This window comes from Neolamprologus multifasciatus, chromosome 7, assembly GCF_963576455.1.
Source record: "Neolamprologus multifasciatus chromosome 7, fNeoMul1.2, whole genome shotgun sequence".
Lineage (NCBI taxonomy): Eukaryota > Metazoa > Chordata > Actinopteri > Cichliformes > Cichlidae > Neolamprologus > Neolamprologus multifasciatus.
Genome location: NC_140445.1, coordinates 62,839,785 through 62,911,873, shown reverse-complemented (window position 1 = coordinate 62,911,873; position 72,089 = coordinate 62,839,785). Strand labels below are relative to the sequence as shown.

Here is a 72,089-nt window from a genome sequence, read left to right as displayed (position 1 = left end):
TTCAACTGTGAGAGACAGAATGTGAAAAAAAAATCCATGAATTCACATGGTAGGATTTGTAAAGAATTTATTCGTAAATCAGGGTGGAAAATAAGTATTTGGTCAATAACAAAAATACAACTCAATACTTTGTAACATAACCTTTGTTGGCAATAACAGAGGTCAAACGTTTACTATAGGTCTTTACCAGGTTTGCACACACAGTAGCTGGTATTTTGGCCCATTCCTCCATGCAGATCTTCTCAAGAGCAGTGATGTTTTGGGGCTGTCGCCGAGCAACACGGACTTTCAACTCCCGCCACAGATTTTCTATGGGGTTGAGGTCTGGAGACTGGCTAGGCCACTCCAGGACTTTCAAATGCTTCTTACGGAGCCACTCCTTTGTTGCCCGGGCGGTGTGTTTTGGATCATTGTCATGTTGGAAGACCCAGCCTCGTTTCATCTTCAAAGTTCTCACTGATGGAAGGAGGTTTTGGCTCAAAATCTCACGATACTTGGCCCCATTCATTCTGTCCTTAACACGGATCAGTCGTCCTGTCCCCTTGGCAGAAAAACAGCCCCATAGCATGATGTTTCCACCCCCATGCTTCACAGTAGGTATGGTGTTCTTGGGATGCAACTCAGTATTCTTCTTCCTCCAAACACGACGAGTTGAGTTTATACCAAAAAGTTCTACTTTGGTTTCATCTGACCACATGACATTCTCCCAATCCTCTGCTGTATCATCCATGTGCTCTCTGGCAAACTTCAGACGGGCCTGGACATGCACTGGCTTCAGCAGCGGAACACGTCTGGCACTGCGGGATTTGATTCCCTGCCGTTGTAGTGTGTTACTGATGGTGACCTTTGTTACTTTGGTCCCAGCTCTCTGCAGGTCATTCACCAGGTCCCCCCGTGTGGTTCTGGGATCTTTGCTCACCGTTCTCATGATCATTTTGACCCCACGGGATGAGATCTTGCGTGGAGCCCCAGATCAAGGGAGATTATCAGTGGTCTTGTATGTCTTCCATTTTCTGATGATTGCTCCCACAGTTGATTTTTTCACACCAAGCTGCTTGCCTATTGTAGATTCACTCTTCCCAGTCTGGTGCAGGTCTACAATTCTTTTCCTGGTGTCCTTCGAAAGCTCTTTGGTCTTGGCCATGGCGGAGTTTGGAGTCTGGCTGGTTGAGGCTGTGGACAGGTGTCTTTTATACAGATGATGAGGTCAAACAGGTGCCATTCATACAGGTAACGAGTGGGGGACAGAAAAGCTTCTTACAGAAGACGTTACAGGTCTGTGAGAGCCAGGGATTTTCCTTGTTTGAGGTGACCAAATACTTATTTTCCACCCTGATTTACGAATAAATTCTTTACAAATCCTACCATGTGAATTCATGGATTTTTTTTTCACAATCTGTCTCTCACAGTTGAAGTGTACCTCTGGTGCAAATTACTGACCTCTGTCATCATTTTAAGTGGGGGAACTTGCACAATCGGTGGCTGACTAAATACTTTTTTGCCCCACTGTATTATATATAATGTTCTTCGTCTCCCCGCCCTCCTTTTTGCACAAGTCATATAACTATGCATGTGACAAATAAAGAACCTCGAACCTAAAGTATATTTATTACATCTATTCTACATTTTTGTAATTGACAGGGTAATCATAATTTGTGTGTGTGATCAAGTGTTAAGTAGCAATTGACAATTTTCTGGTACTTTTATTTTTAAAGAGCTTAGGATCTCTGACTTTAAGTTATTAGAATTTTAGATTTGGTTCCACAGTGAAGAGCAGTGTAATAGAACCAACTGACCCAAAATCCCACCAACCAACCAACAGTTGTACAGGGACCGAATCACGCGTAGCAACAGGCCAGATACCCCAAAACAGTCCCCACAGGGATGGGGTCAAAAGCCTTGGTTAGGCAGACTTCAATGCACGCTCAAATATCTCTGAGGCAAGCTGGACAGTTTTTTTAACGACCAAGTTAAAACCCACAATGTCGCTACTCCAAGGTATAATTAATGGGCAAACTCTCTCAGAATGAATGATGAGTGTGACCCACTGTAATTGGATGGGAGTTATTAGTGCCCAATGATGTGATATCAAAAGAAATAGGGAATCCACCTTTTCATTTATCAGGGATCTGTGCTGGATGGAAAGTAATGATGCTCACAGAGTTATAACCAGACTATTGAGGTAATAACTTCAGTACATAGCAACAGACTTGATATTATATAAACCTATCACTTATAAATGACTTTTCTGGTCATCTGAGCAATCAATACTAGATAAGACAGTGACACGTGCAGAAAAGACTCCATTATTTATTCAGCTAAATGTTCAGGATGGGAGTTTGTGGTCATCATGGAAGAATTACATCTACATATCTTTCAGCTCCTAAGAATCTTATTGCTGTACTAAATCAGCATAAAGAAGAAATATTGTCTTGTATAGCGACCTAAGGTCAAAGTCAACCTGTGAACATAATGCAAATGCTTATAACAGATTGTGTGGCATGCGGGGTATGTGTTTAAGACAATCCCTGAGTCACGGCAAGCTGAGAAGAAAGGCTTCTCCCTGAAATAAAGCAAACATCTTCCTCCGCCAGTCCTCCACAGAATATGGGTTTCCAAAATGTAGCAGAGCAAATGTAGACTTTTGTTACCTTTCTGATATAAGCAATGAATACCGCAGCTTCTTTGCTAAAGTTAGATAGATAAGTAGGCAGTGTTGGGGAGTAACGGAATACATGTACCGCCGTTACGTATTTAAAATACAAAATATGAGTAACTGTATTCCGTTACAGTTACAGTTTAAAAAGGTGGTATTTAGAATACAGTTACTTTGTTGAAATAAATGGATTACACGGCGGTACTTCCCTGTTTCATATTGTGGCGGGTCAGGACTGTTTGGGTTTTGTTTGACAGCTACGTTCTGTTGTTCCAGGCGGCAGCGTTACGGTTGCCATGGTTACAGTGTGACGCTCTCTCTCTCTCTGCGTGTTTCCTGGGTGAGAGAGCGCCTGTTGTTGTTGTGCTAAGCTAATAGGCAGAATGCTACAGGTATAGCTCTAAAGAATGTAGCATCATAGGCAGTGTAGTCCGTGCTGCAGGGAGAATGGACTGCCATACCCGTTATGTGTCTGTGAGCGAGGGAGGGAGAAAAAGGAAAAGTACGAGCTGTCATCGAGCAAAAACGGGAGCTGGAAGCATGTAAATATAATAATAACCACTGCAGCCAAGAAGAGAGCCTGACGAGCCCAGTTGTAAGTAAGCTATTAAGCTATTAAAGGTAGTTTTCGGCTACGACCCCGACACAGAACCCACCGTATTAGCCAGAGGTCCTTTACTACGGTTCGGAGCCGCGGACCTTCAGTAACAGTAATAAATCACAGCAATAGTACATTCATGTAGTTGTAAACAGCATGATAATATATTAAGTAATCCAAAGTATTCAGAATACGTTACTCTCATTGAGTAACGTAACGGAATACATTACTGAATACATTTTGGGGCATGTATTCTCTGTTAATGGAATACATTTTAAAAGTAACCTTCCCAACACTGTAAGTAGGTATGGTGAAATGTTGACACTGTATCCAAAGTCTATTTTTGGGCCCTATATTAAGGACCTCTACTCATGATTCAGTGTAGTACCATCTCATTGTGAAAGTAAAACCATTATTAAAGTGTAAAGTGACTGAGAGGGATTATTTTTCTCCTGTTACTGATTACAGTGTCAACACTCAAATTCCCTAGTCGGTCACATTTCTATCTCACCACTGACACCTACACTTTCGGTTTTCCCATATATGCACGCTGCCAGTAGATGAGTTTCGCTTTAACCTTGAACTACCCGGGAATGTTTCCCACTGCGCTTCCTCTATTTTCTCTCTCAGTACAAACAATCCCTCCCGATGAAGCAGCGCACAGAGTGGTGACCCACAAACGCTCTCCTGGGATGTCAAACATGGTCGCCCGCTGATGATTCAAACTGGTTGACACAGGGAGTATTTAGAGGGATGAGCCTACTGCCTGCATGTGCAACCCATTATTTTTCTCTAAGTGTCATCTACCGGTGCTGCCTCCTCCTGTTTCACATCTTACAACTGTCTTTGAAACACAAGCCTTTCAGGGGAAACAGCCTGTTTTGTTCAGTTTTAGTGTGACATTTTTATGAGTCTGCAATTCTCAGGGGAGAAGCAGCCTCAGCTCAGTGTGTTGTTCCAAAAAGTTTCTAATAGAGGTGGGTTTTCACGTAGCAGAAGAGGACTAAAGACTCACTCTGTCTCTTTCTCTCTATATAACCCATAAACTCTCCATCTTTTCTCTCCATATCACTTTCCTCTATGACCATCTCTGCTGGGTCTAATTTCCTTCTATTTCCCTCCAAACTGTCTCACTGTGGTGTGTGTGTGTGTTACAAATCACACACCACACACTCGCTGCTCCGCTGGGGCTCTGCCTCAATCTGACACTAGTCGCCATCTGTAAATGGTTTCAAGTCCACCCAACGGTTTAAATCAAGAACATGAAAAACTGCAGTTCTCTCAAAGAAATCTTTTAATTGATTTATTTGATGATAATCTACAAAACCTCAGACATGAAAAGCAGCAAATATCTTTGTCAGTACAAGCACAGCTAATTAAACAGATAATGTTTTTCATCAGTAATACTTTCTTCTTCCAGCTGGGCATTTCCATTTTTCCTCTCTCTTTTTTTTAACATAAGCCAGGACCGAATGAGTGTGACTATTGTCACTTTGGAAGCAGCTCAGTTATCAGTTTGCACTTGCGTGATCTATTTTAATGAGATATCGCTGCACATTTATTATAATACTTAATGCTGCAATCTGCTTGTGAGCTAGCCCAGTCTGGCAAATACATATGCAGCTGCACTGTAAACAAACACATATGCCGTCATGCACTGTGTACACAGACTATCGCTCATCACGGGCTGTTTCCATGGTTTCCCTCTTTAAAATAAAAATGAATCCCGTGATCCTGTGTTGACGCCTGAGACAGAGTTTATTTGCTTCTTTCCATGGATGCCCTTATTTTTGTTTAGCAGTTAAAGATACAAAGAGGACATATACAACTGAAATGACTGATCAAACTGAGTGCCACATGTTCCTCACCATAATTGTGAAACATTTAACCGATATTCTCCCAAAACATTCACAGCTGGCAGCTGGCAGTGGCCAGTGAATACGAGGAACCCTGTGGTCGTCAGAAGTGACTTATATTTCATTTTACACTAAATAATTGTTTACAAAATGCACTGAGAGTCCCTATCTACAGAAACCAGAGACTAGGCTATCACTTGTTCTTCTAAGGACGTTACTATTGCAGAGGGCTTTTACCCACACAATATTATTTAATTACTTAGTAGCAAAAGCCAATAATTACCACTGTGTTACTTCTTATCATTAGTTTTCCGTTACACTGAAAACATATTTTAGTCCCCTTCCCGTTGCAAGCAGTCTGTAAATTCAGGCTCCATCTGAAGCATATAGCGTACTCATTTTCCTGTTGCCCCAATCACATCCCATGATAATTAAAAGGAGGAAAATGAATTCGCTACAGCTCATTGTTTTGATTTGTATTAATCAACGAGTAAACTCTCTAAATAAATTATGCTTTATGAGTTTCCTGGCAAGTATTTCCTCTGGCGCCCTGCTGTACACATTTGTCACCTGAGCCAAACATGTTCAGAGACCAAATTCAATTCAATTCAATTCAATTCAATTTTATTTATATAGCGCCAAATCACAACAAATGTCGCCTCAAGGCGCTTCATAGATACAGAGAAAAGCCCAACAATCATATTCAATTCAATTCAATTTTTCAATTTTATTTATATAGCGCCAAATCACAACAAATGTTGCCTCAAGGCGCTTCATAGATACAGAGAAAAGCCCAACAATCATATGACCCCCTATGAGCAAGCACTTTGGCGACAGTGGGAAGGAAAAACTCCCTTTTAACAGGAAGAAACCTCCGGCAGAACCAGGCTCAGGGAGGGGCGGCCATCTGCTGCGACCGGTTGGGGTGAGAGAAGGAAGACAGGATAAAGACATGCTGTGGAAGAGAGACAGAGATTAATAACAGATACGATTCAATACAGAGAGGTCAGTTAATACATTGTGAGTGAGAAGTCACAGACTGAAAAAAAAAGGCCAATGGCAAACGGTCGTACTTAATCAACTGTCCTCCCAGAAAAATTGGCATTATGTCATAATGTTTAGTAGTCATTATGACACAAAATATCCTAAGTGGCATTTATCCAAAGAAGAATTATAAAAGAGACATGATGAAAACAGCTGAACCTCCAGCAGCAAACAAGGTTAATTTTCAGTTGAGTCACTTTAAGTTCAGTATCCCGTTATCTTCAAAACAACATAATGGATTGTTCAGGTTGCCAGACATGTTTGTATGTGTCATCCAGGACACTGACGTCTGGAAATTTAGGGATTTTAGCTACCACTTAACTTTTCCTGCCTTAAGAAGGTTGAAACTGCAAAAATAGCTTCATGACTTTCTTTTCTGAGAATAAATACTGCATATAATCAGGTTTTATTACTGGTAATAGGTAATTTTCTTTTTACTGAATTTCCCGGAGGAACCCACCCGAAGGATTAATAAAGTTTTATCTAATCTAATCTAGGTGAAAATCTGATGCCAGAACTTCACCTGATTTGTTTAGATGAATCTATTAATACAAATACTCTAAAATATATTTTAAAGAGTCCTGCTCTGCATGTCTAAAATACTTTCTATGACCCACAGCTGGATTTATATCGTGTAAAATTACTCACATGGCCAGTCAAATACATTATTTATGGGTTACGTAACTTCCTGTAATGTGTATCTGCATTGGTAGAACTTTAATAGTGATTTATTCAGCACCTGTCCTTCGTTCAGTTCATGACAGCTTTGCTTAAAAAGGTGTCTGCAGGTAAAAGTGACTCATAAGTGAATAAATTTAAATAATTTCAAGACTTTTTTTAATCAATAGTCATCTGGATATAACAGAGCTTTTCTGCTCTGATACATGTCTCAGTCTATAATAAATTTAATTCTCATATGCATCTCAAAATGTGTGGGTTCAGTCTCCAGTTATAAATCTGTTTTTGACACTGGCATAAAACCTTCTTCTTTTTTTCCCCTTTAAATGAAATGGCGCTAAGCTTTGTGTGAAAGTGTGGGCTGTATGTTTGCATGCCTGGGATTCTGCTTCAGGTAACACGACTAAGAATATCCTCTAGTGGTGAAAAGAGGTTGTGTAAGGACGGTGGATGCTCAGAGTCAGTGTGGTGTGCTCAGCATCCACTTGTACATACAGTAAAGTGGCCGCAGGCTCTGAAGGAACATCCCTGAGGTTAGACATCCATTATCATGATGATTATAAAAGAGACACACATCAGGGCTTCTAGTTTTTCAGAAATCTCTCACAAGTCAGAAAGAAACACTTGAGAAGCAACACATATGAATCTGAAATATAGCTGCAGACAGCGATGAATATGCTACTGTATTTAATCATTAGTAGTTATTAAACGCCGGCTCTTTCTCCCATAGTGTGTGTTTTGGTCCTGCCTCTCTCTGCTGCTCTGTTGCCCTCACCCCCAGCCATTCACACGGATGCCTGCCTCTCCCTGAGCCTGGCTCTGCTGACGGTTTCTTCTTGTTAAAAGGATGTTTTTTAGATCTCACTGTCTCCAGCAGCTTGCACACAGGGTGTCCTGTGATTGTTGGGCTTTCTTTCTAACATTGTAGAGTCTTTATCTTATGATACAAAGCACCTTGAGGCTACTGTTATTGCGAACTGGCACGATACAAATAGAATTGAATGAACTGAATCAGGTGGTCGAGCCCTTCAGAAGGGCAACATTAGTTTACCAATTCTTTTTTTAAACTCTCAGCTTCCAATATTGATAGAAAAAGCATGCTTCTTCTTATTGAAACACCCCCCACACCCCCTAGAATGATTGATGCAATTTTGTGCAAACAACCTTAGAAAACAATGATAAATTCTTACACAACGTCTAATGGCAACAAGCAGCTGCTGAGATATGTCTTCATACCTTCAAATTCACTTTGTTGTGTTTGTTTAAATCCTAAGGAATGACAAGAAAGGTGCTATAATGCTTTCTTTCTTATCTTCTTTAACATTGAATGCACTAGACTGCACATTTAGAAAGAAAAGGAGGTGTTCCACAGCATTTCATTTTACATTTGTTGCCAGGAGGGTCTATTCCTTTTTTTTTATTATTGCACTTCCAACCCTGTTAGTGAGGTTTTGTTCTCACTGGATAGTCTACATTTATGCAACCCCTGAAACAACTACAATGCATGGGGCTAAGTGTTATAGAATTAAAGATTTGTTTTTAATAGTCCATGATTGGAATATTTTACTTTCATGAGGGCAGAACATCTGCTGCTGCACAAGAGCCCAGAGGTTATCATTGCTGTTCTAAAATCTTTTATCCTGTGGTTCCACAGATTGACGAGGCAGAAGAGGAAGGAAATAGTACAAGAAAGAGTAAGAAAAGGTGTGCTCATGTGTGCCTGGGCCAATCTGATAATATAACATTACAACAGAGACAATAATTAAAACTCACAACAGTAAACGTTGACTTACAAAAAATCTCAGCAGAAAAAGGTATGAACAGTCTAACAATATAATATCTATTAAATATTAAAATAATATTTTAATATTTCTGAAATAAAGTGGTGTTTTAAGGGCAAGACTGTGTTCTACCACCTCACCGAATCCACGCAGAGATCATCTTCCCCATTTTTTTGAGTAACCAGATTGACCAATAGGGGGAGCAATAACACTTGTTTACTTACAAACTACTTTAGAACTCATATATTTTATTCAATAATAATTTTGTGGTGCTTGGGGCCCCACAGTGGTGTGTTTGTTACCTGAGTCTCCAGATTTTTTGAGCAAACAAACACCAAATTGCCCCAATACTAAACTTATAAACATTCAAAACAGGCCAGTGGATGCAAAAACAGGACTCTGACTCGACTCTATCAGGAGGTGAGAAGAGTTTATTGCAGTTTTGCAGTTCAATGCTAATTAAGCTGATGTTGACCGGAGATTGTGGCTGGCAGTGGCAGGCAGGCTGAAGTTGGCTGAGAGTGGGGCTGATTGAGTGGTGCAGAGTTGGACGGGAGAGTGTAGAAACACGGTCCAGGAACACAACACAAAGGAGAAGCAGATAACAACACAGGTCTACAAAACTCATCAAAGACGAGAGAGGAGTTGGCCATGACACAACAGAGTGATGAGGAGCAGATGAGAAGGCAGGGTGCCTCAGAGCTTGATTGGTGGATGGGCATCAGGTGTGCAGGTTGATTGCACATCAGTAGATGATTAGAGCGCCAATGCCATACACACAAAAACAACAGAGAAAACAGGGACCAGAAAAATACACAGGAAGGGGAAAGACATACCAGAAATAGAGGGGTTAATGGAGAGATAAAGCAGTGACCGTGACATTCTGAGAAGTACAGTTACACTATTTTGCATATTTTATGTTACTTCGGTTCAGGTTCTTTTACAAGGAAAGAGGTTTCAGGCCGTAAAGACACTTTGTACTTTGCAGTCTGCACTCCCGCAAACCCCTGGGAAACGGGACAGGAGGACACAGAGGAAATTTATAGCCAGCACTCAAAGGGTGGAGGTTTCATTGCAATATCACTGATGAAAGGTTTGATGATCCTCTTTGGGAGGTTTTGCTTTTACTGGGGGAGTTCATCATGCCGGAGTGGTACCTTTATTTCCCTTTGGAGTGCCACTTGTGGATTTCTAGAGTTCATCAAAAGGGAGGAGATAATTTACAGGTGTCATTAGTCCGGCTGGGCAGAAGAAAAGTGCATCAAACAGTAAATGAATAGTTTTAAATCTGAAAGGATAAAGAGTAATGTTGCATTTCAGAGTGGAGGAAGAAGTTGGATGGAAAGAATAGAGGCTTGATACTCATATTGAACTGACTCAAGTCTGACTGCGCTGTCAGGATTTAACCTATAAGCCTAAAAACACGTAACTACTGTAACAGTAGTAACTGTTACCTTTATTGGATTATGGTGACCTGCTTTTTATGAATGCACCTGCCCACTACCTAAAGAGGTTGGATACTGTGTACCATTGTGCTTTGCGTTTTATTACTGGCTATGGAAATCGTGTACATCAATGTTCTTTGTATGCTGCTGCTAAATGTCCATCTTTGCATATTCGCAGACTCTCCCATTGGTTGATCTTTATCTATAAATCTCTCCTTGGGCTGGTTCCATCTTATTTATGTGTTTATATGTGTAAAAACCACAACCAATACAACCTTCGTTCGAACAAAATCATACAATTGATTGTCCCAAAAATCAGAACAGAATTGGGGGAAAAGGCTTTTAAATACGCTGCCCCTGCTTCCTGGAATAATCTGCAGAAGGAACTGAAATGATCAGAATTGGTTACCTTGGGAGATTTAAGTCTGTCTTAAAGGAACGAGAGAACAGCTCTTTTACTCAGTGTGATTGTTTTTAATGTACTCTTAATTTGGTCTGTTATTGTATATTTTACACATGTTGGTATGGGATATCGTATTTGTTTTAAATGTTATATACCTATGTGGTATGTGACTTTTGTTGCCATGATGCCAGGTCTCTCTTGGAAATGAGATTTTTAATCTCAATGAGATTTTTTACCTGGATAAATAAAGGATTAATAATAAATAAAAACAGTTTAGAGTTTCTGCTGGGAGAGCTGTAGAAAGCACTTCTCGTACTAACATAACTGTGATTAACTCGGTGAAAAAGAAGCCAAACATCACAAAAATTATAATGGAAACATTTCTAGTAGACTTTATCAACTTGATTCTGTTGTCCGTTCTCATTCTTGTCATTTCTTCTTCATGCTCTGTGTATACATTACTAAAAACAGAAAACCTTTTGCTTTGAATTCTCATTCCCATGTGCCAAAAGTATCTTCCTGTTTCAGTGAACAGAGGCTACGAATTGCTTTTTAAACTGTTAAATTTCAGGTCTGTTGAACAAGCAAATCATACATGATGCTATAAAAAGATGACTGAAGCACAGCCAGTATAATGGAGAACAAAGGTATATGTGATCTTCTCCGTGTGCAGAGTGTGATCAAATTGCTGCGCCATTTCCACACTGACTCATAGACCGGGGCCTCAAGGTTGCAATTCCAATATGAAATCAACTCGCGACACCCGCTAGCTGTGATAGACAGCAGCCATCTGTAAACACAATCCCCGAGCAGATCTGTGGATGCGCCAGTCTAGGCCACAGGGGTCAGCTCTGGGTAAATTCAATGACAAGAAGACGACTATCCATTAGGACTCCTCCACCTTCTCCATCAAAAAGCAATACTTTCTCACAAGATGAGAACATAAGAGGCGCTATAATTGAAGCCTCGGGCTGCAGTCCCCTCTGCCACCAGATAAACTGCACATAATGTATGACTGTGTGTCAGTAAACCACCCGATCATATACGCACTGTTGTTTTTCACTCTATTCATTTGAAGTAAATACTTTAGCGAAGATAACTAGGTAAAGCACTTGCTTTAGTTTGTACTGCAAACATGACCGGGATGCTGGGCAAAATACTTTGTTCTTTTATCATTTTAATTATTGACGTTTTTTATTATTAATTTTAATCTTTTTGTTTCTTTTTATAAAATCCTATTTATATTACTGTACATTTTATCCTCTGTTTTGCAAAAATAGTCTATATTTTCTGAAGCTGTCTTCTAACTGCAAATTAGAGGTGAGACAACATATAAATAGCTTTGATTGTGTGGCTCATTGTCCATCAAGATGGTGAAAAACTTGATTTTGGAAGAAAGAAAGAATTGTAAGATGAAGAGTTTTTAGAACATGAGGCTTTTGCTTTTATTGGTAATAACTGGGCAGGACAATAGGCAAGGCAGGGGAAATGACACAGCAAATAGTCTGAGGCAGCCTCAAACCGAGTATCAAACTGAGACTCAAACCCAGGACATGCAATAGGGACTGTAGCCTTCAGCACATGGGCCACTGCCTCAACCAGGCGAGCTCTGTGACTTGCATGTTTTTATTTCTTATTGTGGTTTAACTTTTTGTGTCTTAAACGTTTTGAATGGCTTTGTTTTTATTTGTTTTGAACGTGTGGGATTAAACAAGTTATTTTACTGCTATTTTATTAGCAGTATTATCATTGCATTAGAACCACGTAACAAGCATTGCATTAAAGCATTTATTGAAGCTGTTAACATTACATTAAAGTCTGTATTGCAGGTGGTATCATAATCATATAATAATCTTTCATTGCAGGAGCAACTGTTATCATTTTATACACATTGCATTTTGGTGCTTATTAAAGAGTTGAAGCTCGGTCAGTTAATTGATGGTCAGAAGATGTTCTTTTCACTGTGTCAAAAGTCGTCACCAGAACATTTGTGGTTTTGAAACTTATGCATGTATTGTATCTGCTTGACGCATGAGGGGGCGTCATAATAATACCCTGATGTTATAAAAACAACTGCTTGTGTATTATTGGGCGGAGATCTACAGCTGATGTTTTACAGTGTACATCTCCCCACACGTGTGTTCATTAAAATCATCGTTTGACTTAACCCTCCTGGACCAGTGTTGTGATTTTGAATCCCTCCTGTATCCCTCCTCAATATTTGAACCCTTAACAAACATCTTATTTTGTTGTGCAAACTCTTAACTGTTTTTTGTTATATGAAAATATTCTGCCAGATTATTTTTCCCTAGCCCAAGACTGGCTAATTGACATAATTGAGTCACCTGACAGAAGGCCACAAGTGCTAAGCCGCAGCTGGAGATAGGTTGCACATCCCTATGACTAATTTGCTGTTTCTCCTTTAGTGTAACATCTAGTGGCAGGTGGCAGGAGACTGGTAGCAGCTGTACATGACCAGGTCCTGCAAAACGTAGCTGCCACTGATTAATCATTACTCATTTTACACACAAATAGTGATCAGTAATGTGCAGGGCATCAAATCTCATTTTCACTTTTTCATCCTAGATGCACCTGCATCCTGATCAGGAAATGTTCCCTGATCTAAAGCTTATTCTAAATCCAGTAGGAACAAAAGTAATAGCTGTGATATGTCTGTCTAAGATGGACAGACAGACATAATATGCATGCATCAGGTGAAAGAAAAACTGCAAAAATAGGCTTTTTACCAGTAGGTAAAATAGGATCAGTGGAGTTGTGTTACATAGACCAACATGAATCTGTTCAATTTCTAATTCAATTAAAAAAAGGAAACATTAATAATGAGCAGAAACTTGTAATTGTTCAAGACAATCACGGTTTTCCCACCCATGTATATGTTCTAATTATGTTTTACTGTTTTTAAATTAATTTGGTCAAGTTGCACTTTTGTACTTTAATATGCTCTGACAGGGGAGGTATGTATTACTTGGAATAGCGTGTTCACAAACCCAATTACACTGACTGAGAGAGAAAAACACTATACATCCCATAAATAGATAATAAATGCACGCCTATCATTAGCTAAAATTACATTAATACTGCATATAAACCACTGGTAGGAATTGTTTTGAGCGGAACCGAGAGTCTGTGTGTTGTTTCCAGACGGTCGAAGGAAGCTTCGTCCGACCTTGTTTTGCATTCGTGTGAGAAGCATCAAGGATCGTGTTATCTGTTTTGTTTTGACCTTGTTAACTTGATTGTTGCACCATTGTGAGGTTTTGAAGAGTCACGCTTTACAAATAACAGGCTACAACTGTTAGCTTCAACGAGAAATAGTAAAAGCCTCTCCAAAAAATGCAGTTATGGGGCTAATGGGACTGAAAGCCCCGCTAACGTTAGTCTAGCTGCTTTTATCTCTGCTTTGTTATAATGTCAGCAGCGCTTTTAATGACCCTGCAATGCAGCCGCCATGGTAAACTTATCTACAAGGTGTTTACGCAGACACAAGGACACAGATACCTCTCAAATGTCTACCCATCTGCTGAGCACATCAGGAAGTTTATTATAGAAAACACGGAGATAACAGGAGAGCAGAGCCTGACTCCTGAGATCAGGCTGAGGTTATTCACCCCCCGATGCAGATTCTGGCGAGAGAGACCGGAGTTATGGCCCTTTGATGACCCCTACTGGGCTATATACTGGCCAGGGGGACAGGCACTGTCGAGGTAAGATGACAACCATGGCTAACCGGTCACTTTATTAGGTACACGTCTTAAACTGCTCGTTAACACAGATATCTAATAATTCATTCACATGGCTGCAACTCAGAGCATGTAAACGTGGTCAAGACAACCTGCTGAAGTTCAAACCAAGCTTCATGGGCCTTCCACATACCTCTACAGTTGTTACCTGACATGTTTTATATCTATATGTTTTCCTCTACGTTGGTGTCAGCTTTAACCCAACACCTTACAGTTTCTGTGCCATCGCCAGCACAGAAACACCATCCTACCATAACCGCCACCCATTCCTAAGGCAGGTTCTCTCTGATTGTGATCTGTGTTAGTGTTAGTGTGTACCACTCTACCTTCAACGCCCAACCCTTCACACCATGGCGTTAAATACTTGCAATTTTCTAATAACGAGTGTACCAACTCTATTATAACCATACATTGAAATTCATGTTAAAAAGAAACTTTATTAAATTATTTATTTCTAACAGAACAGAATAAACTTTCTGGCATATGCAGAAGAGCATTGCTGAACACTCAGCGGCAGAAGACCACACCAGGTGGCACTCCTGTCAGATGAGTATTGTTACTGTCCGTCCTTTATACCCACCGTGTCACAAATCATCTCAAATTGGCTTCTTGAACATTGAGTGCACTCAAATGGCCTGCACAGTCACAATGTTAATCTAGTGGAGTATCTTTGGGATGTGACACGTGTCCCGAATTAATAATAATAATAAATTTTATTTATGAGCGCCTTTCAAGTCACCCAAGGACACTTTACAATAGGATAAAACACTTAGTAAAACAATGGCAGAATAAGAACAATAAAATAAAAGCACAAGATAAAATTAACAAACGGGATTCACAGTGAATATGCAGATTTGAGCAGATGAGTTTTGAGTTGGGATTTAAACTGTGGGAGAGAACCAATGTTTCTTATTTCTGGGGGCAGAGAGTTTCACAGCCTGGGAGCAGAGCAGCTGAAAGCTCTGCTTCCCATGGTGGTGAGGCGAAAGGAAGGTACAGCAAGCTGGATAGAGGAAGAAGAACGAAGTGAACGGGCAGAACAGGTGGTGGTTAACAGGTCAGAAAGGTAAGGAGGAGCGAGGTTATGAATGGCCTTGAAGGTGAGCAGAAGAAGTTTGAAAATTATCCGGAATTTCACAGGAAGCCAGTGAAGTTCCTGAAGAACAGGGGTGATGTGCTGGTAGGAGGGGTTCTGGTGATAATGCGAGCAGCAGAGTTCTGAACCAGTTGAAGCTTATGGAGGGATTTTTGGGGGAGACCATGTAAAAGAGAATTGCAGTAGTCAATACGGGAGGTGACAGGAATGGACGTAGACTGGGTGGAAAGAGAAGGAAGCGATCTGTTAATGTTACGTAGATGGAAGTAGGCAGAATGGGTGAGATTATTGATGTGAGATTTATAGGAAAGTGAACTGTCTAGGATGACACCAAAGCTCTTAACCTGAGGAGAAGGGAAAACTGTGGAGTTATTGATGGTGAGTGAGAAATGGTTCGCCTTCAAAAGGTTGGATTTGGTGCCAATAAGGAGGATCTCAGTTTTATCCTCATTGAGCTTTAGAAAATTAGAGGTAAACCAGGATTTTAACTCGGATAGACATTCTGAATGTCTAGAATTCTAAATATTGAGTATAAGAACAAACCAACACTGGCCCAGAAGAGTGCAATCAAACAATGATTTTATTGAACACACGCGTGGGAAGATGTACACTGCAACACAGCATAGATCTTCACCCAAAAATACACTTCAGAATGCTTTTAAGACATCAGGGTTCCGCCCCTTCATGCATTAACAAGAATATGACATGCATCAGTTACAGTAAATGGTCAATTTAAAAAGCTAAAAACAGACAAAGAAGTTCCTCTTTCTATCACATTCTTCCATACATGGCAATTTGTTTCACCCTCCAGATGGTCCATGAGGGTTTGCAACCTTCTCGACTCTTCTTCTGTCACCTGTTACTAGGCAAACTCAAATGCAGTTAGAAGCAAAATGAATTCCAGGCCTTTGGCCTAGCATTTCTTTAAAATCATTTGTGTTTGTAAGCGTGTATGCTTTTTAACCTTCTGTTGCTCCAAGTCACTTACACCATGGATCGTTGGGACATCGCGCCAAACGAAGCTTAAGACCTTTAAATAGACTGAGCATCAACTCTTTCATGAGCACATCCGGCAATGTGTGTATAAAATGATTATAGCCCAAGGCTCGCAAAATTTCAAAATCTCTGGTAGCCCTTTGGGCAGGCATTCTTCTGTTTTTGGTAGCCCAAAATAAATTCAAGTAGCCCGAATAAAAAAGAAAGCAATTTTTTAATGTTTTGTTTCCATTACAATATTATACATTAAAGTATAATATTGTAACGGAAACAAAAAATAATCAAAAAAAAATGTTAAAATACAAATCACAACAACTGTATAAAAATTACAACCATCAACTCAAATACTTGGTTCTAATTGAACAGAAATTTCTATGAACTTGTAAGAACTGTGTAGAACATGAATCAGTCTGTGTCAGATCCTGATTCTGAAATTTCCACTGAAGTCACAGGTAAGAAGTAAGTGGAACCAAGATCTAGGCCATTTGCTTTTTGAAGTTTGCAAAGACTGCTAAATTCTGCCAATGGTAGTTCACTCTTTGCAACATAGCACGCTGTTCTAAACAGCTTTTTCAGGAGTTCTTGTTGTGCTTGGTTTACTTTTAGTATGTTTTTTGCAATTGCTGTTTGTTCTGGGAAAGATACTGCAGACTGGGCAATAATGCATTTCTTGCATTTCTCATGGGTCCTGATGGGGTCTTTCTTAAAATTACTGGTCCCAGTAACAAAGGCGCTTGTCGACTCAGAAATCAAATGAAACTCACAACACACCTGGCAGAACATCATGTTATTTAGCTCGTCATATTCCAGCCACAGAAATTCTTTTGTCCATGAAACCAAAAAAGCTGCACTTTCTTTTTGCCTCATAGTCTGATTTGTCATAATTTTTCCGTTTTGTGGTAAGCTTTTCTTTGGCTGCCCCTTCTTCACCCTGACCTGTCTAATTTGGCTGAGCAGAACTAAAATACCAGCGTAAATCCTGCTGCTTTTACACACGCACTCACATAATGATCAGCGATTCTTTGCGCACTCAACCTCTCATATGTTTAAGTTTGCTGCGAGAGATTTCACTTGTCGCGTTTGAATAGTAAGCTAATGAGTGATAAGACGATGTCAGAGGAATTGGTGCGCAATTAATCGTCACTCACCAATCAGTGCTGCTGCTCTCTACACACCGTTCGCGCGATCGCAAAATGAAAGTGAAAGCAAAAAGCAAGCGCAAATTCAAACGCGATTTTAATATGTCACATATTGACAGTGACTCATCGATGCCAATGACATAATTACTCAGCTACATTGGCGAAAGAATGCAAAAGCACTGACATATATTTTCCTTCCTATGATAGCCCGACGGGCAGGGCTGAGTTAGATTTTGGTAGCCCGACTGGAAAGATCGCTAGCCCCGGGACGTCGGGCTAGCGATTTTGCGAGCCCTGTAGCCGCACCTTTAATATAAGTTTTAATCTAATGCCAGTAGCTTTTAATGAACATTTTAATGCAATGATAATGATGAAAGCTATGTGTAGCAGTAAAATATTTTCTTTAATCCCACACACGTCATGTGTTTTCAGCTGACAAATCTACAGCGACTTTATGATACTGTCATCACAATATAGACTACAAAGAAGGTGCACCTAATAAAGCGCTAGCTAGTGTAGTTTTTGATGTCCAGCAATTTCTGATAACAAATCGTTTGTTTTTCTTTAATGACTTCCTATTAAAGGTATATCTTAGATAACCCTGAGGTGTGCCGGAATCAGACAGTCCTGGATCTGGGGAGCGGCTGTGGAGCCTCAGCCATTGCTGCAACACTGCGTGGTGCTGCTCACGTAGTAGCTAATGACATTGACACTGGTACGCATTTGTGTGTATTTATTTATGTGTTCACATAATCTGTTATTGTTGCTGAATGTTTCTGAACTGTTAAATAAAAAAGCAGGAATTATGAGAAAGTAGGTTTGTTGTTAAAATGGTTCACATGTGCATTATTTACGCTTTGCAAGGACATACACTTTATCCCTCTAGACATCCACATGTATGACCAATTTCAAAAGTCATTCTGACTCTAGATTATTTTAAATTATGATTTATGTCCAGTTTTGCATTTTTGCTGTATCTTTTTGCATAATCTGAAAGAAATTGATACTTTTTCCTGTGTGGTGTTTAGAATTATTGGTGGTGATACATTTGCACTACTACTGGCATTTAAAGTAAAAAAAAAAAAGGCTACTAGATGATGCCAAAAAGGACAAAATAGTTATTTTTAAATACTATTGAAGCTGTTATAGTATTTTACCATATCTTGCAGTAGAAGCCTTAAATCTACTGGTTTGTGTTACAGTTGCAGCTGTTGCGACCCAAATGAACTGTGAGCTGAACGGGCTGGAGCCACCTGTTTGTCTGACCACAAACATGATTGGTTCAGAACCCGACGCCTTCAGCCTGATCCTCTTAGGTGACATGTTCTACGATGAGGCCCTCGCCACTCACCTTCACAGCTGGTTGGACAGCTGTGTCAGAGTCCATGGCACTAAAGTACTTATCGGAGATCCCGGCAGAGCCCAATTTGAGAGTCACAGCATCCGACAGCTGTTGCATCAGCTAGCCCAGTTTGAGCTGCCCGAGTCTATTAGAGAGGAGAACTATGGTCTAACTTTCAGCACTGTTTGGTGCTACCGTCCTAAACTGTAACAAATAAACCGTAGCATCTGTGATGTATTAATCTCTGCCTAATTATTGTATCAAAAATACTCCCCTGTAGGGCTGGGCTATATCACACCGTTCACGATAATACCGGTGTAATGTTGGGCAATGATAAGAAAATGAAATATCGCGATAGAATATGGGTAAAACGCGCATGCGCAGTGCCTTTGTTTACATACACACATGGCTGCGACGCAGAATGAGAAGAGCGAAAGCGGATCGTTGAATGAAACGGATGAACCAGAATTGGTTTGTAAAAATGCTGCAACTTCAGTGTGGAACTGGTTTAGCTTTCGTCCGTCAGATACACAACAAAGCACTATTTTTGGTAGAGCATGCTAGCGGGCCGTCGTTATTACCATGTTTTTTTGGGAAATACGACACACTTAAAATCAATCCTTTGATTTTTCTGAAAATCGACAGCGCCCCTTATAATCCCGTGTGCCTTATGTATGAATTCTGGTTGTGTTTACTGACCTCGAAACGATTTTATGTACACGGCGCTCGAAAATCTGTCAAATGTTTCAGTACGACTTTGCTAAGCTACGAAGCCGCACCGCTTGATGGATTGTCGGAGCATTACGGCTATCGTAGGCAGGAGCCTGGCGGAGTGATACGTACTGTGCTCCAACATAATATTACCGTATTGTGTGTGTATAACCTCTTTTTAAGTTTTGTGGATATTATACATGGTTATGCTGAGGATATGTCGGCCAGTTTCCACTGGAAATGCCTTTTGGTTAAACTGTTAGCAAGGATTTGCATTTGCACTGTTAATTTTTTATATAACTTTAATGCACTTAAAAAGCTGCTTGTTTAAGTGAAAATACATTGATGTTTTTTTTTTTTTTGCACTAATAAAGTTGAGGAGTTGTAAAGTATTTTGTCTAGTGTCAATTATATCATCAGTTATATTGTTATCGCAAATTTTCAAATGTATATCGTGATAAATATTTTTGGTCATATCGCCCTGCTCTACTCCCCTGAATTGAAATGTGAAGATGTTTTGTGACTTCTACGCCGTTACTGTTTCCTCTGGGTCGTGTATTGTCTATGTATCACTTCTTAACCTACTAAGCTAACCGGACAAGATGATGGTAACAGAAATGCTTAAAATGCTATTTGGTCTTCATGAGCTTCATTGCATGTGTGTTTGTGTTTGTAGGATTAATGCATTTTTCTGTTTGTGTAATTTTTGTGTACCTCTCTTGTTTGCGGTGCTCCAGACACTTTTCAATTCTCCACGCAAGGCAGTCGTTTTTCTTCCCAGTTTCCTAAACCCAAATTTCATTCCCACACTACAACAGCCTTCCTCCATGTTGTCCCCTTCTCCTTTCACTGTGGTCTCATCTCATCTCTGCCCCTTGCAGCAGTCCAGTGAGAGTCAGTTTTCTTTCAGCTTTGTCCTGTGTTTTCCACGGTCTCATTTTGCCATTTTTGCACCGAAAGTGGCAAATGTCCAACTCAGGCAGTCTTTTCAAAGTCCATTCACACACAGTGAAGTTGCAGCTCCTTGGAAATGCACATCCATCCATCCAGTCATGATGATGCCATTTTTCTCCTTGCTGTTGCTGTCTTGCACAGCTGTTGCTGCTGGACCTTTTCTTCACTGCTCAGGATGCTGCTGTGAGCTCTCGAGATCCATCTCGTTGTTCTGAAACTGCATTTCTTGTCTTCAGGGGGAGATTCTTGGAGCTTGTGTTCTCAGGGTGACAAACACGTGGAAGTTAAGCTGTAAAACAATTCAGCCAAAACTTGGCTTGAGTGTTTCTAATGGTGTTAACCTATAATTTTCTTCCGACTGCTGCACGTGGAAAATTGATCCGGGTCTGCTCTTCACCTGCAAGTGACACACTGAGACATTTTGATCATTCTTCTCATTGCTTAAAACAACACATCTCCCCTCTCTGGTTCTGAACTCCCCTTTCTTAAAAACCCAGAGAGATTGTAGTTGTTCTACGCTGAAAAACACCAAACCCTCTTCCTATTTTTGATTATTTTTATCAACAATTCTGCTAAAAAAGAAATTTTCGTGTGTGTCCACCCTAGGGGAGCTGGTGGCCTGCAGTACCACCTTCTCCCTCTAGTTGGAAACAACTGTTACACACATTTCTACACTCCTCTCTCTCTTTTTTTCTTTCTTGTTTTTGTTCCCCATTTTCAACATTTTGTAACCCAATTTTTCACTGTTTTTACACACACATCAACTTTTCCACACAACCAGTCTCTGCAATCTTACACACCACACATTTACTCAGTTCTTACCACAGTCATGTATTGAGTTCTGTCTCTGGCCGCCTGGTGGAACATCTGCCGATCTACTGGATCTAGATCCCATTTTACTACACGAGGCGTCCCCCGCGAGGTCCTTGCCTTCTACGGACCAAGGAACGAACACCGCCACTCCGTGCACTATAGTACACAGAAATGGATTCCGACAGTGTACCCGAACCGCCGTCCCTGTGGCGTACTTGGACCGAACACAGGTCTGGGCCGGCTTCTCCCCAACAGCGCGCTTGAGCCACTGTCCTTGTGATGAGCCGTACCCAACACAAGCCTGGGGCCTCAAACCACCAGGTTTTTCCTCCCGGAGACTCGAACTCCGGGGTCGGCCAGCGTTCCCCCCCTCGGCCAGACAAAAAACTCCCCATGACTGTGTACAAGTTAGCTACAACTCACCCATCTGCAGAGGTCCCCTCAAAATGGTCTCGGTGGTGACTGAAACACACGGCTCCGTGACTCCTCCATTTCCTTTGCTTCAACAGCTGGTAGGACAAAGGTACCTTTTCCCTCAGGGGTGATCAGCCCGTCCACGGTGTGTGGGTCTGTCTAGCACAGGCCCACCGCTGGAACGAGACAATTTAACTACACAGCAAAAGCACTGAACACCAAGTAGGCAAAGTTCTTTATGTTACTCATGCATGAGGGAGAGAACCACGACGAGCGCCGTTCCTTCGCTTGACCCCAGTTGCTCTCGTCCGCTCCCCCGTAACACTGCTCTTTTATTGAGGTTACATGAATATACATAGGTTCATTAACATATGACGTCTACATACACACAAAGAGTACCTTGCCTGTGCGTTGTGTAAGTATGTGTGTGTGTGTGTGGGGTCAGAGTGTGACCCCATGAAGGCTCCCTAAAGCTGGTGCCAGGAGTCTAGCGGTCCATCTAAACAAAAGGCTCTTACTCTCAAACAGATATACGTGTGTTTGCTATACCATATATAAGCATGAGAAGATACGACCTCTCCTAGGAGGTGTGTGATCTATGCCAGAACACTCTGTAGAGGAGTGAACGCACCCCCCTCTTCATGCTACACAGAGTTGTTACAGACCTCCTAGGATGAGACATTCTTTCAATCTACAAATGATTATATACTTCTAAGCATATATGAGTAAATATTTCTAAACATAAATGACAATGAACAATACAAATCTAACAGTTTGAGAGACTAAACCATTACACAAAAAAACTTAGTTTATAGTATTCACATCTGCATTGACAAAATGTTTGAGGAGGGGTGAGGGGAGGAGGTTTGTTTATTTGTTAAACTTTCAAATAATTAAAACAAAAATACACGAGGGCTTTCCCAGACCTTCTTTAAAACACAGATGTGCAACGCATTATTTAATTTGTGTTTATCAACCGCGGTGAGCGTTTTGGTTTTTTCAGTGTGAATTTATACAAACAGGAGTTACTTTTGCAAATGCAGGGTCAAATTTTAAATAGTGCTTTTTACACACTCAAACTGAAACGGTAGATTGTGTGTTTTTAACGACTGCACTTTTTTTTCTCTCTCACCGTTCGGTTCTCCGTTTTGTGTGTGTGTGTGTGTGTGTGTGTGTGTGTGTGTGTGTGCAGTCGGGGGGTCGGAAAAGAAAGTTGGGGTGTCTAATTTCCTTTTTGGGTGCCTTCTTGTGAGGGTTGTCTGTTTTCCACATTCTCCGTCTGTAAAATACGACTTAGAGGAGGCTATTTGTTTTACTTTATGGGCAACAGTTGTCTGCGCTTGTTCTTGCTCGCCTCCTGTGGTAAACTTGACTCTGAGAAAAGAACTCTTTCCCACAGATGGGGGTGCTGTAAAAAACTTATTTGAATATGAGATTTTTTCCCACTAAGGGTTATTTTACGGGAGATGAGGCCTGTATGAAATTATTTGCCGGGTTAAAAGCAATAAGAAAAACCGATATCTGTTGTCTGACTCCTTCTTCATGTGTGCAAAACAAAGCCGCTGCTCTGTCTCTCTATACAGCACTGACTCAACAGAAATCTGCTGCCTCACCCCCATGCCTCACGAACCCCTCCCTCTCTGATCCCCCCAGGAACCATACCCCTCCCCTCATGCTTATGGAACATATTACACACTTCCGGAGTATTTCTGGTAGGGTCAAAAGGTCTAGGCTGAGGCCTTCAATCATAAATATGTCGTATTTGAAGACGTAGCCCCACTTTCCACACCCCTCAAAAGGTAGAGGCCATTCTCCCTCCAGATACCGGCTCGGAACATGAAGACGCTCTTATTTTTCCCTTCTTTCCACGGAGCATCGGTTGCTTCTGATCTGTTACTGTAGACGGTGACGGGGGTGTCACTAAGCACCGATGAGGACCAGTCGCCGCTGCTGCCTCCCATGGGAGAGCAGATCTCTTCCCCGTCCAAGTACAGGGGAACGCAGGGCTGCAGAATGAAAGGCTCCATGTTGTCTGTGCATAGAAAAGTGCTGGCCCTCCCTGTTTTTATTCTCCTCCCTCCACAGACCCCTCTCCCTCTAAGGGAGAAAACAATTTTTTCACACAGGACGTGATGAGTCACACATATGGAATCCAATACACACTTCCAGAGTTAGAAACAATGCAGCAAGGTTGGGTAGTCGCTTAACTAACCGTAGAAAATCTGCTTATAAAAGAAACACACACACACAATTTGCCATTTCAGCTCGATTGTCTGACAACAAAAGTCTTTCTTTAGTGTCAGTGTAAAAAGACAAAGTAATTCCTGTTTGTATGAATTTACCATGAAAAGCCAAAATGCGCACAATGGCTGATGAACCTAATTAAAACGCACCCGCTAGGAGAAGACAGAGCGTGCGCAGTGGGACTGCACGGCCCAGAAGTGCCCCTTTTTGGATGAGCGAGCGCGCGTGCATGAGAGTGCATGAGCGCGTGCTCGTACGTGCAAAAAGTTCCAGTTTTTAAGCTCGGCAATGGGGGTGTGGAAAGAACTTTTCCTGGCAGCTGACTTTCCTGAGGATGCCACTGACGTAAATGCTGACATTGGTGAGCTGTTGTTTCTTTGATTAGCACACAGAACAGTTACCCTTTTTGTCTTTTGGGTCTACTCAAACATTTTGTCAATGCAGATGCATTGAAATGTGTTTTTGTTGATGATGATAATTCAACTTTATTAAAAACAAACAATTTTTTGCAGGCTGGGACAGTGACCTCTCAGCAATTCTATTGCTATTACATCTGATTCCACCATCTGGTCAGGGTCAGAAGAGACCAGGAAAGGTGTCAGCTTCTCAAGCAGAAAGGCGTCTTGTGGTCTTCAAGAAGGTTTGTGTTTCTTTTCTATTTTTATGTTGTGAATTACCAATTTAAGAAACACTTGATTCTTCTTGCCTGTCTGTATTTGTCTTTTCACAAATATTCAAGAGCACCTTGATGCCATCACTACCAGCACTCAACCCTACCTCCTGGCTGTTGGGGTGAAAAAGAATGACATCCACCGGTTCTTCATTATTCTTGACAAGAATGCCATACCATGCAAGTCTACCTCTTCACTTGGTGCTTTTGATGAACTGTTTAAAGCACATTTTGTGTTTGGCACATCTTACAACACTATGCTTCACAACATGTACACGTTCATCCAAACCACAGGTTTTAGAAAACATTTAAATACCAAACACCTTAACTATTTTGACCAACAGGCTGACACTAATGTTAATCTACTGCCTGATGTGGCAGTTAAAGAAGTTAGCACTACAGGGGAGGTGATGTCAACTAATGTAGAAGAAACACCCACGACATCTGAAAAGTTGAAAAGGTCAAATAAGAGCACTTTGGATATGTGTGCCTCTGCTGTTGCACAGCTCAGGGCAGCTGGATTAAGCTAATCTACTGTGAATAGTTTGGTCTCCTCAATGGAGTATGTTTTTTGAGATTCATACTCAGGCTAAAGATGCAGCCTTACAGAGCGTACCTTCACAGTACACCACAAGTAAAAATAAATGTAATAGTAATAAAATAAAGCATTGGGAGTCCTTTAGCCTGGAAACATTAGCTTTAGGACCAGTGACAGAGGATTTCTTTAAATCACCCCGTAGTTCTTCAGCTAAGACACCTGAGTTAGAAAACACAAACACTGCAGTTGTCTTTCACTCGCGAGGGCAGTCATGGACGCACGACCTGCACTTCATCACTGTCTGCGTTCTTTATTTATACTTTTCTGTGTGTCTGTGTGTGTATACAAAAATAACAACGTCACTCAGAGCAACGGGTTCTTCCCTTTTCTACATCTGCATGTTCTCGGAAAGAGCTGAGGTTTCTCTTCTCTACATCTGTGTGTTCTCTAAAAACAGGAAGCGGTTAGTAGCTGAATAAGTTCATCACAAAAGTTATTAAGTGAAAAGTCATGTAGACATTAGGGGTGCAATATCTCATATAACTTACATATTACTTGTACAAGTAACGCGTTACTTGTACAAGTAACGCGTTACTGTAATCTGATTACTTTTTTCAAGTAACGAGTAAAGTAAGGGATTACTGTTGCAAAAACGGTAATTAGATTACCATTACTTTCCCGTAGGAACGCTGCGTTACTAAAACCGTGATTTTTTTTGCGAGAGTGTCTCATGACAGTGACGTAAGCGAGTGCGACATTCGTGAAAACAGCTGTGTGCAGATCAACAATGGATAATATATCGAGTGCGGGAGAGAGTATGAGCGTGCAGCGTTTAAAGCGTGGAAGTACTGACCTTACTTTGAGTTTATTCCATAAAAAGTGACAAAAACATTAGTGTCCGTTGTGCGTGGGAAGAAAACTTCTTTTTACAGCGAAAAAAAACCCTAAACAAGCACCGAGTAGCTACGACGTAATGGGAAATTAACAGAGAAACTCGCGGATTCTTCCACTGACCGCTGCACACCTGCACCAGGGTAAACCTCCGCCTACCCCACTCCTGCTTTACAGGTGAAAATAGAGCAACAGGACCGCTAGTCTTTGACTTTATTTATTTTCTGCTGTGTTTTACTTGCATCTATTTGAAAGACTGAGTGTAAACACAAAAAATATTTTATTTTATGTGCTGGAATGTGCAGAAAATAGGTTTAAATGTTAAACTAATTTCTTCCAGTCAGAGAATGTTGCATATAATTACATTTTTGCTTGATGCATAAAGTTAAAAGATTAAAACTAATAAAACAAGTTTAAAAAAGAGACTTTTCCATTTGATTACATTTTGTATGATGGATTATGTAGAAAAAGTAGAATTGGGCTGAAAGATCTATCACTTTGTTACCTATTCAGGTTGTAAATCATGTTTTTAAAAAGTAACTAAGTAACTAAGCAATTAATTACTTTTGAACATAAGTAATCAGTAAAGTAATGGGATTACCTTTTTGAGGAAGTAATCAGTAATTAGTTACTGATTATGTTTTTCAAGTAACTTGACCAACACTGCTCACGACCACAGTGAGCTGCTCCAAGATGTAATCCAGTCTGCACTCAGAGATCTTATTCTGAGTATTCACAGCAGCCGTCAGCCTCTCCAAGATCTTATCCGTGCTGCACTCAATGAGTCCATTTTGAGAAACTCACGCCTCTTCCCATCATTTCAATGCCAGCGGGCAGCCTTGTGGGGGTTTGAACAGCCGGTTCCGCTTCCTTAATTCTTCGATAAGTCAGGGCCAAGCCAGCTCCGATCAGCAAGAACCCTGTTACCATGGTTCCGAATAGGTAGATATCTTCAGCACTCAGGCTCACCCGAGCCCAAACTTCTCGTTGAGAAAGGGGTGTCAATTGCATTTAGGGACCAGTTGATCAAATCCATAATTCCTCTTTTAGGTTTTAGAGAACAGACTGTGAGAGAGTGTTCCAGGGAAAAGTAAAAAAAAACATGAGACTAGACAAGGACACAAGAGGCTAAGCAGGGAAGCTGAGGGAGAGGAGGAGGAGGAGAAAAGTGTGACTGCCTTCGTCAAGAGCAAGAGCAGAAAAAAAAAGAAGCCACAGCCTGTGGGCATTGTATGCAATGAGTATGTTATGATACCATTGAGATAGCTTTTGTGAGATGTTTGTGTGATGAAGCTTGATGAAGTCCCACATGACCGCGGGACAGACGGTCAGCAGAGTTCTCACTGAGCCTAGCATGGCTCTCAGTTAAATACCTTCTCCAGGAACAAAGGCAGTACACAGCTGTTTCACACCTTAAGGTTCACACTCCCTTGCTACTTCCCAGAGTCCTTGAAGAGACAAAAGACTGGTCCTCTGGAGTTCCTGTTTCCCCCAACATCCTTACTACACCCCCTACCATTTGTCTTAAGTATGAGTTTCAGACATGTTAAAATCCAGTGGCAACGAGGCATTACAATAACGTGATTAATACCTAAGTGAAAGAAATTCCTATACAATCGCATAACCATCAGTGTTGACTGTCTGTGTATTTCTCCCACACCTGGTAATAAAGGTACTGACTACAGTTGACCGTGTCTGCAGACTTTGTTAACAGAATTTCCATAACATCTGTTATTAACATCATCCGCTGGGAGCTTCATGGCATAAGTTTCAATGCCCAAGCAGTTCCTGTATGTGTAGATGGCCCACTACTGTATAGTAGTGAATGAAAACAGAACACTGAAGGATTTATTTTCAGTGTTCAGCAATGAGTAGCGTTGTTTCCTTGTCTGTCTCGAACACCAAGGACATACAGAGAATGAAATTTACATTAGTGCTTGTTTCATGTCGAAGAAGTGCTTTGTTGCTGTCACTTGTTAATCGTAACCCTGGATCCATTCATGTTGAATGAGAGTGTGTTAAGGTTCAATATTGAGGAGGGAGGTAATCTACTTCCATAATAACAACACTGATCCGGCCGGGTGGAGTCAAACGATGATTTTAATGACACGCGTGGGAAGACCGCCACTGTACGCAGACAGCAACTGATCTTCGACTTACAGAGCATAGGCAGGTGTTTTATACCTTTCAGGGCTTAAATTTACTACGCCCTTCAACGTCACTCAGATACAGTTCATACATAGGTTTCAAAACCACAATGACTTAACACAGTTTAAAATAACATTGTCTCCGTCTCCACAGCAGATGCTTCCTGTCAACATTCTGACTTTCACTTCCCGTCTGGATCACCAAACTGTTCCTCTTTTTGCAGAGACAATTTTAGAGTTACAAGCAGCAAGGTGAGTGCTGAGTGTTTGTATATGTGTGCATGAGGGTGAGAATGCATGTCTGTGTCTGTGTGTGCCTGTTTGTCTGTGTCTATATGTCAGGTCGGGTCTTAGACTCCACCTCTCTGGGAACTCCAAGGCCCTCCAAAGTGTGGAGGCCTATCTCCCCTCACCACACTCCCTGCCGGTGACTGATGCCCTCAGGGGTTGGTGCATTGTTGGTTCTTGGTGTCCAGGGCTGGGCGCTCAGGTCATGTGCCAGCTCACTCCCGGTGGCTACTTGGCGGGGCCTGGCGCCTGCTGCTCGGTCAGGCCTCTTCCGGGGCGCGGGGGGCCCTCGGGCCTCCGGCCTCTGTGCCTGCGGCTCGGTTCACTCTGGCACAGCTGGCTGCCGGCGGAGCCGGCGGGCACGCCGGTGCAGCCCCCTCTAGCTTCTGCCCGGTGGCTACTGGGTGACCCCTCATCTGGGGATCCTCAGCCCTTCCCATGAAGGTGGCACGGATGCCCCTCCGGTGGTCCTCCTTGGGCTCTTGCACTCTGGGGCCTCTGGATGTCTGGGGCCTGGATCTCCTCCATGCCTGCTTCATGCCCTGGGGGACGGGGCTATGGCTCTCTACATCCTCTAGCAGACCATTACATGGGGAAACCATTTGAATACAAGCGCGCCGATCCACACAGGTGTGCACACAGGTGTTCACTGTTCGTAGACTTAAATCACACCTTTCTTGGCTGCTACTTCAAAGCACATTGTGCGCTGTCTGTCCTGCGTGCTGCACAACAACATTCAATATTTAGTATTTACTGCTGTTTACACTTAGCTAGATTAATGCGATGGTGTTGTGTATAGTATGTTGCATTGTTTTGTTTTTTTTGCTTGTTTTCTATTCTTTTTCTCTCAACAGGTGATCCCGGAGATATTTTTTCTTCCCCCCTTTCTCACTGTCCCTCTCCCCTTCTGTTTTTCTTTTCCTTCCTCTTTCTTTCTCCCTTTCCTATCCCTCACTCATGTCTGTCCCGTCTGTAACAACTGAAAATAAAATAAATAATAAAAACAAAGGTCGATCAAATGGACCAATACGGCAATGCCATGATGATCCATTTGGCAAAATAAATCCATTGGGTATCCTTGTTGGTCTTCAGACAACAATTCTGACGGCTAAAGAACCAAATGGGACAGGCGGAAAAAAAAAAAAAAAAAAAAAAAAAAAAAAGAGTTACAAGCAAACATGATTAACCTCTCACCTATAAATGAGTCTGTCTAATGTGTGAGTGTGTGTGTGTCAGCATGAACTGCACTCAGCTTCACCTCTTGCCTCACCAGCTGAACCTTATAACCTTTTCCACCAGACAGAAGGCCAGCACGTACACATTTAAGATATAACAGGCATTCAAAAGCATTTAAGATAGATTCAACTCAACAGTTTAGAGTGGTTATAACTGCACCTGTAATAAAGGCTAATTGGGTACCAATATGTTTAAACATCTGAATACAATATCAATACTGCAGATTGTATTATTAATGCAATGGTAATGATGATGATGATTAACAATAGCAGCAAAATATATCTCTAATTCCTCACAAGTGTTAAACAAATATTGATTTTTGTTGCTATGCAACACCATTCTTCACATTCCTCCCCGATAAACAGGCTGCCTGTAATCTATTATGAAAGCTCACACAGGCCGTCGAACGTTAGTAATGTTATGATCTGTCAATGAAACAAAAAACAGAAATCTCAGCTGTTTCAAATTAAATCATCTCAATTCCACTGTGACATTAATATAGTGGCTTTTTCTGGCACAATAACTTTGTGAATTAAGTGTATTGACTTTTTTATGTTGGTGCTGACTGAATATATAAACATCAAAATTTGCAACTAAGAGAAAATCAATAAAAATACATTTGCCAACTGAAAATGGTGTTTAAGAACAAAGAAATGAGAGAAGAATGATCATATGGGTGATTCAGCATATGAGTCCAGCAGCAAGATGGCTCACGGTTCAAAACAGCCTTTCTGAGTTTACATGTTCCCTCTGTGCCTGTGTACATTGTCTAGTTTGGTATTAATTAGCATTGTCTAGTTTGGTATTAGCCCCTGTGTGTGGATGTAACTTTGAATGATTGTCTCCATGTATGAGTGTTGCACTGGACTGGCAAACTGTGAAGGGTGTATGGTGCATAGGTGGGACAGGTGGATCAACTGATAATATATTCAGATATGTTTTTACATAAAGTAATAAACTAACCCTTGTTAAAGATAGGTTTTCAAGCTTAGACAAAATGAATGTTCATGGCTGAAACACACACATAATAAAATTTTATCTCTGGCGAATCAAAGATCTCACCAGGTCACCATATCATATCTAAAAAAATAATAACCACATTTGATTCTGAGCAGTAATTTCAGTATTTTTAAAGTAACCTTATGTCAGTGCGAATGAAACATGACTGATCAGTAAGCAAAAATGCATTTTTTCCCCCCTTTCTCACTGTCCCTCTCCCCTTCTGTTTTTTTTTTCCTTCCTCTTTCTTTCTCCCTTTCCTATCCCTCACTCATGTCTGTCCCGTCTGTAACAACTGAAAATAAAATAAAATAAATAATAAAAACAAAGGTCGATCAAATGGACCAATACGGCAATACCATGACGATCCATTTGGCAAAATAAATCCATTGGGTATCCTTGTTGGTCTTCAGACAACAATTCTGACGGCTAAAGAACCAAATGAGACAGGCAAAAAAAAAAAAAAAAAAAGCAAAAATGCATCAGTTTGACTTTCCTCCGCTTTATAGATATTTTAGAAAACATTTTTTGAAATTACGTTTATATTTGATCAGGTGACTTAAAAAAGTGACATAGCTACATAGAAAGTCCTGCAGGCACGTGTGTGTGCAACGGCTTGTTCCACACATACTGGCTGATCAGCAAGTGAGCTGAATGTAGCTGGTAGTTTGGTGAAGTATAGGGGAATTTACACAGATAAGGAGGGTTAGTTTCTCAAGTAGCAACATGTCAGCAGTATAAGGGCGATTACCTGGTGGTGTTGGAGCGATGCATCTAAAAAGGATATGAATCTCAACATGAAACTTAAGAGTATTGTACAATTGTGTTTTAGTTAAGGGAGCGAGTTCCAACAAGCCCAAATTGGATGTTGTTTGAACAGGGCCACATCTGTTATTAACATCTGACAGATGCCTAGGGTCCCATATGGAAAAGATATATATAAATCTTATAAAGTTTGTATCTGTCTTGTGTGAAACTTGTATGAAAAGCATACAAGAGTGAAAACAGATATAAGATCCCTTGAAAAATTATATAAATTAAACTTTTATGTTTTGGATACTTACTAAAACAATATATGAAAGTAATGAGAAAGTGGCCACTTTCATGAGTAAATCATATAAGTTTTTACTATTTCTTTTCCATATGGGGTAATTTCCAGAAAACTGCAATAAAATAAAATAAAAAACGTGCATAAACATTTTTGATTTGATATCAAACAATACAATAAGATCAACAAAGAGGATCGTAGCAAGGAGCAGAATAAAACCGTCAATGGCCATTTCAACTTCCTGTAATTTGGGTTTGTTTCAGATTATTTCCAGGAACTACGCCATTTCCCTTTAATGCTAAACAACTGTTGCAGCTTATAAATCAATCTACTATAATACCTACTATTAGTTTAGACAAAGACGAAACCACATTTTTTTTTTAAAAAATGGATAATTTAATAGTAGAAACAATTACAAAAATAAAAAAAGGTTAAAATACAAATACTGAAAGTGTAGAAAAACTGCTATAAAATAAATAAATTAAAAAAAACGTGCATAAACATTTTTGATTTGATATCAAACAATACAATAAGATCAACAAAGAGGATCGCTGCAAGGAGCAGAATAAAACCGTTACCGGCCATTTGTTAGGAGGCCTGGGTCGTTGAACCAGGGTTTTTGAGTTTATTATATTATTTATAATTTCTAGTCTTTGGGTTTTCATTAGAGTCATGTCTTACGGTTTGTCTCTGTGTAATCCTTAGTTGCTGTCTCCCCTGTCTGCTATATCCCCGTGTCCAGTCGGTGTCTGTGTCTGTCCTGGTCCCACATTTCTGTTCCCTCTGTTGTAGTGCCTGCATGTGAGTCTGTGTCTTTTGTTCAGTCTGTGTTATGTGTTTCCTGTTTTACTTTGAAGGTCTCTGTCTTATCTCAGTGTGTTCAGTTTACGCTTCCTTGTCTCGTCAGTTCTGATTTGCCCCAGCTGTGTTTCCCTCCTGTTGTCCATTCCCTGATTGCTCCCTCTATGTATTTAAGCCCTGTGTTTCAGTTTGTCATTGTCGCGATCTACCGTTTATATAGCTGTGTGTTTTTTTCAGTCCTCTGGTGTAAGTTTATTTTGATATTTCTAGTTATGTTATATTTGAGTTTAATATTAAAGCAGTTTTGAGTTTAAGTTTTGTCTCCGGAGTCTGCACTTTGGGTCCTTCTTCTGCCTTCACACAGCCATCACATAACACCATTTCAACTTCCTGTAATTTGGGTTTGTTTCAGATTATTTCCAGGAACTATGCTAAGGGTGTAGATTTGGTATGGGAATTGGTGGGGACGGATGATTCAACCACCGAACTCTGCCCTGTTTCTTTTTTTTTTTTCTTTTTTGTTTTTGCTTCTTAATAAAAAGAGGAGAAATATACTTGCCTACATATGCTATTCTACGTGCTTTTAAACCATTTAAAATCACAATTAATAGTTTTATATGTGAATTATATAATCTTAAATTACTATTAAACAAATGACTGACTAAGTATTTTAGACTTTAGTTTACTTCAGTCATATTCCATATAAATCAGGTATCATACAAACATAAAAATAACTTAATATACAGTCATGACAATAAAAGAATATGACTTTAAGGACTTAACATCATTACTTCAGTTATACTACACCAACATCTCTGACACATTAGCACTAAGGGAAAACTGAATAACCTGCTGGTTTTTGTCCATAAAACAACTCATCTAAGATTACCACAAAGTAAAAGATCTCTCATCAAAATTATGCAACAGTTTAGGCACTATTGCCCCGATCAAATCAGTGAGCTGAGATTTTCTATTCTAAACATGAACTACTGTTACAGCAACAGACATGGACTACTGGTGTCCCACACAACAACTCAATGTGAAGGAGCCAAACACATGCCTGCTCCTCTCGTTAACTGAGATCAACTACTGGCATATTTGTTTTACATCTATACTGTGCAGTCTCTCCTGGTGGACATGGCATACAGCAGCATTGTTTAATCTCAATTGAGTCATTGTTGACCGTAGCCTTTTTTTTAGTCTTCTGAGAGCACTGAAGCTTCTTTCAGCCTCAGTACATGCGTTTTATCCTCAGATTACAATTATTATTCTGTGCTTGATGTGCCTCACCTTTGTCTCTTCCCATCTGACTGCACTAGGACATACTGCCACCTGATAAAATAACACATGAGACATGTCAATTCAGATTCTTCAAATACACACTAATGAAACAATTTACATCAGCAGCCTAAAAATTGTCATGATAATAAATACTAGTTAATCTATAGCACCAAAACATCAGTCAGTCACCTGTGACCTCGCCTCTTCACCTCTGTCTGAGCTACAACATGGCAAAGCTGCCTCTGTCACCTGATAAATAACAGTGAGACATTCCACATACATGCAGTCACACATGTGCAGTGTTGGGTAAGTTACTTTAAAATAGTAACTTAGTTACATTACTAGTTACTTCTATCAAAAGTAACTCAGTTACTTCAAGTTACTCGTTACTTCCAAAGTAACTAGTTACTAGGGAAAGTAACTTTGGTTTTACTCAGAATTCTCTTGTTAATGTGTTGCTTCCATAACTTTGCCAGTCTTTTAGCTTGCTTACTTGCCACAAGTGCACTGTGCCACCTACCAATAGAAAGGAAAAGATATTACATATTTCCACGAGAGAAATCCCACGCCTGGACCGTCAATGACTGCTGCCATGACTCTAGCCTACGTCACAGCGTCATGTGCGCCTTTTACATCCAACACAAAAAACTGCAGTCGTGGTGCTTTGATTGTACTCAGAACTCAGAAATTCTGCCTTCTGAATAGGAAGATGTAGGTAACACCAGACTGCAGATGAGCTGCATACAGGGCTGGACGGGGACAAAAAATCGGCCCGGGCATTTTGACTAGAGACCAGCCCGCCATTATAGGAAAAATCATAAAGCCTTTGAATGAAAACAAACGCTGTTGTGACAGTAATGTTCACTGTTTTGATGGTATATATGCATCAATCGTTTGTTGTAAGATTCAGATAATTATTTTTTAAAAGCTAGACATTTTAAATGAGAATAAGAAAGAAAAGTATTTCTTTGTGCCCACCTCTCCCTGTTAATGCCCCACCTGGCACCCCTGGCAAAACTTTGCTAGCTCTGCTCCTGCACAGTTACCAGCTGTCAGCTACCTAAAAAGGATCCTGGGGTTATCTGTCTCTCAGAAACAGTTCATAACTTCCCTTCAACTCATTTATGTCACCTAAAAGGTAAACCTGTATCTCCATCACCTGTTCAGCTTTGATGATTCAGTAAGGACATCTCCTGGTTTCATGTTTCCCTCTCACCAGATAAACAAACCGACATCATGACCAGCAGCTTTTTTGCAGCTGTGGCTCCAGCAAACATCAGCTGATACTAGAAATTAATATTAAATAAATTCTAACAACAGCTGATCAAGCTTAAACGTGCTGCTGTTGTTTAGCGCGACATCGGCTGGTTTCCTCTTTCTGGCGCAAAGTGGGCGATAAACAAACAAGAGAGACGATCAGCTGATCATTGATCAGTTTTCATGATTGAAGTAGAAACGGGAGAGGGAGGGGGGAGAATGAAAGAAGAAGAGGCAGCTGTGCAGCAAAGACACAGAATAACTCCAGCTTTGTGCCTTTTTCAATGTAGCCGAATTACGGGACAAACTGTTCCTTTTCATCTCAATAAGAAATGCGTAATATTTTCTCTGAATACCAGACGGACGGTTGGCAACTCTAATAACTTATGAACAAAATAAAGTTCAACATCATTAACTTCATAGCACCCACCCAGCTGTATAGAAACTCCGTCATGCTAGCTAGTACACAGTACGGAAAAAGTCAGAATAACGAAAATAAACTCCACCTAAACTTGGTTTATATCTGACCCAGATAGACTGCAGGTCATAACTTCTTACCTGAAGTTCAGTTCACACTTGGACCGGCGGCCGCCTTGGGTCTCTTTTCCTTCTCTTCCACCTGCTGGCCTCCAACACTTGCTAATGTTATTGAATCTGTGGAAGCTCCGCGATAGCCACCACACGAAGTAACGAGTAACGACCCTATCTAAATCCCAGTAACGACTAACGCGTTCCTGATTTTGGCATAATAACTAGTTACCGTGCTCGTTACCACAATAATAACGTAGTTACTGTAACGCGTTACTTAATAACGCGTTAGTCCCAACACTGCACATGTGCTTCAAATACAGTCATGAACCATCAAGTCATCATCCAATTTCACCTGTGATCTTGTATCACCATCACTCTCTGAGCTTTGTGTTGGTTCTTCTGTCACCTGACAAATAGGACATACATGACAATAAGAATAAAATGTGGAGCTGCTTCAGTGTTTCTGTCAAATTGTGAAGATCTTGACTCATCAGTAATGTTTGTAGGGTGAGTGCAATTTTAAAACAATTTGTGCAACCTCACTACAAGGTGGATATTTGCAAAATCCTGACTACCTCATGACATTTTGTCTCAAAAATTAACCCTATGAATATGTCAGTACCATTAGGATGAAATTATTGTGTCACCAACATTTTAACGTTAGACATAATTTTAACAGCTTCTGTAAACTAATATCCTGGCTTACTCGAGGCTGCCGTTTTCTCTGACAGTTTCAATCAAAATTAGAAATGCTGCTCTGGGAGACTGAGATAACTAATAGTGCTGCCTGCTGTGCAGTTAAGTTTCCAAAACACGTTATTAATGGGTACATACCATTTTAGACTGATGTGGGCCAAAGCCTAGCATAGCCTGTAACGTTATTATGACGGACACATTTTATGAGTTAATTTGGCTTTAAGTGACTTTCAGGTTTCTTTGAAAAATACTTTCTTATATCCATGTTCTTCCTTTTTGCTGCCGTCCTCCTCTCCTCGCAGCGCAGGCTTGCCGCTGCTAAAACTAAACAGAGCTCCCTGAAAGGCACAGCCAATCACATTGGCCATATTCGTCACATGAGGTAAGACTCCAGTAGAGAACGTAATTTAACTCTTTCTGCACCGCTGGGTGAATGAGACGCTGACAGATGTTTTTTTTTTCTTTTCTTTCTATCGGGTTAGTTTTTCTTTACTCGAAGAGATCAAATTATTGGTGGGGACAATTCAATAATCGCTGAATATTGGTGGGGACATGTCCCTTCCGTCCATGCCAAATCTACGCCCTTGAACTACGCCATTTCCCTATAATGCTAAACAACTGTTGCAGCTTATAAATCAATCTACTATAATCCCTACTATTAGTTTAGACAAAGACAAAACCACATTTAAAAATGGATAATTTAATAGTAGAAACAATTAAAAAAAAATTAAAAAAGGTTGAAATACAAATACTGAAAGTGTAGAAAAACAGTAAAAATAAAAAATAAAAAAAATAAAATAAAAAAAAACACAAAAAAACTTACAATGCAAATGTTACAAGTCAAGTTTTTTGTCAAAAAAAAAAAAAAAAAAAAAAAAAAGTTTACACTTACACCCCCTTTCATGGATATCACTTGTTCCGAGCCATGTTCAAATTAACATGTGGACTTACTAAAGTCTGCATGCAGTCTCTGATGCACAGACACAAGACAAACTATGCAGTGTCATGCATCTTCAGAGCTTCTCAGCTCATTAAACAGAACTGCACCGACAGCAAATACCATGTATTCCTTTCATCTCTGTCGCGAGTACAGTGGTGAACAGACGAGGCGCAGTGACACAATAATACTCAATGACGGACAGAATGTCATCACTTGAACAAATTTGTAAAGGCTGCCAAGTTCCCACATCCCACAAGTCAGTAACTACACCTGCTCCATGACTGTAACGCTTTTTACAGGCATGTAAACAACAAAAGGTTACACAGCCTTAATGTATTGCTTGTATATGCACAGCAGAAAAAAACACAAAGGCATAATTTTAGTCAGAATCTTTGTACTAAATGTCTTAAATGAAAGAAGAAGAAAAAATTCCCAGAGAAGAGACATCTTTCACATTATTAATCTTTTGAGTGAGAGCGCTCCTTGTATTTCTTCTGATACTCGTGGAAGAGACTGAAGGTCTTGGGAATAGGTCGAGGTCGATTCTTCTGCAGACTCGAACGCCATTTACCTATGATGTAATTAATAACCATTAGACAAAAACAGCCTAATTAATAACATTTTTAAAAAGAGAATAAGAACTGATGTATGCTTCAGATGTAGTTGCTACCTTTTGGTTTTGTGGCAGCTGTCGCAGCGCTCTGCTTTTTCTCTGGCTCTTCTGGAAAGACAGATTCAAAAATTCCTTAAAATAAATTTTGTTACATATTTTTTTAATTTGTCTAATGCATTCATTCAATTTGAGAAAATTCAAATTTTACATATTTAATGCATTGTGCCATTCAGTCAAAGGTCAAAGTAATAACACAGCTCTATAGAACCATTTAAAACTTTCCTCCCCTCGTGACCTCATCCTTTGATCATCCGTCTCAAAGAAAAAGAAAAAACAAACAGTACTTTCCAGTCCCCATGTTTACCACCACTCTAATCTGCAAACACCAGTATCCCACTCCAACTATGACCCATCGAGGAGCAGAGATTTCATTAGTCTTTTCTGGGTCAATTTATGTTGAATGTCCCCGCTTTATGTAGACACTCCAACAATATATTTGCCAATCACCCTTCTAACATGCAATAAAAACAACAACAACTACAACAACAAAAAAATAATTTTTAAAGAATAAATATTTTTAGTAGATGGTTGGTGCTTTGGAACTTTTAGCTTCATAAATTTGGATCTTTACCAAAAAGAATGGGTCTGCATCATCTGGAGAGATCACAATTTTTACCAAAATAAACCAAAAATCAGCCTTCTGTGATCCATTGTTTTCAATAGATAATAATAATAATAATTAGGGATGCAACGATACCAATTTTTTCAAATCGATACGATACCGATACTTGGATCTGAGTACTTGCCGATACAGAGTACAAAAAAACGATACTTCTACCACACACACACACAAATGCAATGAATTGGAAGGCAAGTTTTTTATTATATTCCCTGCCGATAAAAAATAAAATCTTAATAAAAATTGACCACAAAAAAATTTCAAGTGAAAAATAAGCACTTCTGTTAAATTATTGCAGAGTCTCCACATTGTAATTTTACAAAATATCACTGAACTATTGGCACTGTCTCGAGCTTTCAGAATAATAAATAAACACTTCTATTTGGAATAAAATAAATACAAATTAGGTTTGCGAATAAATTAAACTTTTAAATTATTGCAGAGTGTCCATATTGTAAACAAACAAACAAAATAATTATTATAAAATAAATAAAATAATAATTGCCCCCTAGTGGCCAATCTAAAAAACTACAACAGAAATGACAAGCCACCCTCTGATTAATGAAATAAGTTGGTATCGGTTCATGGTATCGGTTAACTTTTACGAGTATGAGTACACACACATTTTACAGTATCGGCCCCGATACCAGTATCGGTATCGGTGCATCCCTAATAATAATAATTAAAAAAAAAAAAAAAAGTAGCCAATCAACTTTATTGTGGGCAATATGAGAATAACGGTACCCCCTCTATCTATGGTATTTACCTGAAACGGGATTGGTGGATTGCTTCTTGCCACTGGATCCATCTTTGAGGTCAAAGTTACTGGGTAGAACACTGAACTTCAAGACTATGTGCTCCTGGCAAGGTTTGACATTTTTGCATTCACTTTTAGAGGAACATCTCTTATTATCATCAGCGGTGATATCCTTCTTCTCCTCTCCAAGCCTCTTCAGACTCCGGGATTCCTTAGTTTCATCTCGTTTCATCAATATACCCCCGGCAACAGAGTAAGAACGGTGTTTACGTTTTTTTTTGTGACTAGCTTTAGTCTGTTGAAAACTTCTCCACCATTTGTCATGAATTAGCTGTTTTACTGAATAATTCCTGTTGTACACCATGTCACTGGACTTGCTACTCAAAGGGTTGAGATTGACAGTAAGAACTTCTGGAGGCCTCAGGTGTGCTGACTTAGATGCACCCTTTACAAAACGGGGATGGGCTTTTCTGCAGCCAGTTAAAGCACACTTGTCTTGTTGAGCTGAGCCAAACAGCACCAGTTCTGCAGTTCTTTTTGAGTCTATATTGAGAGCTTCAGCTCCAACAGCAGGCTCCTTTTCACATTTTGAAACATCATCAAGGGCATTTTCTAAATTAAGATCAACAGGTGAGTTGCATTTCTTTGATTCCTTTTGGGGTGGACCAAATTCATCATCCCATTCGAGTCTCTTGTGTTTTCTTTTGATTTTTTTATGCTTGACAGATACTTTAAAGTCACCTTCAGCACAGATTTGAGATTGCTCTTTGGTTTCCAAAGGTGACACTGGCACATCTAAAGCTTCTTCACAATTCTTGCCATGATCCAGGATCTGGATGGCAATCTCAGTCTCAGTGCTGCAGAATTTTTCAGTTTCAGCTTTGTTAGTACTGACTGAGGCACCTGGCAGACTCGATGCTGTAGACTTTGGTTGTTCTTGTCCACACTTATCGTAAGGTTCAGACATCTTTATGGCAAGATCTGTCTTCTGGCTAAGAATTTCATTTTCACCACTGGAGAGATCTTCATCACTTATAAATAGAATACTTGAATGACTGGTATTGGCTATTTTGGAGTGGTTCTTAGAATTTTGTTCAGAAGGCGATTGAGGTTGGTCATCATCTTCAGTCAAATCTATGGTTTGACCAAGAAAGCTGCAAAGCTCAGAACCACTAAATGCAACAACTTGATCATCAGTGTTCTCCTTGTCCTTTACTGGATCCTTCCCAAACTGGTTATTGTGCTTTAGTACAACTGTTTCGCCATTATCACTGGTCTTTTTTAACCCTTTTCCAAACTTTTGTTCTTTCTGGCTCTGGCATTTACATTCATAAGATGTACTTAATCCCATAGTCATTTCCAACAGCTTTGTAAGACAGCAAAGCGGCTGACTTATGCCAATTTCCACAGTTTCCAATTTTGATTCCCACAATGTGGGCTCTGTATTATCAGGTGTCTCACTCTCCGTGGAACTACTTACGACCCTCTCTGCATCCATACTTTGTGGCATCTCATTTTCTATTTGCTCATGGTAACGTCTGGCTTCTTCTGGAGGCATAACTTGGATTTTCAGGGACAAACATGGGTCACTGGCACCATCTGTCTGATTAGGGGAGGGAGTTTGAATTGAGGGGGGTTTGAGTGTGGTGGCTTCTTTTCCTTCATTTGAATCAACGGGTTCAAAATGTGTTGATGGCAAGATCTTGCTTGGCTCTTTACTCGTAATTGCAGGATCACTGTTGTTGATGTGCAGCTGATCTTTCTGGCCATCACTCTCAAGCAATGAAGTGTGATGTTTCAGAGACAATGGGAAACCAAATTCTTTGTCTATTTCATCCAACTGCTCATTTAGATTTAACCATGATGATTTGTAAGGCGATTCTGAAAATACTTCATTGTCTTTGAGGACATGGTAGCTTTCCATTTGCTCCTTAAAATTGCCATCTACCTGCAACAGTACAACAGAGTTGGCTGTTAAATATTTTTGGCAGAATTCTTTAACTTCTAAAACCTTGAGAAAGCCTACCTTGCATGAGTACATTTGCAATGTTTCACGTTTTCCCTCCCAAAACAGGTCTATAATTTTTTGTGCAGTGTGTAATTCTTTCAAATCGCTGAGCTCTTTCTGATTCTTTTCTACATCTTTTATCAACTGTGTTAGTGTCAATAATGTCCATGGGAATGTTGGGAGTGCAGAAAGATCAGGAACAGGTGATGTTGAAAGTGTCTGGATCCCACTTTGGTCTTCAGGAGAATTTTGGCATACTGATTCTTGGGATGGAATTGAATTTTGAACATTAACATCCAGTTCAGGTTGTTTCCCTGCGTTTTGTGTCCCTGACTCTGAAGATGGCAGTGTTTTGTTAATTGCTGTGGTATCTAAAACAAAAGTTTTCTCAGGGTTGTTTAAAGAGTCTCCTGCTGTGGAATCACAAGAAGCATGGTCATTGTGAAGCTGACCTTCCAGGGATGGCAGTGGTTGTACAACAGCAACAGCTTTGGTGCTGGCATTTCCAGGTGATGAGTGAATGGAGCTGTCATTTAACTGGACTGATGGCAGCATCTCAAAACTGCTTGCTACTGATGATTGTGTCTTGCTGTCAACAGATTCCGGCAGTAGGGATGAACCAAGCAACAATTTCATTAAGCTACAGTTCTTAGGATGAATTTCCTCACTTGGGCTTCTTTCATTTCCTGCAGAAGATTTGTGGAAACCGTTAGGTACACAGGTTTGCTGATGGGGTGTACTTACAGCGTGCTGTGTTCTTGACATTACATTTTGAGTGCTTTGAGGTAAAGACTGCCCAGAATGGCCAGGTAATAACTTGATGGAATTCAAGCTAATATAATTTTTAGGGGTAGCCGAAGTCCCAGGTTGAATATTAGATTGATTAGACAAGATCGTTGTGGTCGTTCTGGCATACTGCTGCTGTCTGTGATTTGAATAGCTGTACGGTGGAGGAGGACGACCATCAGACCCAGGAGTGCATGAATTATTTAAACTATCTGCACTTAATGAGTGCCTGATCACTTTCTGTTGTTTATAAGTTTTTATCCGATGCCCTCTCATTTTTGCAGAGTGATTGATATTTTCATACTTTTTATAAAAATTTGAGTTACTGTAGGTGGCAGTCTTGATCCCATTGTTGTTTCTTAATTGGTGCTGAGCCGAGTGTTGCTGAGTTTTGTGGCTGGTGCTGGAAAAGTAAAAATTCTGTGCACTTGATGGTGGATATGTTGCAATGTTATTGTTTCCTGAAGTCTGAGAGGTTCCCATATTGTAACTCTGTGAGTTGACAGGACAGAATCCATGCTGAGTGCCGCTTTGTCGTTGAACCTGATTGTTCGGAACAAGGCACATAGTCTGTTCAGAGCCAGACATCATAGTGCTGGTACATAAACCACGTTCAGGTGGAAATGAGGTAGTTGGTGTAGTGTACGCTGAAATGGGTTTTGTCAAGTCTCCATTCACATTCTGTTGCATGCCCTGCTGAACACTGACATGCTGGATATTAGTCACAGTTCTATCCTGTGTTCCAATCATTTGTCTCTCATTAACAACAGGTGACTCTTTCCAATGAGTGGACATGCCTTGCTGGGGATATGTAGTGTTTGAGTTCATCTGGTTAGGTAGACTCTGAGTTGATGAATTCTGATTACAGTCTTGCAGAGTGGGAATCTGAAATCCAGATGCTGGCAAAGATGGGTTTCCACTTTGCTTATTAGCTGATACATTTTGAATATAGTTTAAAAACATACCAGAAAAATAACTATTTTTATTGCCTCCACCATTCTGCTGAGAAGAAACCTCCTGATAAGTTCCTGCAGAAGTCTGCAAATTTGACATTTGTCTGTTAGAATAAGCTCCATTGTGCAAAGGGAAATGTTCAGCGTGTACATTTTGCACTCCTAGGTTTCTTGCTTGATAGTGAATGGTTTGATTTGGAGTCCAAGATTGCAGATTTGTTGTTCCATCATGGGCATGATAAGGAGCAGCTTGCGAGGGCTGAGAGGCTTGTCTAATCTGCTGGTGTTGTCCATTCATCAATGTGCAGGACTGCATCTTCTTCCTCCGTTAAAGTTTGTAGTGGGTTCAAATGGGAATGATCCTGAAAAAGGATAAAAAAATAAAAAAATAAATAAATACAATAACAAAAAAATTAAAAATCTATTAACGGCAGTAAATAAATTTAAATTACAAAACTGCACCAGAACCCATATTTACTGTACTTAATGATTTAAATACACGCCCTCTTCCATAACTGGCCATTGACAGCTAGAAGAAAAAAAAAACAAAAAAAAAAACAAAAGAAAACAAACACGTCTCTAACCAATTATCAGCAATAGAAGCATTGACCAGAAGTACAATAAATAAAACAGGATAGTTGTTTGTGCAAACATGGCTTTTTGCACAAACAAGTGTTCTTCCAACCTTTTCTTTAAAAAAAAAAAAAAAAAAAAGCCTTTAAAATGAAACCCAAACATGAGTTGAAATTAAGGCATTTTAAGGAAAACTACATTAGTTTGAAGATAACGCTTTCACTTTCAGCAAAGAATAAGGAAGGTATAGCATATGGTTTAAAGTTGCAAATAATACACCAAATTAGGGCTGCACGATTAATCGTTAGAAAATCGCGATCTCAATTCATACTTATGTGCGATCTCATTTCCAAATGACAACGATTTAAAAAAAAAAAAAAAAAAAAAAAAAAGACGACGACTGTACCGCATTTTGATCCGGGACGTAATCTGCATGAAAACAAGCGCTCACTCTTCCTGCTCAACAAATGACAAGGGCGGAGCCTTATACCACGTGATACAAAAGCTGGCTGCTAAAATTGGCAGGGAAAAAAATAACAAAAACAACGGAGAGCACGTCAGGGATGACGAGAAAGTGACTGGAGAAAATCCGTCCCGGACAACCACCCAAACATCAATAACGGGAACCTTATACAGCGCTTCCCTATACCCGTCGAACTCCCGCAGGCACAAAGAAATTACGGAGGCTATTACTTATCACCTGACTCCCATCAACACTGTGCAAAACGAGGGATTTAGGAAAATGATCAACACCCTAGACAAACGCTACACAGTGCCGTCCCACAACTATTTTTCTATTGTTGCACTACCTGCTCCTTACACGCAGCGTCGAGCAACGGTGGAGACCGTAGATTAAATAAAACTTTATTAATCCCCTGGGAGGGTTTCCACACAGCTGAATAAACTTCAAACAGAAAACTGATTAAACAGAAGTGTGGGATGGTCGAAAATTTACGCCAGCATCCGGTTATATTTTAGATAGCAAGGAACAGACAGCAGAGTTTCATTCCAACGAGAGAGCTAGTGACGTAATTCTGAAGGCTAGACCGTCCAATTACACAGTTGCTCACTTCCGGAAGTATATGTATACCCCCCTCCTTCGAATGTCTCCCTAATTCTGAGGTCTCAAGGTTGGCAAGTATGCTGTATGCTAAGCCTGGTCAAGGATGCATACAATTTCTCCTCCATAACCCCACTGGGTAGGTCAGACAGACTCCTAGTATGACCACTGGGAGTATTAGGAGGTGGTTGGAGAAGGCCTTAGCGGAACAGACTGGGAGACACTCTGGTTAGAACATCAAACATCGGTTTACTGAGTGCATCACAGACTACTTAACTTTCTACACAGACTGCATTGTCCAGCCCAGACTGTCCATTGTTACCCAAGTATGACGTTTTAGTGTAGTAAAAATAGGGATGGGTACCAGTTAGGGCTGAAAGCGCGAAAGCTGATCATTGAATGAAACGGATGAACCAGAATTGGTTTGTAAAAATGCTGCAACTTCATCTGCATGTGGCCAATAAAGCCATTCCTTCATTCACAAGGACATAACAGGAAATGAACAAAGGTTGAGTTTGGGTGTGGTAAAAAAAAAAAAAGAAAAAAAAAACTGTCTAAGAAAAGTGGGGTAAGAGTAAGACACGGAGGAAGTGGGACATAAAGTGGACTGGGTTAAAAACACCACTGCACTTTACAGGAAGGGACAGAGTCGTCTCCTGTTGTGGCCAGTGCCATCCCCTATAACTCCTTTTCCATTAGTACTGTTGATAATAATAGATTGCTTGGTATACATTGGAGTTAGAGAGACTGCAGAGTTTGTGAATATTTGCAACATTATAATATGGCGACTGTTAGGGGGTAAGAATACATATAGAAAAATAGTCTTGGATTATGAACAAAGGGCTGGGGTGCAGGGCAGAAGAACTGCCAGCACCAACCCCCAGACAGGAAGCCACAGGTACAAGCCTGGAGGAGGGCAACCCCAGGGTGAACAATAGAGAGAGCAGTGGAAGACTATGGAGGAGGGGTGCCAAAGGGCAGCCCCCCACCCCCTTACGCTATAAAGGTGTGTGTGTGTCATGGGGGTGCGTTTGTGTGACCTCCTGCTCACCAAAGGATCATAAAAGCAGGAAGCTTACAGCACAAGAAACAGATCTTTCAGATAGGATACATCTGCAATAAAACCCCCCTAAGCCTCCCCCAGCACCAAATTGGCTGGAGAGGTGGTCAGAGACAAAGGGATGTCTTTGATCCTTGAACCAAGACTTTACAAATTTAAGAATCACAATGACAACATTCAACAATTTGACTCTAACATGAACCCTTGGGGAACATGCTGTTTTTTGCAACCATTTCCCCGTTGCTGAGTTTCAAAAATGGCGGTATTGATTTTCTTGCACGAGACCTTCTCACGACTCATCAAGTGATGCTACTATCCAGGCAATCGGTCACATGCAGTCTGATGACATCACATTTTAGCTGTGGCTGTCACGCGAAGGGTAAACTGATGGTACGACCATAGCTGGACATACCGGGTGATTTTTTTCATTTTTAATGGGGCGATTTTTTGTGGTGGATTGGCCAGATGCTGGTCAATGTGTTAAAATAACTCAGTTGTTTGGTGGTGGCTACGGCGGAGCTTCCACAGAGGCCAGCAGGTGGATGAGGGGAAGGGGAGGCAGGAGGAGAGACCCGAGGCGGCCGCCGGTCCGAGTGTCAGGTGAACTGAACTTCAGGTAAGAAGTTATATCAGGGTCAGATATAAACCAAGTTTAGGTGGAGTTTATTTTCATTGTGCTGACTTTTCACAGTCAGTTACAATAACTCGTACTGCATGCTAGCTAGCATGACGGAGTTTATATATAGCATTAATACATTAATTTAATATTACTTTGACATGAATGAGTTGAAGGGAAGTTATGAACTGTTTCTGAGAGACTAATAACACCAGGATGCTTTTCTGTGTAGCTGACAGCTGGTAACTGTGCAGGGGCGGGTCTAGCAAAGTTCTGCCAGGGGGCCAGGTAGGGCATTAACAGGGAAAGGGGGGCACAAATAAATACTTTTCTTAATTATTCTCATTTAAAATGTCTCGCTTTTATTAAATAATTATCTGAATCTTACAACCAAAGTTTTCATCTGATGTAGCATGTATGGAAATCATACATATACCAACAGGACAGCGTACATCACTGTCACCACAGCGTTTGTTTTCATTCAAAGGCTTTAATACCTGGTGAGCCGCTCTGTAGTCAAAACGCCTGGGCCGATTTTTGTCCCAGTCCAGCCCTGGGCACGACACGCAGTGAATTAATCTGAGAATGTGCATTAAAAAAAAAAAATTTATGCCGCTTCTTAATGACAGTATCTAACAACCCCAACTACCAGATTCAGTTTGTAATTGGCTAAAAATAAGTAACTGTCTTCAGAACATTGCAGAGGCTTTATTGACTGTATTTGGCTCAACGTATCTGTGTGAGCAGATTTTCTCTCACACGAGTCCTCAGGTAGCTGTCTGAATGCTGGACACTCTGAGACCTGTGTCTCAGAGATCACATTAACATGTGTATCCCTGTTTTAATCAACATGCCATATTGCCTTATTTTTCTTATCATTGTTGTGAGGGGATCATAAATAACATTTGCATTTTCTGCTGTACAGTCCATTTGCTGTCTTTTTTTGTGTTTCAAAATAGCTGATAACTATGCGCTGATAGCTGCCAACATCTGCGAACAAATTCTATAAAGTGGTTCTATATAGTGTGTAACTGTTAATATAGAGCGTTATTCTCCATCTTTCCTGGAAAAGCCTCTTCCTGCACATCTAATAACCTTACTAATGCTTGCTGCAGGTCAATGGGATCCAGCTCTTTAGTGCTCAGGGATCCAATAGCAATATTGTCAGACCCTGAAAACCATTGATGTGAAGAGTTCTTTGTTATGCGATAAGAGGGACTGTACAATGTGGTAGCATAGCAACATATCAATTATAGAAATGGAAACCATCTTGTAACAACATGCATTTTTATCCTTTGAAAAAAGATGAAAGTGTTTATTAGTGCTTGGACATAATGTTCAATCCAAGGCTTTCGGGTATCCTTGTGATTCTTTGTTGTAGTTTTCCATCATGATGGTGAGGTGCTTTTTCCAGGCTTCTCAAGCTACAAATATGAAGAGTACCTTTTAAAATGAGAAATATAAATTTATGTTAAGAACCCTTGAGTTTGTTTGATCCATGTACAGCAGCTGTCTGGGACTAGATTTATTAAAAATAGTAAAGAAAAGGTTTTATTTCGTTTTATTTAAGGAATGTTTTCCTTTTTCAACCTCAATGTGTGAACACTGCTGGTCTTTTGTCACTTCAAACAAAAGAGGATCTTTAAATTATTACAGAGGGCTAATTGTACCAATACATTAATTATCATTTGTAACTTTAAGATTTTCATTCATTTTTAAAATAGCAAATGGATTGGTTTTTATGTAGCTCGTTTCTAATCCATGCGATACAACATGCCCCATTCAGCTATGATCAATAACTGCAGATATCAGCAGGATCCATCGGAGACCAATTTGGGGTTTGTAGCTTGCTCAAGAATCGTTGGCATGGAGACTGAGACCATGTCCACACTAATGCGTTTTCGTTTGAAAATGCATCTTTTTCTCTACGTTTTGGCCTTCCGTCCACACTGAGACGGTTTTCGGTCAAGGAAAGTGCAGCGTTTTGAAAACGCTCTCCAAAGCGGATACAGCGGGTCAGCTGGAGGCGCAGTCGAAGATTGCAGCGGTCCCAGATCAGATGTACACACTGAAACACTCTCCCATGTTGCTTGTCTGGATTTATTGTGCTATGGTGTGTTGATATCTGTGCATTCCTGTATTATCCTTCTGTGTTACACATTTTGATGTTTTTTCCTCACTACCTAGCCTGACCTGTCTCCCCAATGTGATGTTTGTATATTGTGGCGATCGTGGCTCAAGAGTTGGGAGTTCGCCTTGTAATCGGAAGGTTGCCGGTTCGAGCCCCGTCTTGGACAGTCTCAGTCGTTGTGTCCTTGGGCAAGATACTAATCCCATGTTTGCCTACTGGTGGTGGTCAGAGAGCCTGGTGGCGCCAGTGTCCGGCAGCCTTGCCTCTGTCAGTGCGCCCCAGGGTGGCTGTGGCTACAATGTAGCTGCCATCACCAGTGTGTGAATGTGTGGATGACTGGATATGTAAAGTGCTTTGGGGTCCTTAGGGACTAGTAAAGCGCTATATAAATACAGGCCATTTACCATTGTATCAGTTTGTACATGCTCCAGATAGCTTTTCTTCAAATTCTTTCATTCTCACTCGCTTTTGCAACTTTGTACGTTACTCGCAGCAACAACTCCACCTCATTGTTAGTCCGCTTAAAAAACTCTCTGCTTTTCCTCAACATTTTGCCGCGACGTTTCAAAGAGCCGGAAAGTAAATAAATGGTAGACAGAAATTAGGTAGTTGGAATAGTCTTGCATTTCACGCATGTGCAGTACTGCAACGTAAGCATTGTTGCGACTTTCATCCATAAATAAAGCCGCGGCCGGCTGAGTTGGTTGTGTCCCTGTGACGCGCCTCCAATAATCCATAAAGAGTCGTACTTGTACTTTGCGCATTTATTTTAAGAACAAAACAAAAACGTTTGCGCTTTCAATCAATTTACAAATAGCGCATGGATTAACTGGTGTGCCAAAAAAATGACGGTCAACAGAAAAGTTTGCCCACAAACTCACCCAACAACACTGCTGCGAACACCGACATCAGGTAAATAGACTGTGACCACACCCACATGCCATCACCTGAGACGCAGGTAAAGCTATACGCCTGTGCCACCATAACAAAAAGGCAAAACATAAACATTGACTTTGGCTCTTACAAGCATTTTCGGCTGTTTCAATGTGGACGCACAACTCTGTGAAAACGACTGAAAACATTAGTGTGGACGTGGAGTGTTTTCAGACAAAAACGCCTCCTGGCTGCATTTTAACATAGCTGTTGTTGTTTCAGCAAGTTTTAGAACTAAAGAATCTCAAAAGAAGTCCAGTTGTCTTCTTCTTTTTTTCTCTCAAGCTCTTGCAACAATCTTTGACTCACCATCAGCTGTTAGAACTGCAGAAGCCTTTATATTGAGGTATATTGAGGTTTATATTGAGGCTGAGGTCATTTGGAGTCCAGGGAGCGCTTTTAAAGACCTTCTATGACTCTGTGGTGGCATCCGTCATTTTTTACAGTGTGGTATGTTGGAGCAGCAGTTTATCGGCAGCTGAGAGGAAGAGGTTGGATAAACTCATCAGGAAGGCCAGCTCTGTTCTGGGATGCACCCTGGACCCAGTGCAGGTGGTGGGAGACAGAAGGACTCTGGCCAAAATAACATCTCTGATGGACAGAGTCTCCCACCCCATGCATGTAGATGTTGCTGAACTGCAGAGCTCCTTCAGTGACAGACTGCTGCATCCTAGATGCATGAAGGAGCGTTTCCGCAGGTCCTTCCTCCCTGCAGCTGTCAGACTGTACAATCTGAACTGCTCCCAACAAACATAGATGTTTATATCAATGCTGTAACTCCAATAAGTTAGTTAATTAACCAATTTGCACTACAACCTGGTTTGCCTTTTTATTTAATTTAATAACTGTACAGTACTCTCTATTTATAGTACCCATTGTCCTTAATGTAAATATGTAAGAAAAACTGTATGTTTCTGTTCCGTGTCCTGTGTACTGTTTGTTTGTATATTTGTCTTTTTGGCTGCTGTTACAACCAAATTTCCCCCCTGTGGGACAATTAAAGGATTATTCTATTCTATTCTATAGTAAGAGGTAAAACATTTTCAAGAACCTCAAAAGAAGTCCTTCAACTCAAGCACTTACAACTACCATGACTTGGATGACTGAGAGCATACATTGGTTACTAAACAAAACAACTGCTGCACACATTTTATGTCACAGTATTTTTGCTCCTTCTGTCGGACAACATTTGGACGTCCTTAACTCTGAAGTGTAACAAAACTATGAGAATTAAAACAACTGATAACCAGAGCTTTTGAATCAGGAGTCCTTCAACACAGTACTTCACCCACTCACACTGAAGTGCCAAGACACTGATAACACAGAGATTGTGTCTTCCCAGGAGACGGAGCGAAAAAGGTCCCACAACAACCTGCTACATTTCCCAGTGGCCCTAAAACCATTGGAACAAAGACAAAGCTAGATGTCGTCAACATTTATTAAAAGAATGGGTGCAAATTAACACCCATACTTTTACAATTATTTACTAGTAAATAATACTAGGCAGTGGCTTACATTCTCAAAGGATCCCCCCTTACCACCAGTTTTTAATGATGCCATCCTCATGAACTAGCAAAGGTACAGAGGATTGACCAGAGCCACACATACACTAACAAACTGTTCATGATACACGTGGAAGAGAAATCTTCACTTGGACAACATGGGTTCACTAATTCAGGTCACTATGCAAATAAAAAGCAAATTGAATAGTTTTTACTGCTCTTAGGTTTAATGATGCTTTTGTTCCATACATTGTGTCTCATGGTGCTCTCAGAACAGATGCATATTAGGAGTGTGTTGAATATTTTTTGTATATCCACGTTGACCTACATCAGTTTTTTTGCATTCAAAGTATAATCTAATATAATAATATCCTTGACCCATTTTATTTGTGTGAATAATATTACAATTTACTAATCTTTAATTAGTTAGTGTGTTTATTTCTAAAGGTATGTATACAGCTCGGTTATACCGCAAGATCATAATTTCACATCTTAAGGTAAAGGTTATTAAAACACAGGAAGATCACACGCATAATACCAATGCACTCTTCATTTTAGGTCAAATAGCTGCCTCATATATTTAATTAATGTTGCATTTATCTCACAACTAAGAGTCTTTTGAACACAAGTATATTAAGGTTTGAGTACTTCAACCAGTTTCTGACCAGTGTGCACATAAATCAACACAGAATTCTTTGTGATCCATTATACATCCTGTACTGGGCACCATTAGGAAGAAGGCATAGAGTGTGGCAGAACAAACTAAATGGGTTAAAGAAGGCTTTTGTCCCTCTACCCAACAGAATCAAAGAGAGCCTAAAATAAGCTGACACATAGATTTATAGAACTGAAGTCAAATTTCCCAGTGAGAACGATAAAGTATCAATCAAGATCCTTAATATTATAAAAACACAAGCACACATATGCACGTTAACAAATCTGCATGCATAAAGTAGGATTTGAGGTTCTGAACATGCTTCCTTAAGAGGTAAATAGCCGATTCTAAACAGGCTGTTATTCAACAGACCAGGAAAAGAGTATTGTTGGTAGTGATGATGTCACGGCTACAGAACACTCAAGCCTTCCCACTCCACACAACATCACAGTCTACATGCATGAAGGAATGACACTCATCTCCGTATACAAGTTGACTCTATATTTTGACGGTACCTGGAGTATCAGCCTGTGTTTACTTGGTATCAGGTCAATACAGGAAAAATAATTATGGCAAAGCACAGCAAGCATCATCATCAAATGTTCTTGCTCTGTGGTGACTGGTTATCTGAAGAGGTTAGAAAATAATGCATTTTTAGCAGTTAATATCCTGAGAAAGGTAGCTGGGGTTAACTTGTGCAAACACGAATTTTATTTTTAATGTAATTTTACGAACAACATCTATTTCCCTCCACGGAGCAATAGTGAATGATCAGGGGTTTGCCATCAGTGATCAGAGAGTGGCTCGGAGACCATAAAACATCATTTTCAGACACTTCGGGATGTGCTGGAGATGTTAGAGCTCGTCTGACACTCCCCTTATTAAAACAAGATCTTATGTTGGGCTCACACTGTGCGACTTTTTCAGTCGCGCGATTCAGCTCCTGCTCAAACTGTACGATTGACTCGCAGAGGTTAGAAGTTCATAGGTCACGATGCAGGTCTCACACTATACGACCTGAGTGCTCACACTGTGCGTCCGTAAAATGAAGGTTATAACAGAAATCCTGTCGCTCGCTCTCCCTCTCTGTCTTTAACTCACACAGACACACACCACCATCAACTTTGCTAAATTGCTAATGAAAAATACTGATCAGACAGCTGTGATTGAGCAGCAGTGTAGATCCAATTATTTTCACGGTTGTTGTGGTCGTGATAATTTTGTGAAGCCACATCGAAAAGGCTCGGGTGAGCTTTCCAAAGTTCTACAAGTTGTGCCTCCATCGCTGCACCGCCGTGCTGCGCAGTCTTTTTCGCTGGCATTTGTGTTTGCGCGTGCGCAGTGTGAGAAACTGCGGCGACACCCTCAAGACGGTCGTGAAGATTTCCAACACGTTTGAAATCGACCAAGCGATTGATGATAGGGAGCTGTTAATCGCTTCTCGTTACCCCACGTATACTACTCGACGCACGATGAAGGTCAAAATCAGGCCGATCGCCAAAACGGTCGCACGACTCAAAAATCGCACAGTGTGAGCACAGCATAACGCTGCTGAATGTAGCCCTCCAACTAAACTGGCGGCTCTCCCGACGCTTAAAAAGGTTGTGCCTTTATTTTCAATGCAAGACTTACATTTCTTAAAATCGTAAAACTCAGTAACATCCGGTTTAAACGCTGATCAGTAACGTCAGATGTTAATATTAAACTTTAATGTAGTCTGTTATGCTCATCCACAGCTTCGCTCATGTGTGCAGCAGCGTACACTACACAACATCTGTACTGTACTTGAGCAACTGAGGAACTTACTTTTTCACGAATTCTGGTTGAGCCGCAGCGGTTTCAAATAGTCCGCATCCTCTTGGATAAAACAGCTTCTTTTTGTGGAAGTGGCGTGGTTTCCTCCATATCACATCCGGGTTTAATAAGGGAAAGTTTTAGTCCTTCTGCTGGGGTTGAGTAAACGCCATGGAGATTCAACTCTTTCGTCTCGCGCTAACGCTCTCTGCTTATGAGTGTCGGCGGATCGGTGACGTCATCGAAGGAGGCGGACCCCGACGAACACGTGTGGCTTCACAAAACAGGACCACAACTCATCTTCGCCCAGAGGAAGTACGAATGTTTGAGTTCCCAGTCGGAATTTGAATCTTTCCCACTCGGAAAGTCGATGCAGTCCCAGCAACAGTGCTGTGCCAAACTTAAGATTTTGGAGCCCATACTAAATACAGGGCCAGTATTATACCCGTACCCATACTTTTAACATATAAAGGCAGTTTATGTAGGGGAGAGCATGATTGTAGTGATTTATGATATATTTAGTGACTTAGTTAATACAACTAAACGCACCTTTCAGCTTTTCATGCATTTTGAAACTGTTTTTTTTTTCTGGAAACCTGAAACGTAAACGTGTCTAAGGGACTGAGCTCTAATTCTCCAGAGAATCTCATTCTTTGAAGCAACACCCAGAGCTTGTGGACAAAGGGACAAAGCAAATCAATTCAAGAGCTTCTGTGTTAGCTCTTCCTTCACCACATCAGACTGTTACAGTGTCCACATAACTGCAGAAACTACACAAATCTGTCACTCTCCCCTTACGCACATGTACAACGACTAACAAGAGCTAAACACACACTGCAGCCACTTGCAGCACACAGATTTGCCTCATGCTCTCCTCAGGGAGAAACAGACAGTTGCTACATCTTGATGCATGCTCAATCATCCAGGTAAAGAAATCCCAAAAAGTTGATTCTGTTCATCTGGATGTAACGTTTTTTTTCAATGGAAGAAACATTTCATCAGTTTCTTCATCATTATTATGCAAATTGTCCTGACCATTGGTCAACAACCAGTCATCAAAGACCATGGTCTTTGATGACTGGTTGTTGACCAATGGCCAATGACCATGACTACAGCTCACAGAAAGTTGGGGAATCACATCATCGTAAGATGGTGATTCGCAGCCGTTTAGAGAGTTTTTCCCTTTTCATGTAAATGAACCTCGGATTTGAGCAGGGAGTCAAGGAGGCCGTTAACATGAAAATGAAAGGAAAAAAAACACCTCTGAATCGAGGAGGGGGACTAAGGGTCCATCTTTTAACATCTTACAATGCATCATTGCAGATGGAACAAAAACTGCAAATGCAGAAGCGGGAAGTGGAAATTAACCACAACCTTACTACTTCCACAAGAATAACAGCAGGGGCTATCCACAGGGGATAATAGCAGCCAGGTGCTGCTAATAAAATCAGCTTGATTAAGTGATTGCCAACAAGTGTGACCATAGAAACAGCGGTTTTGGCAGTTTGCTGGTCTGGAGAATTCAAATAGGTTAAACAAAATGTGAACAATTATAAGGTCATTTCCAAACAATTTGAAGTTTGTCATTCTACTGTAAGAAATATTATTCTCACGTGGAAAATAGTAGTTGCCATTTTTATCAAGAGAGAGCATGCTAGCAAATTCTTCCCAAGATTAAACCGATCAATACTCAGAGAAACTACAAAAGACCAAGAGCTGCATTTTGGAGCATTCAGCCATCATTTAGCATGTTCAAGATCATAACATTAAAATTAGCAAAAGGCGTAACTGGTGTGTGGATGTTTTGAGAGTGCGGCCAGGAAAAAGCCTCTTTTCTAAAAGATTTTTCTTTGAACAATGTTGAGTCAAAAATTCTGACATTTTTTTCACTTCTTAAATGAAATTAAAAAAACACCACACGAGGAGAGGAGAGTTTGTAGCTGATCAGTCTATTGAACCTCTACAAATAGTCAAAAGCAAAAATCACATCTTTCATTTGAGGTTTCATTTATTTATTGTCCCAATATGCAGAATATTAGAATTTCACATATTCTCCTGCATGCTTTCGATGGGTGAAAGACACAGAGGCGGCGAGATGCATATTCAAAATCCCAACAATTTTGAAGCTACGGTATATGCGAGATGCTGTAAGCCTACAAAAATCTTTGATGAGCAGTGTGAAACCACCTCATCTTTAGTGATGTGGTTATTTCCAGCGTGCTCCATATTCTGTGTGGCTTCACAAAACAGGACCACGACTCATCTTCGCCCAGAGGAAGTACGAATGTTCGAGTTCCCAGTCGGAATTTGAATCTTTCCCACTCGGAAAGTCGATGCAGTCCCAGCAACAGTGCTGTGCCAAACTTAAGATTTTGCAGCCCATACCAAATACAGGGCCAGTATTATACCCGTACCCATACTTTAACATATAAAGGCAGTTTATGTAGGGGAGAGCATGATTGTAATTTATGATATATTTAGTGACTTAGTTAATACAACTAAACGCACCTTTCAGCTTTTCATGCATTTTGAAACTGTTTTTTTTTTTTTTCTGGAAACCTGAAACGTAAACGTGTCTAAGGGACTGAGCTCTAATTCTCCAGAGAATCTCATTCTTTGAAGCAACACCCAGAGCTTGTGGCCAAAGGGACAAAGCAAATCAATTCAAGAGCTTCTGTGTTAGCTCTTCCTTCACCACATCAGACTGGTACAGTGTCCACATCACTGCAGAAACGACACAAATCTGTCAGTCACCTGCACTCTCCCCTTACGCACAACGACTAACAAGAGCTAAACACACACTGCAGCCACTTGCAGCACACAGATTTGCCTCATGCTCTCCTCAGGGAGAAACAGACAGTTGCTACATCTTGATGCATGCTCAATCATCCAGGTAAAGAAATCCCAAAAAGTTGATTCTGTTCATCTGGATGTAACGTTTTTTTTCAATGGAAGAAACATTTCATCAGTTTCTTCATCATTATTATGCAAATTGTCCTGACCATTGGTCAACAACCAGTCATCAAAGACTGCTGCTACTTTGCGTCTGGGGAGGGAACTCAAAACTTAAAGAAGTCCAGACGCTTTTCTTTGCAAGCTCCTTTGACTACGATGACCTGGATGACTGAGAACCTTCACAGACATTTGTATGATGTGTTCTGCAGCTGTGATCACTTACGTGAGTCTGTGTTATCATTATACAATCTTTATACATTAATCTTGACTTCTCGCCAAAATTTAGTGATCCATGTCACACATGATCGCAACAAACTGCTGAAACTGCACAGTATGAAGGCGCCTTTAAACCAAGATCTCGTGGATCTGTGTGAGATTATTATTCTAAACGTATGTTATCTTATACCTATAGTCAAGGTATTTGAATTATGTTAACAGCTGTAGAACATCATCATCATCAACTTTATTTATAAAGCACTTTAAAACAACCACAGCTGACACAAAGTGCTGTACATTGGAACTGTAAAATAAAATTACATAAGATATAAGTAAAAACCAAATAAAAGAAGAGTGATATCATTAAATAATTACTTCAATTAAAAGAGAAACTAAGTCTCGCTGAGGTTAAAAGCCAAGGAATAAAAGTGGGTTTTAAGACGTGATTTAAAAGTGGACAGTGAAGGGGCCTCTCTAACGTGCATGGGCAAATTATTCCATAATTTTGGAGCCACAATAGAGAAGGCCCTGTCCCCTCTGAGCTTCCTCCTGGATCTCGGTACCTCCAGGAGCAGCTGGTCAGCTGACCTGAGAGACCGACAGGGTATGTGGGGATGAAGAAGCTCAGAGAGGTAAGGCGGGGCAAGACTGTGAAGGCATTTAAAAACAAATATAAGAAGTTTAAAATTAACTCTAAAAGACACAGGCAGCCAGTGCAGAGAGGCTAGCACGGGGGTTATATGCTCTCTTTTTCGAGTTCCTGTTAGGAGTCGTGCAGCCGCATTTTGAACCAGCTGCAGACGTGAGAGCAATGACTGACTGACCCCCACATAAAGTGAGTTACAGTAGTCCAGGCGAGAAGAAATAAAAGCATGGATCACTGTTTCAAGATGCTGCCTCGAAAGAAAAGATTTTACTCTTGCCAGTCGCCTTAAATGATAAAAACTGGACTGAACTGGAGAGAACATAAATATATCCCTTAGTCTAGATTGTGTGCAAAGTATGTAGCTTAGTTTCCCTTATATTTTTAGGTTAAAAGAACATGGCCATTTTTGTAGTTTGTTAGACAGGTGTGCGCTGCCATTGATCTGCTGTGAATGTATTACACTGTTTTCTTGACATGTCAGACTGCTAAATCATGAAGAGAATGTTGTGTGCAGAGGACCTTGTGCCGATAATAGAAGAAACAGACCACATTCCATGCCCCCACCTTTATAGAGGGCAGAAAGACAGGGAGCCGAGGTCATAACTTAGGCGCCGTGATACAGAAAGAATGTGAATGTTTAGGCTTTTACGACTAGATGGGGGCCAGTAGAGGTTATAAGAAGCTGTAACCCATCATCATTTTGAGATTTGCTGTGACCCTCTTCATGCATGTCTCCCCATCCGGATGGCTTATACTCATTGTATGGAAATAAATGATTGTTGATTGAGCATTTATACACCGAGTATTGTCCTTCCTTCAGCCCAAAGATTCAAAGAATTGGGAGATTTTAACAGTCTGGTATGCACTGACATCAAATTTGTCTCTCAGAAAAGTATAATTTGACCTTTGATGACTCTGCAGTCACAAAATAAAACGTTCCTGTCATTGTTTCCTGCTTGCTTCCGAGTATGTTATCTATGACAGCTGCACACAGCTATTGTGTGCTCAGAAGCATGAAGAAATTATGGCATTAAATTGAGACATGATGATTAATGAGAGTAAGCACAAGATTACAAAGACAAGCTTCCATAATAATAATTTACGGCAAAAAAAACCACACACACCTGAGTCCCCGTGTTTTAACCTGGCGGGCGTGATTGCGGATGCCGTGCAGGTGCGTCCGCCCTCCCTGCACGCCACCGCAGACCACGCCCCACCACAGTAAGAAATCAACCTAAAGGTTTTCTTTTATTCTCTGAATGTAGATTTTAGATTTCTAGTATCTTAAAGCACAAAACACTTGTTGGTCATCCCACACAGCCATCTTTGCCTTTAAGTTAAATTTAGATCAAACTAAGATATTATATCATGGTTTGATCTTGTACTATTGGAAACACGTGAACTTTTGAGTATATATTTCCTTCATAAGATTTATATTACTGCTAAGTAAAGTCATATCCTGCTGTGAGTGTGATGTTCCTCCAAATTTTGCTCTTCTGTTATTGTCTTATGCAACAGTTCCTACAGCCATGCTTTTTTTTATTTCCTGTGTTGCTATTTCTATACTTTATTTTCTAAGGGAAACACATTACTTAGAACTGTTCACCACATCAGTAGTGGATGCAAGGAGTGTTTTCAAGAGGGACTTCATTAGATGATGATGATGAGATAGCCTTTATTTGTCAGTTGCAGGTCTTTTGCCCACAACCGAGATGACAGACCTTGCCGACCGTACATACAATACACAAACATCACATTGGGGAGACAGGTCAGGCTAGGTAGCGAGGAAAAAAACATCGAAATGTGTAACACAGAAGGATAATACAGGAATGCACAGATATCAACACACCATAGCACAATAAACACAGACAAGCAACATGGGAAAGAGTTCCAGTGTGTACATCTGATCTGGGACCGCTGCAATCTTTCGACTGCGCCTCCAACTGACCCAATGTCCACATCAGAGGGGAGGTAAGCGTTGGAGGTGGCGTTGGATCCGGGGTAGGGAGGGTGATGCGTCGGTGAGTGCTTATCAGTATCAGTATATCTATGTGTGTGCGTTTCCATAGTTCAGCTGAGACAGTGTCCTTCGCCCTGCCAGGCTAAGTAAACAGTCTTCCAGCCAACCCAGGTGGCCTTGCATGGAATGGGAAGGAACAGACTAAACACAGTCGTTATCAGGGTGTTTTGTTCAGCTCCGGCCTTGTAGCTGGCGCCGAGAGGGTATCCACATGAAGTGATGTTATTTTTTTACTTTAGTGCGAACAGCTCATATGAATTTCAAAGCAGTTCTACAGTCCAACACTGGTCTCTTAATCTCCCGTTGGAGAGCCGCGAGCTTCGCCATACTTGCGTTCTGTGATGTTGTCATTTCTTGTGCTCAAGGAGCCGATTTCAGAGAACTCACGGCAGTGTGCCTCCCCGAGATGTCATCCAATTTTGCGCCCAGAGATGTTATTCCGGGCTAGCCCTTCCGAGATGTATCCAGTCTGCAGTCAGAGATCTTATTCTGAGTATTCACAGCAGCCGTAGCCTCTCCAAGATCTTATCCGTGCTGACTCAATGAGCCCATTTTGAGAAACTCACGCCTCTCCCATCGTTCCAATCCCAGCGGGCAGCCTTGTGGGGGTTTGAACAGCCGGTTCCGCTTTCTTAATTCTTCGATAAGTCAGGGCCAAGCCAGCTCCGATCAGCCAGAACCCTGTTACCATGGTTCCGAATAGGTAGATATCTTCAGCACTCAGGCTCACCCAAGCCCAAACTTCTCGTTGAGAAAGGGGTGTCAATTGCATTCAGGGACCAGTTGATTCAATCCATAATTCCTCTTTTAGGTTTTAGAGAACAGTCTGTGAGAGAATGTTCCAGGGAAAAATACAAAAAAAACCACGAGACTAGACAAGGACATAAGCAGGGAAGATAAGGGAGAGGAGAAAAAGTGCGTCCGCCTCCTCCGAGAGCCAAAGAAGTCTCGTCTGCACAGCAGAACAAAAATAGTTATCGAGGCACCGCCTGTTAAGTTTTCAACATGTAGCCTAAAACGTCACTTTACGAAATAACAGGATCTGGGAAAATAAATTCAGTCTATCAAGAAATATAAAGGATGCTGTATATAATATTATTTTCACTTAGTGTTTTGGATAATATACAGAGCATTTACATCATAGGTTATCCCACAGTGGGTTCTGTGTTCCTTTATCATCACATTTTTTTTATTCTGGATGTGGCTTCAATTTATTTAACCCTTTATTTCTAATTAAGGCATGAATAACCACATTAAAATGATTTTTTATCATTATCTTGAGAGTTCAGGGCAATATAAATCTGACAACTGACAACCAGCTTATTGGGTAGAGCAGACCAGTAGCGGTTTTAGATACGGGCGACACGGGCGGTTGCCCGGGGCGGCATCGTGGTGGGGGGCAGCATCACGGACATCGGCAAAAAATAAAATAAAATGCTCGTACTCATGGTGCCCCGACATCAGCCAGCGCATACTGGGAACGGCATAGGCACCGATCGGTTTTCTATCGCCCATTTGCTGGGAGTAAGGGCGCCCTCCGTTTGCGAGGTGCGCCTGCTGCTTGCGGCACAGGGAGGAGAGGGCGGGGCGGCGGGGGATTCTCTGGCTGGCTGGAGCAGCATCTAATAACCAACTCACAAAATAAAACAAAAACAAAACAAAACAACAAACACGAAAACACCAGACATCATGATACAGACTTATAATTTGAAATTCGAAATTCTATACAAGAAAAGTGAGCGCGAGAGCCCTCGGTGCGCCTGCTCGCTGCTGAAGTCAAAGTAAACTTTATTGTCATCTCCGCTACATACAGTCCAGTATATAGAGAGACGAGACGACGAGGCTCCAGTTACAGCAGTGCAAGTAAACAAACAATAAATATAAGAAGAGTAAGAAAATAAATATACACTTTAGGACTCGGGGTAAAGGGATCAATAACAATTTAAAATTTATAATTTACAGTTTGATGATTTAATGCAGGGGCGATTCTAGGATCAGAGCTTTGGGGGTGCTGAGCACCCAGAGAGCTGCCCATCCAGGCAAGGTAAACTTTACTCATCACAATGAGACTTCTTCCCCGTCTCTGTCAGTCCCTGCATCCTTAAATGCCTCCAGTTGTCCCAAGTTCCCTCTGACTGCTTCCTTGGTGCATTTAAACCCCTGTTCCTCCCTGTCCTCATCGTCTGTTGTCTTCATCTCCATTATCAGTCATCATAATTTTACCCTCTCTGTGCAAGTCTGCAAATTTCTTTATTAAATCACAAGTTTCTTAAATTCATCAAGTCTCTCTGTGCCTGGGTCCTCGTCACAAAACATGACATCACTGTTTTGTACATTTTAACACAATTTAATCCCCACATTTGTGAAAGAAAAGCAAAACACTTTTTTGAAAAGTCTGTAACAAAACCATCAAATCTGATCAAGGTTATTAAAATGCTGCCAAAGAAGAATGGATTGGAATAAAAAAAAAACATATCCTAACCTTAATTACTGGGGAAAAATGATGAATGATGCTCATAGTGAGTAAAAAGTAAACTGTGTGCATTCACTTCTAAAGTGTATGTATAATACAATACAGATACATAAAAAATACACTCCAAAAATAGAAGAGTCCTTGAAATGTTAGAAAACTGAGACACTTGGCCTTTGGTACAATGTATACAATGTATGAAAATATCTTTACTGCAGATACTACTATGGCTCTGCAGATTTTTTCTTTTCTTTTAACCTATGTCGCCTCACCTTGAGGTTGGTAAATCTGTCTATCACATTTTGGTGGTCAAGTCTCTCACGCATCTCTTTCTCAACTGACATCACAGCCAGGTGCTGGAGTCTGCTTTGACCCATGGTCCTTCTCAGCCAGGTATGGAGCTGACTCAAGACACTAAAAGACCTTTCACAGCTACAGCTGCTAACTGGGTTTGTCAGGGCAACCTGAATAACAGTTTTCAGTTTGGGGAAGATCTGATTATCCAGACGATTGTACAATGCTAACATATCTGGAATGGCACCAGCCTCACTCTTGAGCTTTATAAAGTCTTTGGCAACCGTGACTTCCTCTGACTGAAGCTCAATATGGTAATGCAGTGCCAGGGCTGACAACCCAGTTTGTTTTGCAGATTCTGTACAGCAGCTTTAATATAGGGAGAACACAACTTCCAGATTGTATGAGTTGTTTGTATTAGTTGTTTGTCTTTCTTTTTCTTTGCCAGTTTAACAGTTCCTGTTTTGCCTGTTAGTACTCCCTGTCTGTTTTCTTACCTGGTACTTCCTGATCTTGTACTTTGTCCTCATGTTCCCCTCTTTCCTCTCTCCCTCTTTGGACTGACAATCTGTACACAACCACACACACACACACACACACACACAACAGGAGTTATAAGGTTAATGGGCATCCAGTCAGTTAGCTAGTTAGTACCTTGGGTTCAATATCGGCACATATGGCAAAATAACCAGTTTCTCTCATTACATTTCAAACAGGACAGTGGTAACAACAGCAGGCTACGGACAATGTTAAGTTTTAGATTTTAAATAGGCTGTATACATTTCAATGAGATCAACAGGACAGTCAAATATCGCTAATTTTACTACAGAGCAAACATCGTCGGAAAACACATTTTCAACTAGGGCTGCCACAAACAATTATTTTGATAGTCGACTAGTCACCGATTATTTTTGCAATTAGTCGACTAATCAGATCATCATCCATTGGATGTACAGCATACAGCTTATTGCACCAGCTGCATCTGCTCTCATATAACTATCATTAGCTTACAGCTCTAAGTGTTTAAGGTATGTGCTAACTAAAAATAAAGACAAGATGATAGTTTATTAAATTTGAATGAAATTTGCAGATTGTTTCGGTGAAGTTTAATAAACTCCTTGCTATCTAAAATATAACAGGACACCGGACTATATTCTCGAGCATCTCACACTTCTGATAATCAGCTGTCTGCTTGACGTTTATTCAGCTGCGTAAAAACTAATAACTTTAATCTCAGCCAAACCGATTTACTCAGGAACAAATAAAATACTAAAAAAGGTGGTCTCAGCCACCATCGCTCTGGCAGCAACAGAGCGAGTAGGAGAGAGCCGAGCTGGAACAAACCATTTTGGGAGGGGGGAGGGGTTATCTATACTTTTGTTGTTAAAATGTTCCATCTCAATTAAGTACTGTATGCTTTTTATACTTTTAGTAGTGTGTCCCACAAACAGCAAATATTTTCAAAAAAAGTAAGACATCTTTGGGGGTGCTTTGATTCATTTTGGGGGTGCTGAAGCACCTCCAAAACTGGGCTAAAATCACCCCTGATTTAATGTCTCACACACAGCCCTTCGAAAGGGGAGGGGGGCTGGCTGCTTCCAAATAGAGGACATTTCATTCATAATGTTGTAAATCCCAGCCCATTATGTATTCATGATTTGAATCCTGGGTTGTGTGAAATCTCAGAAATAAACCCTAGACAAAGTGAATCTGTGAACTAAGGTGTAGGTGTGTTAGGTTATGTTGTGGTGATCCTCGAGTTGGGGGATTTGTGTTCATACTGGAGTGCAAAATTAAAACCAAGATGGACAAGAAAAGTTCAAAGCCATCAGGTCCTCAGTTTAGAAAAAAGAGAAAAGAGGAAGAGAAACGAGCAAAAGATGCAGGTAAGCAGATGTGTGATTGGATGATGGCAGGTCATCCTGAAACAATCAGAATCAGAATCAAAACACTTTATTAATCCCTAAGGAAATTATGTGAATTACAGTTGCTCCAAGAAGAAATGGTAAAAATAGCAACTGTAACAGACTAAACTCCAAACAATACATTATGTTACAGATTTTAATATTAATTAGTCATTGTCAATTGTTGATTTGTCCTGTTCTCATTGTATGAGGAATTATGATGGCTGTTTGGTAGCTGTTTGCATACAATGCATCAATGCATACTCTCTCTCTCTTCATATGTGTGTCTGTGTGTGTTTCTCTGGCGAAATTCAGTATGGTTCCGACAACAGTTTTATGTTAATGTATAATCCTAAATATGTTTTATGTGTGTGTTTGGGGGGGGGGGGCGGGGGGGGCGCCAGAGGGAGTGTTCGCCCGGGGCGCCAAATGGGCTAGGACCGCCACTGGAGCAGACCTTCCCAAAGTGTGGGGCCCGGCCCCTGGGGGGGGGGGGGGGGGGGCGCAGAGCCATGGCAGGGGGGCCGCAGGATGAAAAGGGGGGGGGGGGACAAAACGCTTGGACACTGCTAGCACGGGCACCTACAGAAACGCAAAGCAGGAGATGAAGCATCGCTGAATATGTTTCCAAACCAGCTTCATTCTCTGCCAAAGACTAGAGAATATGGTGAAGCAAATCTTCCCTTTGGTTTCACCTGCAGAAGTACCGAGGTAGGTCTCCCTGCAGAATTGGTTTTCCCTTTGTCGGGAGCAGTGCTGGGCTGTTCAAATCACGAACAAACAGCATCCCACATTCTTGAATTTTAGTTCACAAACACTTCTTGTAATGACTAACTACTGCTGACATTTTGAAGATATACATACTATACTATACTTTATACAGTAAAGTTACAGTGGGATATAAATAACATCAGGCTGATCCTGCCACGATTTGTTCCCCCGGTTCAAATCCCGGACAAACAGGATCCCACAGCTGTTTATGTTTTTAAACCCATTTTGCACAGAGAGGCATTTTTTGAAAAATGTATTGATAGCAATGGTGAATATTATTACACAGGAAAAAAAACAACTACATGTAAAATAATTACACCGTGACGCCTCCGCCTTTGTAAATAGAGGGACAGTAACTGCGTGTTTATGTAAGCGTGTAAAACCTGCAGATAGTCCGATTAACAGTATTTTGTCTCTATCTGCCATTCTGCAATTCATCTCATGTAAACAATAACGTGGCGCACAGCGTGATGTGAAAAAGGCACATACCTTTGACGTTGCGTGACGAACTCTGTATTCCTCGTCCACACGTAAACGCAAAAAAGGAGTTTTAAAAAATCTCAGTTTTCAGTGATTCCAAACGCCGTTTACGTGGAAGAAACAGCTGCGTTTTCAAAAATACCCGTGTAGGTGTGGACGTAGCGTAAAAGACTTATTAGTTTATTTCCTTACTACCTGTAATTTATTGCAGATTACTTGTATTTGCTTAATTGTTTACTAAATGTTTGAGGTGTGAAATAAACCGCAATGGAGCAAAATATGGTGTGTGTGGGGGGGGGGGGGGGGGGCGAACATTCTTTTTGTAAAACAAGGGGGGCCAGCAAAAAAAGTTTGGGAACCACTGGGGTAGAGGGAGGGGTTCTTCCTCTGCATGTTTCATATCCATCCCGTCACTAAGTTTAAACATGGAGGTCATTCTTGGGTCTTGGTGGAATTAAACTTCACTACACTGAAACCTTCTCCAGACTCCACCAGAAACCTTTTTATTGCTCAGCACATTTATTTGGGGGCAGGGTTTGGGGGAATTTATGGTTGAGCAGAGACAGCATTTGCTGCCCTGTCTGGGAACAGGGTTGCTGCATCTTTAACACCTAAAAAGTGATCCATGCATTTGGTTAATCAAAATATGGAGCACGCTGAAACTGCGTGCTCCATATTTTGTCACACTGCTCATCAAAGATTTTTGTAGGCTTACAGCATCTTGCATATACCGTAGCTTCAAAAGTGTTGGGATTTTGAATATGCATCTCGCCGCCTCTGTGTCTTTCACCCATCGAAAGCATGCAGGAGAATAACATCTCACTCTCAAAACATCCACACACCAGTTAAGCCTTTTGCTAATTTTAATGTTATGATCTTGAACATGCTAAATGATGGCTGAATGTTCCAAGATGCAGCTCTTGGTCTTTTGTAGTTCCTCTGAGTATTGATCGGTTTAATCTTGGGAAGAATTTGCTAGCATGTTCTCTCTTGATAAAAATGGCAACTACTATTTTCCACGTGAGAATAATATTTCTTACAGTAGAATGACAAACTTCAAATTGTTTGGAAATGGCCTTATAATTGTTCACATTTTGCTTAACCCATTTGAATTCTCCAGACCAGCAAACTGCCAAAACCGCTGTTTCTATGGTCACACTTGTTGGCAATCACTTAATCAAGCTGATTTTATTAGCAGCACCTGGCTGCTATTATCCCCTGTGGATAGCCCCTGCTGTTATTCTTGTGGAAGTAGTAAGGTTGTGGTTAATTTCCACTTCCCGCTTCTGCATTTGCAGTTTTTGTTCCATCTGCAATGATGCATTGTAAGATGTTAAAAGATGGACCCTTAGTCCCCCTCCTCGATTCAGAGGTGGGTTTTTTTTTTCATTTTCATGTTAACGGCCTCCTTGACTCCCTGCTCAAATCCGAGGTTCATTTACATGAAAAGGGAAAAACTCTCTAAACGGCTGCAAATCACCATCGTACGATGATGTGATTCCCCAACTTTCTGTGAGCTGTAGTCATGGTCAGGACAATTTGCATAATAATGATGAAGAAACTGATGAAATGTTTCTTCCATTGAAAAAAACGTTACATCCAGATGAACAGAATCAACTTTTTGGGATTTCTTTACCTGGATGATTGAGCATGCATCAAGATGTAGCAACTGTCTGTTTCTCCCTGAGGAGAGCATGAGGCAAATCTGTGTGCTGCAAGTGGCTGCAGTGTGTGTTTAGCTCTTGTTAGTCGTTGTGCGTAAGGGGAGAGTGCAGGTGACTGACAGATTTGTGTAGTTTCTCCAGTGATGTGGACACTGTACCAGTCTGATGTGGTGAAGGAAGAGCTAACACAGAAGCTCTTGAATTGATTTGCTTTGTCCCTTTGGCCACAAGCTCTGGGTGTTGTTTCAAAGAATGAGATTCTCTGGAGAATTAGAGCTCAGTCCCTTAGACACGTTTACATTTCAGGTTTCCAGAAAAAAAAAACAGTTTCAAAATGCATGAAAAGCTGAAAGGTGCGTTTAGTTGTATTAACTGTGGAAAGTCACTAAATATATCATAAATCACTACAATCATGCTCTCCCCTACATAAACTGCCTTTATATGTTAAAAGTATGGGTACGGGTATAATACTGGCCCTGTATTTGGTATGGGCTCTAAAATCTTAAGTTTGGCACAGCACTGTTGCTGGGACTGCATCGACTTTCCGAGTGGGAAAGATTCAAATTCCGACTGGGAACTCAAACATTCGTACTTCCGGTTTCAGTGTAGTGGAGTTTAATTCCACCAAGACCCAAAAATGACCTCCACGTTTAAACTGGATGGATATGAAACATGCAGAGGAAGAACCCCTCCCTCTACCCCAGTGGTTCCCAAACTTTTTTCGCTGGGCCCCCCTTGTTTTACAAAAAGAATGTCCCCCCCCCCCCCCCCCCGCGTGCGCGCGCACACACACACATCCTCCAACCGCACACACCCATATTTTGCTCCATTGCGGTTTATTTCACACCTCAAACATTTAGTAAACAATTAAGCAAATACAAGTAATCTGCAATAAATTACAGGTAGTAAGAAAATAAACTACTAACTCTTTTACGCTACGTCCACACGTACACGGCTATTTTTGAAAACGCAGTTTTCTTCCACGTAAACGGCGTTTGGAATCACGGAAAACTGAGATTTTTTAAAACAATTTTTTTGCGTTTACGTGTGGACGAGGAATACAGAGTTTGTCACGCAACGTCAAAGGTATGTGCCTTTTTCACATCACGCTGTGCGCCACGTTATTGTTTACATGAGATGAATTGCAGAATGGCAGATAGAGACAAAATACTGTTAATCTGACTATCTGCAGGTTTTACACGCTTACATAAACACGCAGTTACTGTCCCTCCATTTACAAAGGCAGAGGCGTCACGGTGTGATTATTTTACGTGTAGTTGTTTTTTTTTCCTGTGTAATAATATTCACCATTGCTATCAATACATTTTTCAAAAAATGCCTCTCTGTGCAAAATAGGTTTAAAAACATAAACAGCTGTGGGATCCTGTTTGTCCGGGATTTGAACCGGGGGAACAAATCGTGGCAGGATCAGCCTGATGTTATTTATATCCCACTGTAACTTTACTGTATAAAGTATAGTATAGTATGTATATCTATCAAAGGGAAAACCAATCCTGCAGGGAGACCTACCTCGGCACTTCTGCAGGTGAAACCAAAGGGAAGATTTGCTTCACCATATTTTCTAGTCTTTGGCTTAGAATGAAGCTGGTTTGGAAACATATTCAGCGATGCTTCATCTCCTGCTTCGCGTTTCTGTAGGTGCCCGTGCTAGCAGTGTCCAAGCGTTTTGTTCCCCCCCCCCCCTCCTTTTCATCCTGCGCCCCCCCTGCCATGGCTCTGCCCCCCCCCCCCCCCCAGGGGGCGGGCCCCACACTTTGGGAATAAGCTGGTTGTCAGTTTGATTTGTAACAGAATTTGGGAGGGCTGCAGTTTGAATGAAGAAACTGTGTTTTCCTCTTCCTTTGGAGACATTGTCATATGCTTAAATGCATGTAGAAATATATGTTATGACCCATTTGCTTCCATAGTTTGTTATAACCTCAAAATGAATACTGTACCTCCCACACACACACACACACCTATAAAATGCAGAACTATATCTTTCCATATCATAAATCTGTAGCCAAACCAGAGGTGGGGGAAATAGTGCCTTTGTCTTACTTAAAATTTAAAAGATTTATATTGCCCTGAACTCTCAAGATAATGATAAAAAAAAATCATTTTAATGTGGTTATTCATGCCTTAATTAGAAATAAAGGGTTAAATAAATTGAAGCCACATCCAGAATAAAAAAAAAAGTGATGATAAAGGAACACAGAACCCACTGTGGGATAACCTATGATGTAAATGCTCTGTATATTATCCAAAACACTAAGTGAAAATAATATTATATACAGCATCCTTTATATTTCTTGATAGACTGAATTTATTTTCCCAGATCCTGTTATTTCGTAAAGTGACGTTTTAGGCTACATGTTGAAAACTTAACAGGCGGGGCCTCGATAACTATTTTTGTTCTGCTGTGCAGACGAGACATAATGAAGTTCCTCTTGAAAACACTCCTTGCATCCACTACTGATGTGGTGAACAGTTCTAAGTAATGTGTTTCCCTTAGAAAATAAAGTATAGAAATAGCAACACAGGAAATAAAAAAAGCATGGCTGTAGGAACTGTTGCATAAGAGAATAACAGAAGAGCAAAATTTGGAGGATATGACTTAACTTTGCAGTAATATAAATCTTATGAAGGAAATATATACTCAAAAGTTCATGTGTTTGCAATAGTACAAGATCAAACCATGATATAATATCTTAGTTTGATCTAAATTTAACAGGCTTAGTTTATTTCTACTGTATATCTTAAAGGCTAAGATGGCTATGTGGGATGACCAACAAGTGTTTTGTGCTTTAAGATACTAGAAATCTAAAATCTACATTCAGAGAATAAAAGAAAACCTTTAGGTTGATTTCTTACTATAAAAAGTAATAATTGTGACATTTTAGTTCTTTTGTGGATAGAGGAACAGTAAAAGCTGCATCCACTGAGCTCTGACATCAAGTAGACTGTTGTTGGGTTCATTTGTGCTGGTAAGGCAAATAATAATGGAAGGAAAAGGTTTGCAGGTTTGTGAGACATTCATAGCTTGAGAGGTGTGTGTGATTTGTTTTTATGTTTTAAAAATTTCTCATGAACATATTTTTTTTGCCGTAAAATATTATTATGGAAGCTTGTCTTTGTAATCTTGTGCTTACTATCATTAATCATCATGTCTCAATTTAATGCCATAATTTCTTCATTCTTCTGAGCACATAATAGCTGTGTGCAGCTGTCATAGATAACATACTCGGAAGCAAGCAGGAAACAATGACAGGAACGTTTTATTTTGTGACTGCAGAGTCATCAAAGGTCAAATTATACTTTTCTGAGAGACAAATTTGATGTCAGTGCATACCAGACCCACGAGATCTTGGTTTAAAGGCGCCTTCATACTGTGCAGTTTCAGCAGTTTGTTGCGATCATGTGTGACATGATGCCACAATGTGTGACTTGGTGAATTAAATTTTGGCGAGAAGTCAAGATTAATGTATAAAGATTGTATAATGATAACACAGACTCACGTAAGTATGATAGTGATCACAGCTGCAGAGCACATCATACAAATGTCTGTGAAGGTTCTCAGTCATCCAGGTCATCGTAGTCAAAGGAGCTTGCAAAGAAAAGCGTCTGGACTTCTTTAAGTTTTGAGTTCCCTCCCCAGACGCCTTAACGCCCACTCACATCCTGGGCCGTCTGACCTCAGGAATTCGCATGATAAGATGGGGCCAGGATGGGGGGCGGGGCTCTGGCTCTCTACATCCTCTAGCAGACCATTACATGGGGAAACCATTTGAATACAAGCGCGCCGATCCACACAGGTGTGCACACGGGTGTTCACTGTTCGTAGACTTAAATCACACCTTTCTTGGTTGCTACTTCAAAGCACATTGTGCGCTGTCTGTCCTGCGTGCTGCACAACAACATTCAATATTTAGTATTTACTGCTGTTTACACTTAGATAGATTAATGCGATGGTGTTGTGTTTAGTATGTTGCTTTGGTTTGGGTTTTTTTGCTTGTTTTCTCGTCTTTTTCTCTCAACAGGTGATCCAGGAGATATTTTTTTCCCCCCTTTCTCACTGTCCCTCTCCCCTTCTGTTTTTCTTTTCCTTCCTCTTTCTTTCTCCCTTTCCTATCCCTCACTCATGTCTGTCCCGTCTGTAACAAGTGAAAATAAAATAAAATAAATAATAAAAACAAAGGTCGATCAAATGGACCGATACGGCAATGCCATGATGATCCATTTGGCAAAATAAATCCATTGGGTATCCTTGTTGGTCTTCAGACAACAATTCTGACGGCTAAAGAACCAAATGGGACAGGCAAAAAATAAAATAAAATAAGATGGGGCCAGGTTTCACAATGAGCTCACCTGAAACTCTGGCTGATTGGGACCCAAACCCAGTTTCACACCTTGGCTCAGGCGATTAGAGGATCATCAGGGGGTCCCTTTGTCCCTCTGTGGGGGGAAACTCCCACTAGGTTTATATCTGGGACTCTCCACCATTTGACCTTAGAACTGAAGAAGCTTCTCGGATGAAGGTGAAACATCTTCAAGTAACTTAAAGAAGTCCAGACGCTTTTCTTTGCAAGCTCCTTTGACATCATACAAATAAGGCTTTTGGTGCAACAGCTCAACTAGATTTTATTCTTTTTTTGAAATCCCAAATGTTTTTCTTTCCCACACTTTACTTAAATTTGTTACATTTAAGTTTGCTTTGTTTTTGAGTTTCTTGGGGTTTTTTTTTGCACAAATAAGGGAACCGATTGATCCATGCTCGTTTTATTCTCCAGTCAGTTAGTCAGCTGACATAAGTCACTTTAAAAATCACAATAGTGAAATTGTTGTTAAATGTTAAATTTCTTTCTTTTTTTAACAGTGTGCTTTGAACCCGACTTTGTCCAAGAAATTTAAAAGCATGCCATTTTTGAACATCACACATTTGACTTCAATCTTTAGGTGAGCAATCCAGACTCAGAGGCAAAACTGTGGAGGGACTTTTCCCAGATATGGTCCCAAATTTCATAACTTTTGCACATACAGTTCTTGGGGCTGCTGTGAACTCTACTGGTAGACAAAGAAAGATTAAGAAGAATTTGTTTAACACTCAGTAGCTTCATTACTAGAGCCCCCAGATAGGTTTACAGCTGCTACATAGTACGTTATTGTGTTGTTACTAAGCTGGACTGTTCTGCCTTTTCTGTGTTCATTCATCAGCCTTTCTATTATCTCAAAACTATCTGAAACGGAAAGACAAGAGACACAGTAGCTGGTTTCTACCACTTAATGTACTTTTTC

General features: G+C 40.6%; 4 protein-coding genes across 4 annotated transcripts in view; 2 read left to right on the top strand and 2 right to left on the bottom strand.

The window, feature by feature from the left end:
* Positions 1-13,609: 13,609 nt before the first annotated feature.
* etfbkmt (electron transfer flavoprotein subunit beta lysine methyltransferase) lies at positions 13,610-20,971 on the top strand. Its single transcript, XM_085166598.1, has 3 exons — positions 13,610-14,186; positions 18,038-18,168; positions 18,656-20,971. Exons 1-3 carry the CDS (start codon positions 13,891-13,893, stop codon positions 19,003-19,005), a joined length of 777 nt encoding a protein of 258 aa, XP_085022724.1. The 5' UTR covers positions 13,610-13,890; the 3' UTR covers positions 19,006-20,971.
* Positions 20,972-24,219: 3,248 nt separating this feature from the next.
* On the top strand, positions 24,220-32,122 carry LOC146515836 (uncharacterized). The gene is made up of 3 exons (XM_085167961.1): positions 24,220-24,292; positions 24,408-24,588; positions 24,660-32,122. The coding sequence occupies exons 1-3, from the start codon at positions 24,220-24,222 to the stop codon at positions 25,129-25,131; spliced, it is 726 nt and encodes a 241-aa protein (XP_085024087.1). The 3' UTR covers positions 25,132-32,122.
* An 884-nt stretch (positions 32,123-33,006) lies between these two features.
* Positions 33,007-53,608, bottom strand: amn1 (antagonist of mitotic exit network 1 homolog (S. cerevisiae)). Its single transcript, XM_085166552.1, has 4 exons — positions 53,387-53,608; positions 39,313-43,412; positions 37,925-37,975; positions 33,007-37,825 (listed from the first exon to the last, which is right to left on the bottom strand). The coding sequence occupies exons 2-4, from the start codon at positions 43,364-43,366 to the stop codon at positions 37,713-37,715; spliced, it is 4,218 nt and encodes a 1,405-aa protein (XP_085022678.1). The 5' UTR covers positions 43,367-43,412; positions 53,387-53,608; the 3' UTR covers positions 33,007-37,712.
* Positions 53,609-68,569: 14,961 nt separating this feature from the next.
* Positions 68,570-72,089, bottom strand: part of slc41a2a (solute carrier family 41 member 2a) — a 46,299-nt gene continuing 42,779 nt past the window's right edge. Inside the window, exon 11 of the mRNA XM_085166576.1 lies at positions 68,570-72,089. This exon is cut by the window's right edge and continues 717 nt beyond it. The gene's annotated coding sequence lies outside the window, so the exon portion shown is untranslated.

Coding starts and splice junctions, on each gene's coding strand:
- amn1 (XM_085166552.1), bottom strand. CDS start 43,366: ATGCAGTCCTGCACATTGATGAATGGACAACACCAGCAGATTAGACAA. Junction 37,976..39,312: donor ATCCACCAATCCCGTTTCAG/GTAAATACCATA, acceptor CTGTCTTTCCAG/AAGAGCCAGAGAAAAAGCAG. Junction 37,826..37,924: donor AGCTGCCACAAAACCAAAAG/GTAGCAACTACA, acceptor ATTACATCATAG/GTAAATGGCGTTCGAGTCTG.
- LOC146515836 (XM_085167961.1), top strand. CDS start 24,220: ATGGGGGTGTGGAAAGAACTTTTCCTGGCAGCTGACTTTCCTGAGGAT. Junction 24,293..24,407: donor TGACGTAAATGCTGACATTG/GTGAGCTGTTGT, acceptor GTTGATGATGAT/AATTCAACTTTATTAAAAAC. Junction 24,589..24,659: donor AAGGTTTGTGTTTCTTTTCT/ATTTTTATGTTG, acceptor TTGTCTTTTCAC/AAATATTCAAGAGCACCTTG.
- etfbkmt (XM_085166598.1), top strand. CDS start 13,891: ATGTCAGCAGCGCTTTTAATGACCCTGCAATGCAGCCGCCATGGTAAA. Junction 14,187..18,037: donor GGGGGACAGGCACTGTCGAG/GTAAGATGACAA, acceptor TTCCTATTAAAG/GTATATCTTAGATAACCCTG. Junction 18,169..18,655: donor AGCTAATGACATTGACACTG/GTACGCATTTGT, acceptor TTTGTGTTACAG/TTGCAGCTGTTGCGACCCAA.